General features: G+C 34.8%; 2 protein-coding genes across 2 annotated transcripts in view; both read left to right on the top strand.

Annotated features, from left to right (window-relative positions):
* The window catches only part of LOC136034391 (annexin B9-like), a gene marked incomplete in the record, with an annotated part of 27,913 nt that extends 19,053 nt beyond the window's left edge, over nt 1-8,860 (top strand). The window contains 2 exon segments of the mRNA XM_065715538.1: nt 1,545-1,726; nt 8,720-8,860. Of these exon segments, the coding sequence (XP_065571610.1) occupies nt 1,545-1,726; nt 8,720-8,767 (230 nt within the window).
* A 17,333-nt stretch (nt 8,861-26,193) lies between these two features.
* On the top strand, nt 26,194-68,654 carry LOC136034389 (uncharacterized). The gene is made up of 8 exons (XM_065715535.1): nt 26,194-26,212; nt 30,002-30,419; nt 36,422-36,682; nt 40,736-40,882; nt 49,292-49,415; nt 53,954-54,112; nt 57,092-57,282; nt 65,726-68,654. Exons 2-8 carry the CDS (start codon nt 30,018-30,020, stop codon nt 66,578-66,580), a joined length of 2,139 nt encoding a protein of 712 aa, XP_065571607.1. The 5' UTR covers nt 26,194-26,212; nt 30,002-30,017; the 3' UTR covers nt 66,581-68,654.
* The last annotated feature ends 3,435 nt before the right edge of the window (nt 68,655-72,089 follow it).

Below are 72,089 nucleotides of genomic sequence, written 5' to 3'. Positions count from 1 at the left end.
AAGCGATTTAAAAAGAAATTAAACCACAATTTTATCCGTGGGAATAGAATTTATCCTTTTTTTAAAGTTCTAATTTGTTGCATGTAATGATAAAAATTTACAAATTTATTCCCTTCTATAAAGTGATTAAAACTTTCATTACCCCAGAAAAAAAGGGGATATCCGTACTACTCATGAAGAAAATCATTTTCCTTTTTATTCAAGGAATGGGAGTATAACCTTTTAGTAATGTGTTATTGACAATATTCATTTCAATTTGCAATTTACAAAAGGCAGTTTATTTTTTATTTCAATTTGATATCATTTTGAGATGCATAAGCGCTTCCCATAGAATTCTTTAATAGATAACTCTTATAGTCTTCTGAGATAACTGTCAAAAGCCATTTGCCAAGTTGTTCTAAAAAGGATCATCAGAGCAATGGAGAATTATCAAAACCATTGGCCTGTCTGTTCTTACGAAGATTACATAAAAAAAAACTAGTTTTTTTAACTGAAAGTAAGGAGCGACATTAAAACTTAAAACGAACAGAAATTACTCCGTATATGAAATGGGTTGTCCCCTCCGCAATCCCTCGCTCTTTACGCTAAAGCTTTTAATTGTTTTAAAAAGCAGAATTGTGGCAAAGAGTCAAACTTTAGCGTAAAGAGCGAGGGATTGCGGAGGGGACAACCCATTTTATATACGGAGTAATTTCTGTTCGTTTTAAGTTTTCATTCCTAAGACATTCAAGTTTTTCATTCCCAAAGACATATTTATTATGGTTTTTGACTATGCGGAACAAAATGGCTATCTCAAAATTTTGATCAGTTGACTTTGGAGAAAAAATGAGCGTGTAAGGGGGCATAGGTGCCCTCCAATTTTTTTGGTCACTCAAAAAGGGCACTAGAACTTTTCATTTCCGTTAGAATGAGCCCTCTTGCGACATTCTAGGACCACTGGGTCGATATGATAACCCCTGGGGAAAAGAAAAAAAAAACAAACAAACAAATAAACACGCACCCGTGATTTGTCTTCTGGCAAAAAATACGGAATTCCACATTTTTGTAGATAGGAGCTTGAAAATTTTGCTATAAGGTTCTCTGATACGCCGAATGCGATGGTGTGATTTCCGTTAAGATTCTATGACTTTTAGGGGGTGTTTTCCCCTATTTTCTAAAATAAGGCAAATTTTTTCAGGCTCGTAACTTTTGATGACAAAGACTAAATTTGATGAAACTTATATATTTAAAATCAGCATGAAAATCTGATTCTTTTGATGTGTATTTTAGCATCAAAATTCCGTTTTTTAGAGTTTCGTTTGCTATTGAGCCGGGTCGCTCCTTACTACACTTCGTTACCACGAACTGTTTGATTCATTAGGACAATGTAGGTCAGAGGATGGAAATGCGGTTGATCATACATTTTCCTGCTTATCCTCTCTTTCGGGATAGCTTAAAAATTTTTTGCAATTATCTCAAATGTACTAAAATGTCAGCCTTTAAAATGTACTAAAATGACCTTTAGACGTGACAGTGGCAATTAATATTTGAATTTATTGTTATAGTGGCCTGTGCCAAAAATGAGCAAAAATATTACGCTGAGCGAATATACAAGTCAATGTCGGGATTTGGCACAAGAGAAAAGCCATTGATAAGAATGATCGTCAGCCGTTCAGAAATTGATCTAGGAGATGTGAAGCAAGAGTTTATGAAAAAATATGAGAAGTCTTTAGAAGAGGCAGTTGAAGTAAGTTTTTCAATCTTTTTCCAATTTTAATTTCTTTCTGATTAAATATTTTTTTCATTGCGAGCTGCTGAAATGATATTTCCACGGAAACTGGTATTTTTTTTTTAAATTGAACCATCGTAATGAAGTAGTTTAACTTTAGCGCAAAGAGCAAAGTGCTGAAAGTGTGAAGGTCCCCGTCATTCTTAGGTTAATCATATTATGTTGCTTAAATGAAACAAACCTATATGGGCCCTTTCGTTCTAGTGCTATTCTAATACAAAAGTCATACTTTAAAGTAAAGAGCAGGGACCTGAATGGGCCCGAAGCTTTTCTCAAATATAAAATTTCTCTAAGCATGATATTAATAAAAATATTTTTATAAATAAAGTTTTTTTTTTAATAATAGCAAAATGTGACTATACAACTTAAAACAAAAATATGTTGTACTGTATGGAGGAGGCTGCCCCCCCACTAATATCTGCTTTTTATTACAAGTTTTGACTTCTTTTTCTCAATGTCTTAGGAATGAACACTCCAACACAAGAGTAACAGACACACATTTAAATCAATAAGAAAAAGAAAGATTAGATTCCCAAAATTGTATAGCCAAAAGTTTGCTTTTATCTGATTGGTATAATTCTGTGAAGTATTTTCGTTAACCAATCATAAAGGGAAGACAAATAGTACCATCTTTTTTTAAACTTAAAGGGTTTTCGTGTCTTCCTGTGTGTTGTTTGAAACTAATATTAAGAACAAAAAAGTTAAATTTGACTTGATCTTTTTCCGTATACTTCCTTCGGTTGTAGAACAAACATATGTGTCTAGGCGGTTCACCAACTTGCTAGAGTATATTGATTAGCTGTTGAAATTCATATCTGTTTAAAATTTGGGCAATTAACTAAGGACTGATCGTATATAGCAAGTTTAAGAAAGACTATTATTTTTAAACGCCATTCTTATTATCTAATAAGAGAATTTCGGGCCCAGATTCCCTTTTTAGAGTCAGTGTAAGACTGTTGCTGTTTTTATTTTTCTTTTGTACTATTCCTTATATTTTTCTTTTATACTATTCTATTCTTTATACTTTTCTTTTATACTATTCCTTCTTCTTTTTATTTCTGTCCAACATTGCTTTAATGTTTTCCAAATTTGTGGCGTTTGAGCGAAATTAAAAATTGGCTTTGTGCGAAATGTCCCTGGATTAAAAAAAAAAGAAGATTAAATCTGAATTTGCCCGTTCTAGTATATATATATATATATATATATATATATATATATATATATATATATATATATATATACTAGCTGTTGGGGTGGCGCTTCGCGCCACCCCAACACCTAGTTGGTGGGGGCGCTTCGCGCCCCCCCCAAGCCCCCCCGCGCGCGTAAGTCGTTACGCGCCATATTAGTTACGCGCCATATTAGTTACGCGCCATTGTAGTTGTGTCCCTGTGTCCCACCTGTGAATATAGATAGATTTATATATGTGTTTCAAACTACGTAAAAATTGCGAATATACAACATTCTTGGCTTTCCCATTGTCTGTCCATATACAAAGCCGTATGTACTAATAATGACGTCATATGCAAACCTTCTTTTTACAAACAAACAAACATGCATACACACAACTCGTTTTTATATAGATAGATAGATAGATAGATACAATACAAATTAACTACGTAAAACTTGTGAATATACAACAGTCTTCGCTGTCCCATTGTCTGTGCGTATAAATAGATTGTCAGGTTTACCGACCCTCAAAGATGCAACATACAATTGTACATTGGTAAAGCAATCTGTATTAAGATCTATACCGCATTTTTCTAGTGATTGCCCTTGAGCTTTGTTGATGGTGGTTGCAAATGCTAATCGAATTGGGAATTGCAATCTTTTAAATTGGAAAAGCAGATCCGTTGGAATCATGGGAATGCGAGGAATAAGAACAGCCTCACCCTCATAAGGCCCTGTCAAGATTGTGGCATCTATTAGGTTTTCCATTGTTTTTTTTACGGCAAGTCGCGTGCCATTGCAAAGCTTTGGTGGGTTGATATTTCTTAAAAGTATTATTGGTACACCTATTTTTAGTTGTAGCAGGTGTGGTGGACACCCTGAAGGATCTATGGAATTTAAAAATTCAGATGGATAATTAACCGCTTCATTTGGTTCCGAAATACAACTAACTTCGTAAAACTTGAGAATATACAACATTCTTCGCTGTCCAATTCTCGCTGCATATAAATAGATTGTCAGGTTTACCGACCCTCGAACATGCAACGTACAATTGTCCATGGGAAAAACAATCAGTATTAAGATCAATACCACATTTTTCTAATGATTGACCTTGAGCTTTGTTAATGGTGATTGCAAATGCTAATCGAATTGGGAATTGCAATCTTTTAAATTGAAAAGGCAGATCTGTTGGAATCATGGGAATGCGAGGAATAAGAACAGCCTCACCCTCAAAAGGCCCTGTCAGGATTGTGGCCTCTATTAGGTTTTCCATTGTTTTTTTTACGGCAAGTCGAGTGCCATTGCAAAGCTTTGGTGGGTTTATGTTACGTAACAATATTATTGGTACGCCTATTTTTAGTTGTAGCACGTGTGGTGGAAACCCTGAAAGATCTATGGAATTTAAAAATTCAGATGGATAATTAACCGCTTCATTTGGTTCCAAAACTGTGTCGACTGACTTGTAAAGGACTGCCTGGTCTTGAATCTTGGTCAAAATAATATTGTTGATTTCGTGGACGTCTATATTCTTGGGTGCGAGAATCGCTCTTTCACTTAGCCATTTATTATTTTTATAATTTTTTAGAATATTCGGAAATATATTTTCAATCAATTCATTTTTGGACGTCACTAAATTACAGAAATCAGCAGGTAGTTGTATACGTCCTGAAATTGAGTCTACTGGGAGCTTTCCGTTTCCCATTGCTAGCAATTGATCTGAAAATGTTTGACCAGAGTCATCGTTTTGCAATCGGACACGCATATTTGTAGTTAATTTTAATGTTTTTACGTGTGCCCATAAATTAGAATTTTTCAGGCAAGCATTCATTTCGTCTGCAGGAGTTGATCTAGGTATTATAGGTAATGTTTGCCTGAAATCTCCTGCAAGCAATATTAATGTGCTGCCAAAGGGTTTCGAATTCCCTCTTAAATCTTTCAAGCATTGATCCAGAGCCTCGAGCGATTTTTTGTGTGCCATTGTGCACTCATCCCAAATAATAAGTTTGCATTGCTGCAATACTTTACCCATCCCAGATGATTTGGAAATATTGCACGTGGGAGTTTCTGTAGAATGCAAGTTCAGAGGCAATTTCAAAGCGGAATGAGCAGTTCTTCCACCAGGCAGCAATGTTGCGGCTATTCCGGACGACGCAATTGCCAACGCTATATCATTTCTAGATCGAATTGATGCCAGAATCAGTTTTATCACAAACGTTTTACCAGTACCTCCTGGCGCATCCAAAAAGAAAATTTCTCCAACGTTGTTATCGACACAATGCATTATCGTATCATAAATGTCTTTTTGTTCCGACGTTAACTTGGAAATGTTATTTTGTACATACGACAATAGATCACTCGTACTGTAACTTTGTTCACGATCCAATTCTACACATGTCGAAACAGCAGCGATACGGTTAGGTGAAGGCATTCCCAAACCCTGAAGAGGTTTGTTTGCCATACTTATGCAAATATCTTCTATAACAACTAAAGTGTAGTTATAAATTTCTGGTGTAAAATCAAAAGTCATGTCTGACGTCTCTAACTGTTTTCGATGAAGTATATCTTCGGACATTTTTGACTTATATTTTTCCCATAACTCTGTAGGAGCTGATGGAGAGCAAGTTGTTAAAATGATGCCAAACAATGCACGAATTTGACTTGGGGTTGACGTTTCGCACGCGTCATTGATGCAGTTATCCCAGTGTTGGTCATTCTCCAATAAATTCAGAGCTTGGCATGCACTACGGTAAGTGGCATGTATAGTACCATTTACAGTCCTCAAATACTCAAAGGATGTCGGACCGGGTACATTCACCAAAAGCAGGCGTAGAAAGAAGCATTCATGTTGATTGGGGTGAACGGTGTAGAGTCTTCCTATCGTGGTATCTTTGAAGATGGTAGGTTGGCCGTCGACTGACTTACCCTGTTTTCGACGTTCAAATACTTTATTTTTAGTATTCCACGTGTAATACGAAGGCACTTCAGTATACAGCAGTTTTTTCGCAAAAGAATCATTTTTGCAAAGCGAAAAAAAAGCTGTTAATGTTGTATCCGGTGGATTCAGGACTCTTTGTTGCACGTTGGTTTCCGTGAAATAAACACGTTGACCATTCTGTAAATGTACCGCTAAGTGAACAACAGCTGGACTACGTTCATGTATCGGAAATGAAAGAATTCGCCAAACAGCTTCATTACTGCTTATGTATCTTCCAGCCTGATATTCTACGATTTCATCGAAATCTTTGATTTCGGACTGCAAGCCAAAAACTGCCATGTCACTGCCTTTGTTGACGTATCTTGAGCATATTCATGCATATGACGTGGACTGCCAGCATATGACGAAGGTAAAATTGTTAATCTTCCAACGTTTGTGGTATTACCGTCATTTATAACTGCATCTCGCAAATGAATGTATTGTTCAGAGCGGAGCTTGGTCTGATTCAGGCGGATATATAGCAAACGTTCTGATTCAATTTTTGCATACATATCCACGACAAATTGGTGAAACAATTCACGGCATTTTAAAATATAATTTTCTTCATCCTGCCGAATCATTAGTCTATAGGAATAATAATGCATTGCACTGCATTTCTTATTCATTTCTTTGTTAGTGGCTGGATTCATCAATTTAATATTAAAGTGATAGCCGTCGGCTCCATCCCAAAAAATGATAGGATATTGTAGGGCATCGTAGCATCGATGAGTTTCAGCAATTCTTAACAACTGGGCGTTTCGCTTATGTAGAATAATATCTCGAGGTAAAAACTGATCACCGACCATAACGATTGCCACTTCGTCGATAGTCGGAGCATTGTATCTACGCACATGTTGGCCAGGAGGCGTTTTGTCAGCGGAAATAACAATTTTATGAGTATCAGTAGGCATCAAATCGATGGCTGTTTTGAACAGACGCACTAAATTATTATTTTCGTGGAAAAGATGTTGCAATTGGGAAACGATTGTCCTTTCAACGTTGGGAGAAATTTCGCAACGTGCATTCAATTCAGAATTTCTATCACTGATGAAGTACAATTGTAAAAATTTATGATTCTCGCCTAATAATGGTAGAAGGGACCCTGCTTTATGATAAATTTGCCCTTTTACCTTGAAAGTAGACATAAATTGATCTGGATTTTCGATTTGGGCTCCAAACGACGTCATTTGGAAACATGAGTTGTATTGTCTGATTTTTGACAAAAAACGCTTAGATTCTGACGTAGTTCCAGTAAGGAAAGTCTTCAATGGCTCTGGTGGTGCAGCCAATAGAGGAAGTTTAACTTTTCCTGAGGCGCAACACATTCCCATTGTTTCACCATTGAATTTCAAGGCCTTGCAATAGGGACAAATTTTAGACATTGTCCCGATTTGAACACAGCTACTCAAGCTATAATCATCGACTGGGTTGTACCTGAATGCCAGGTGATAACTTTCAGATTGCTCTGATTCCTCGGCACGCTTTCTTTTCTTACTTTCTCTATCAGCAGCAAGCCTGATTTCCTGCTGGTCTTTTGATTCCTCGGCACGCTTTCTTTTCTTACTTTCTCTATCAGCAGCAAGCCTGATTTCCTGCTGGTCTTTTGATTCCTCGGCACGCTTTCTTTTCTTACTTTCTCTATCAGCAGCAAGCCTGATTTCTTGCTGTTCTTGTACGGCCCGCCTTCTTTTTTCACATTCTCTTTTAGCAGCAAGTCTGCTTCTGCGTTGCTCTGGTAGTTCCTCGGCATGCTTTCTTTTTTCACTTTCTCTTTTAGCAGCAAGTCTGCTTTCGCGTTGCTCTGGTAGTTCCTCGGCATGCTTTCTTTTTTCACATTCTCTTTTAGCAGCAAGTCTGCTTCTGCGTTGCTCTGGTAGTTCCTCGGCATGCTTTCTTTTTTCACATTCTCTTTTAGCAGCAAGTCTGCTTCTGCGTTGCTCTGGTAGTTCCTCGGCATGCTTTCTTTTTTCACTTTCTCTTTTAGCAGCAAGTCTGCTTTCGCGTTGCTCTGGTAGTTCCTCGGCACGCTTTCTTTTCTGACTTTCTCTATCACCAGCAAGTTTTCTGGCATAGACTCTTTGAGCATCTTCATCAGTCATTATAAACTTAAGCATTAATAGAATTCTACACGAACATCCGTCTTATATAACTTGAATGACGTCACGCCTTCAAAGCAAAAATGATGCCTTCAAAGCAAAAATGATGGCAGCTAATTTCATGACGTCAGCCGAAACATGACGGCGAACATATGTCTTATATAACTTGAATGACGTCACCTTCAAAGCAAAAATGACGGCAACTAATTTCATGACGTCAGCCGAAACATGACGTCACCTGACACATCCATCCACACATCCACAGACAGACAGACAACTTATTTTTATATATATAGATATATATATATATATATATATAGGGAATTTAATGGAAGGTTTTCGATACGCTTCTTCAAGAAATTTTGCGATCCTTTCAATTAGTTATTAGGCTCCTTAGGCATAAGCAGATTCACATTTTCACTACATATGTTGTGTAAAAGCTGTTTTATATTAGAAAAGAAAATGATATCAGGCTTCTCTGAATTTGCTTAAAATCGGACATGACGGTATTGTGTCATTATTTATAATCAGTTAACATGGAAAACAATATTAATAAGCTGTTCTTTCAATAATAAAGCCCTAAACTCGGTCCATATCTGATATAACATCTGACTTCATATCTGATATCTTGATATTAATTTCTGCATCTGATATCCGCATTGTCATTATGCCTCCCATATTTATAGTTAAGTAATAACGATTTTTTTTTAGAACGATACTTCTGGTGACTTCAGAAGAATGCTTTTGGTCTTGCTGTAAATATCCCAAAGAAGAAATCATTGCTGCTGTTCTGGTTTTAATTTACCTTTATGCTGGATGTGCTGTTTAAAAATAAAAAAAAAATATTTTGAATTTCTTCAATCTTTCAGCATTATGGAGGCTTTAGCAGTACAGAAAAGGAAGGATTTGGGGGGGGGGGTATCCCCAGAAACTCTAGACATTACCTTCAATTATTACTTTTTCTCATGATGACAATGTGTGACTCCTTACTTAGATTTCCGCTGCCTAGTTCCACACCGTTGGAGGCTATATTCTAGTTATATCCATGTATGCTCCGAAATAGGACGGTACTTTTAAACACAAAAATTGCTTTGGTATAGGCTGTAGAAGCAATATTACGTTCATAGGTATAATTAGGTCTTAAATTTTCCTATCTTGTGTCCCCAAAATTCTTTTCCTTAAATATTACTCTCCTAACGCCAGAGGTGTAGCTAGGCTTTACAGCAACCGGGGCAATGTCAGTTTTTGCTTTCCTATGTCAATTTCTACAACTATTTTTACAAAAAAATATATATATTTCTTAAATTATGTAAATTTGAGCAGGGCTCACAACCCCAAGGATATTCCAGCTCCTTACTTGGTTTTTGTCGATCTCCACAGCTTAACAAAGGTGTATTTTTAAAGTAAACTTAAATATGGTGTACAGCGCTCCTGGGCCGTCACCAACACTTCACTCCACTTTAGACGATCACAAAACTATTTAACGAAAATTCAAGAAAAAAATCTTAAAAAGAGTGTTAATTATGTAGTTACTAAAGTTATTAAATAAGACAGCCTTTCACCTTGCACAAAGAAATCTATTTACGAAATAAATAGACCATAATCCTTTCCTGATTTACAAAAACGACGCCAGTCCTACGCTAGAAAGAAAAAAGTAAAAATAATTGAAAAAAGGTGGGAAAAACTATTAAAATTAAATTATCCCAAAATCTAAAATGATCTCACACTTCTTTTTGAAGGCAGGGTCGGAAGAAGGGCAATTGGAATGATTGGGACAAATCGGCCCTGTGTGTGAAAAGGCCCCTCCCTGCCATCAAAATAAACTATTGATTTTCAAAATTGTGAAATGTTCATAATAATCAAACAGTTCGTGGTAACGAACTGTGGTAAGGAGCGACCAATAGCTACATAAAAAAATACATTTTAATGCTGATTTTAAATATATAACTGTCATCAAGATTAGTCTTACCTATCAAGAGTTACGAGCCTGAGAAAATTTGCCTCATTTTAGAAAATAGGGGAAAACACCCCCTAAAAGTCTTACAATCTTAACGAAAATCATACCATCAGATTTAGCGTATTAGAGAACCTTATTGTAGAAGTTTCAAGCTCCTATCTACAAAAATGTGGAATTTCGCATTTTTTGCCAGAAGACAAATCACGGATGCGTGTTTATTTGTTTTTTTGTTTGTTTTTTTTTTCCCAGGGGTGATCGTATCGACCCAGTGGTCCTAGAATGCCGGGAGAGGGCTCATTCTAACGGAAATTAAAAGTTATAGTGTCCTTTTTAAGTGACCAAAAAAATCGAAGGGCACCTAGGCCCCCTCCCACGCTCATTTTTTTCCCAAAGTCACCGGATCCAGATTCTGAGATAGCCATTTTATTCACCATAGTAGACAAACCTAATAACTATGTCTTTGGGGACGACTTACTCCTCCGCAGTCCCCGTGGGAGGGGTTGCGAGTTACAAACTTTGACCTGTGTTTACACATAGTAATGGTTACTGGTAAGTGTACGGACGTTTTCAGGGGGATTTTTTTGATTGGGGAGGGAGATTTGAGGTGGAGGGGGGTACGTGGGAGGATCTTTCCATGGAAAAACTCCTCATGGGGGAAGAGACTTTCAATAAAGGGGGCGCAGGATCTTTTGCATTATTAAAAAAAAACAATGATAAAATAAATATGAAAAGTTTTTTTCTACTGAAAGTGAGGAGCAGCATTAAAACTTAAAACGAGCAGAAATTATTGCGTATATGAGGGGTTTACCTCCTCGTAATACCTCGCTCTTTACGCTAAAGTGTTTTTAGTAATTTCAACTATTTATTCTACGGCCTTTATGATTCAAGGGTCATTCTTAAGGAATTGGGACAGAATTTAAGCTTTAGTGTAAAGATTGAGGTATCGAAGAGGGATGAACTCCCTCATATACGCAATAAAAACATACGAATATAGAAGTTCGTTACGTAAGTTAATTCGTTAATTATGACTATTTTTTACTAATGAAAATGTTCGTAAAAAAATTAAAAGTTCTAGTTGCCTTTTTAAGTAATCAAAAAATTGGAGGGCAACTAGGCTTCCTCCCTCTCTCCTTTTTCCTCAAAATCTTCCGATTAAAACTATTCGAAAGCCATTTAGCCAAAAAAAAAAATAATATGCAAATTTCGTTTTGATTATTTATGTGCGGAGAGCCAAGATCAAAATATGCATTAATTAAAAAGTGTCCAGAAATGAAATTAAAAAAAACAAGTTTTTTTAAATGAAAGTAAGGAGCGACATTAAAGCTTAAAACGAACAGAAATTACTCCGTATATGAAAGGGGCTTTTCCTCCCCAACACCCCGCTCTTTACGCTAAAGTTTTTTACTGTTTTAAGAAGTAGAGTTAAGAGAAAGAGTCAAACTTTAGCTTAAAGAGCGGGGCGTTGAGAAAGAAAAGCCCCTTTCATATACGGAGTAATTTCTGTTCTTTTTAAGTTTTAATGTCGCTCCTTACTTTCATTTAAAAAAACTTGTCTTTTTTTATTTAATTTTTCCAGTAAGCGTTGCTTCTTGAGAGAGATCATTCTCCAGGTTAAAGCCAATAAAAGAATTTATCTGATACCAATTATAATAAGCATAGACTAAATAGTTTAACAATTATGTTGATTGAATGTGAAGACACAAGGAAAATAGACTTTAAAACCATTTCAGAAGCATTTTCAGGACAAAAAATTAGAAATACGTAAACTCATGGCCCATATTCGGAGATGTAAATTTCGAAAGGCATTTTCAGCAGTTTCACAATATCTAGAAGACATAAACGTAAATTAACGTTAGCACACAATGAGTACTAAAAAGAACAAAAGAGGACAAAACCATAAGCTTAACATGAAAAAACTGAACCATCAAAAGAGGCAAGATCAAGTGAAGGACCTGAGAAATTTAAATGTGTGACGGGTGATAATGAACAACTTAGACCATCAAAAGTGACAAGACCTTTCCAAGCAGCTAAGGCAAAAGGCACTGAAAAAACAAATGTTTGAAGCAATGATAGACGAAAATAAAGCTCAAAGAGATATGTAGTTAAAGTATTAACGAAAAGAACAAGTCAAAACCGAAATTTAAGAATATAGAAATGTGCAGTTAAAAGATAAGTGGCAGCGAGAATCAAAATGACTCAGAAACGAAAGTGAAGAAGAAAAAAAATACAGTTACAGGACATGCGACAATGAGAATCAGAACGAATCAAAATGAAAATGAAGAACAGAGAAATGTGTGGTTAGAACATATACAACCGCGAGAACAAAGAAGTATATAGTTAGAAGATAATCAACAGCATAAAATTACAAGTAACAGCAGGAATCAAAACTTGCCAAAGATGAAAGAGAAGAACAAAGAATTGTAGGGTTAGCAGAAATGCTACAGCAAGTATCAAGAATGTCAGAAATGGCAGTGAAGAACACAGAACTGTGCTATAGGACAGTGAGAATCAGAACGAGTCAAAAATCAAAGTACAGAAGAAAAAAACGTTTTTGTGTACATAATGGTAAACACTCAAGAACAAACCGGTTTTATCTGTCTGTATTAAGAGACAATTAGCTTACGCTCAGTGGAAAACAAGTGACGGAGGACAGAACACATTGAGCTTATATAGTTATGGCTATAAATTTGCACATTAGGGGATGGGGGTGGGGATAATTTATATTGACAGCGTGGAGTTAGAAAACAGTTCTTACATCATAATATGCAGAATAATTGTAGCTAACACATTTTGCATGAAGACCCGCTATACTTTACCCCCCCCCCTTAATGTGCAAAAATATAGACCAAATTTGCGTCTAATGTATTCTAAAGCTTAGGATAAGTCCGATTGACCGGAGAGGGGAGAAAAAAAAATGATTCCAGGTTCTGTTTTAAGCCCTTGCTTCTTTCAATTTTAGGACATGATCTTGAACCTCTTTTTGAACACGTTTCTGATATAAGTTCACATAGTCTTCAGATTCGGGATAAGTAAAAATGAGATAGATGTCATGTGTTCATCTTTTATTAATATTACTACCACTAACAGCTCACCGCAGCACCAAGACAACGGCTTGGTGCCAACGGCTTGGTGCCAACGGCCAAGCCACAGCTACGCATTCTCCTCTACATTCCCAATCTATTCAAAACATCCCTCTTTACGCCCTAACAGGAAGTTCCCATTTCATTTAAATATTTCTTTGTGAAATCCCCCCCCCATCCCAAACGAGAACGATTTGACAAATCATGCACTTCTCAATTATTAACCTAAGAGTAAAAATTTCCCTAAGAATAAATATTTTCATTATAATTTGGTGTATTTCGTTAGGATTGACCTAACTTCACTTATTGAGTGTGTACCATTATGTACGTAAATACCAAAAAAAAATTATTATGTCAGAAGAACAGCACCATTTTGCTGTTTGATGCCAACAAATTGTGGCTTAAAACCAACAAAGATGCCGCAAAGTACGCAAGTGTTATCTACAAGTCATTGGAACCCTTCAACTCTGTATGTATTCACTGTGCAGTCCTCCATTATCTCACATGAAAAGTAGCCAACAAAGATGATTTATTTGGGGGCTGATGCCTGCTTGGTTGAATTGCATTTCTATATCAACAAATTCACAATGAATTTGTTTGGCCTGTTATTAAATAAAAAAAAATAAGTTTTTTTAACTGCAAGTAAGGAGCGACATTAAAACTTAAAACGAACAGAAATTATTCCGTATATGATAGGGGTTACCCCTCCTCAACACCTCGTTCTTTACGCCAAAGTTTGACTCTTTTTCAAAACTCTAACTTTTAAAACAATAAAAACTTTAGCGTAAAGAGCGAGGCGTTGAGGAGGTGACAACTTAAAATACTTGTTTTTTATTATTTAATTTCTGAACGTTTTTTAATTAATGAATGTTTTGATTTTTGATTCGCCGCACATGAGTAATGAAAACAAAATTTGCCTATTAATTTCTTTGGCTAAATGGCCTTCTCATAGTTTTGATAGGACAATTTTGATAAGAAAAGTAGTGGGGGAGGAGACCTAGTTGCACTCCAATTGTTGATTACTTAAAAAGGCAAATAGAACTTTTATTTTTTTTTACTAACGTTTTTATTAATAATAAATATACGCAACTTATGAATTAACTTACGTAACAAAATTCTATATTTGTATGTTTTTATTACGTATATGAGAGGGTTCTCCCCCTCGTCCATACCGCACTCTTTATACTAAAGCTTCAATTTGGTCTCAATTCTTTAAGAATGACCCCTGAATCACAAAGGCAGTAGAATAAGGAGTTGAAATTACTAAAAATGCTCTAGCATAAACAGTGAGGTATGGTAGAGGAGACGAACCCCTTATATACGTAATAATTGCTGTTCGTCTTAGGTTTTAATGCTGCTCCTTACTTCCACCTGGAAAAAACTTTTTTTTTTTATTTACTCATTGTTTTTTTTTTAATAATGATAGAGAATCCTGCGGCCCCTTCATGGAAATTTTCTTCCCTCATGATAAATTCCTCCATGGAAAGATCCTCCCCCGTAAACCCCTCCCCTTGATCCCCTTCAACGGGAAAAGTCCCCCTGGAAATGTCTGTACACGTCCCAATAACCGTTATTATCTGTAAACAATGGTCAAAGTTTGTAACTTGCAGCCCCTCCCCCGGGGACTGTGGGGGACTAAGTCGTCCCGAAAGACATAATTATTAAGTTTTCGACTATGTTGAACAAAATGGCTATCTCAAAATTTTGATCCAGTGACTTTGGGAAAAAATGAGCGTGAAAGGGGGCCTATGTGCCCTTCAATTTTGGTCACTTAAAAAGGGCACTAAAACTTTTAATTTCCGTTAGAATGAGACCTCTTGCGACATTCTAGGACCACTGGGTCGATACGATCACCACTGGGGAAAAAACAAATAAACACCTATCCGTAATCTATCTTCTGGGAAAAAATATAAAATTCGACATTTTAGAAGATAGGAACTTGAAACTTCTACAGTAAGGTTCTCTGATACGCTGAATCTGATGGTGTGATTTTCTTTAACTTTTAGGGGATTTTCTCCCCTATTTTCTAAAATAAGATTGAGTGGTACTTTTGTATTATACGCCGCAATTTTACGCTGTGTAAAACTCGAGAACAAACCGGTTTCTTTATTAGTTTCTTTCAGCTTAGCGAGAGACAAGAAAAAGACAAGTTAAAGAATAGAAGGAAAATGTATATTTTTTTCGCTATATATTGGCACGTTAGGGGGTGGGGAAAACAGTTCTTAACTCATAATATACAGAAGAATTGTACCTAACACATCATGCAGACCCGCTATACCACACCCCCCTACTGTGCGACTACATAGCCCAAATTTGTTTCTAAAGTAACGAAGAAACTAACGAAAAAACCGGTTTGTTCTCGAGTTTTACACAGCGTAAATAATACACAAGTACCACTCAACCATACACAAATTTAATAAAAACGATTTAAGAAACTACATTACAAAACAAACAGCTAATACCAACGAACCCGTGTCCAAAACACCTTTTAGGTTAGCTGCCAAAAAGCGAGAATAGCACTAAGAATGTGCCGTTGATATGTTTTTACCTGATAATTGCCTTGTTGTTATTATTTCAGTCCTGGTTGAAACCTGGTCAAACCATTTCTGGTCAAACTGTCAAAAAACAGTAGTAAAAAGAACAGTCAGTCTTTCATTATGACACGGTGTCCTTCAAAATTTGCTAAATTCCAATTGGATAAGTTACTGAAGATTGTGAATATGATTTTTGAAAAGGGGGAAGTATCTAGCGATTTTAGGAAAACATTAATTAAACCCCTGTATAAGAAGCGTGATAAGAGTTAGTGTAGTAATTATCCATGTGTTAGACTGGTCTCTGCAGGTGGCAAATTACTTAGTAATATGATACTTTTTAGACTGAGAGATGCTGTTGACAAAGTGATAAGAGAAGAACAGTGTGGTTTCAGAAAGGTTAGAGGATGTCTTGACCAAATTTTCACTCTTAGGTTAATAATTGAAAAGTGCATGAGCATTCAAACACATTTGGTCCTCTGTTTTATTAAAAAAACAAAGCAAAAAAAACAAGTTTTTTTAACTGAAAGTAAGGAGCGACATTAAAATTTAAAACGAACAGAAATTACTTCGTATATGAAAGGGGCTGTTCCCTCCTCAACGCCCCGCTCTTTGCGCTAAAGTTTGCCTCTCTTTATCTCAAATCTACTTTTTAAAACAGCGAAAACTTTAGCGTAAAAAGCGGGGTGTTGAGGAGGGAACAGCCCCTTTCATATACGGAGTAATTTCTGTTCGTCCTAAGTTTTAATGTTGCTCCTTGCTTTCAGTTAAAAAAAACTCGTTTTTTTTTATTTAATTTGTGAATGTTTCTAAATTAATGCATGCTTTGATTTCGGCTCTCCGCACATGAATAATTAAAACGACATTTGCATTTTTCTTTTTTTGGCTAAATGACTTTTTCTTAGTTTTGATCGGATAATTTTGAGAAAAAAGGAGTGGGAGAGGAGGATTAGTTGCCCTTCAATTTTTTGGTTACTTAAAAAGGCAACTACAACTTTTAATTTCTTACGAACGTTTTTATTAATACAAAATATACGTAACTTCCGAATTAACTTTCGTAACGAACTTCTATATTCGTATATTTTTATTACGTATATGACGGGGTTTGCCCCCTCTTTAATACCTTGCTGTTCACATTAAAGCTTAAATTTTGTCCCAATTCTTTCAGAATGACCCGTGAATCACAAAGGCCGTTGAAGAAATAGTTAAATTACTAAGAATACTTTAGCGTAAAGAGCAGGTATTTAGGAGGAGATGAAACCCTCATAAGCGTAATAATTCCCATTTGTTTTGTTTTAATGCTGCTCCTTACTTTCAGTTGAAAAAACTCTTTTCGTATTTATCTTTTCATTGTTTTTTGTTTTAAATAATATTAGAAAATCCTGCGCCCCCTTCATGGAAATTCTCTCCTCCCATGACAAATTCTTCCATAGAACGATCCTTCCGTTTAATTCCCTCCCCTCAACCCCCCCACCCTTATCAAAGAAAAAATTCCTCTGAAAACGTCTGTACACTTCCCAATAACCATTACTATATTTAAACACTGGTCAGAGTTTGTAACTTGTAGTCCCTCCCCTGGGGACTCTGAGGGAATAAGGTGTCCTCAAAGATATAGTTATAGGTTTTTCGACTATGCTGAACAAAATGGCTATCTCAGAATTTTGACCCGTTGACTTTGGGAAAAAATGAGCGTGGGAGGAGGTCTAGGTGCACTCCAATATTTTTGGTCCTTTAAAAAGGACACTAGAACTTTTGATTTCTGACAGAATGAGCCCTCCGGCAAAATTCTAGGACCACTGGGTCAATATGATAACCCCTAAAAAAAAAAGAAAAAAAAACACGCACCCGTGATCGTTCTTCTGGCAAAAAAATATGAAATTCCACATTTTTGTAGATAGGAGCTTGAAAATTCTACAGTAGGGTTCTCTGACACACTGGATGCGATAGTGTGATTTATAACTTAGATTCTATCACTTAAGATTCTATCACTTTTGGGGGTGATTCTCCCTATTTTCCAAAATAAGGCAAATATTCTCAGGCTCGTAGCTTATGATAAGTAAGACTAAATTTGAAGAAGCTTATATATTTTAAATCAGTATCCATTTTTTAAATATTCGTTTACTATTGAGCCGGATCGCTCCTTAATACAGTTCGTTACCATGAACTGTTTGATAGATTAAAAGCAAGCGTTCTATACCGTTGATAGGAGAGCTGTAGCGAAGGTCTTATCTTTGTATGGTATTAATTTATAAGCTTTTTCCACAAATCAAATTTTTCAAAGAAAAGTAAAGAGCTCCATTAAGCCAAGACTGAGCTAAAATAAAGTCAAATAATCTTCCAAGTGTAAACTACCACAAATCACTATCAATAAATAAATGAAACTCAAAACAAATCAAAATTACAATAAATAGTCAAGTCAAGCCCAAAACGAGCAAAAAATTAACATAAGCAGGGGTAATAACCCTAATACCTTTTCAAGACCAGAATATAATTTGCGCTTTAGTGAAAAAAAAAAAACAAACCAACAAATGACCGTGGATTGCCATTTAAATTAATATATACTGACAATTCTTCGTTAAGGTTTCGATAATTTTTCATTTATGAAAGTAAGAAAGGAAAAAACATTTGAAACGTATTTGTCAAACAGTTCGTGGCAACGAACTGTAGTAAGGAGCAACCCGGCTCAATAGCAACCAAAACTCTAAGAAATGGAATTCCGATACCAATAGCTACATCAAAAGAATCACATTTTAATGCTGATTTCAAATATATAAGTTTCATCGAGTTTAGTCTTACCCATCAAAAGTTACGAGAAAATTTGCCTTTATTTAGAAAATAGGGGAAAACACCCCCTAAAATTCATAGAATCTTAACGAAAATCACACCATCAGATTCAGTGTATCAAAGAACCCTATTGTAGAAGTTTCAAGCTCTTATCTACAAAAATGTGGAATTTAGTATTTTTTGCCAGAAGGCAGATCACGGATGCGTGTTTTTTTGTTTGTTTTTTTTTTCCAGGGGTGATCGTATCGACCCAGTGGTCCTAGAATGTTGCGAGAGGGCTCATTCTAACGGGAATGAAAAGTTCAAGTGCCCTTTTTAAGTTACCAAAAAAATTGGAGGGCACCTAGGCCCCCTCTCACGCTAATTATTTTCCCAAAGTCAACGGATCAAAATCCTGAGATAGCCATTTCATTCAGCATAGTCGAAAAACCTAATAACTATGTCTTTGGGGACATCTTATTTCCTCACAGTCCCCAGGAGAGGGACTACAAGTTACAAACTCTGACCAGTGTTTACGTATAGTAATGGTTATTGGGAAGTGTACAGACGTTTTCAGGGGGATTTCTTGGTTGGGGGGAGAGGCTGAGAAGAGGGGGATATGTTGGGGGAACTTTCCATCGAGGAATTTGTCATGGGGGAAGAAAATTTCCATGAAGGGAGCACAGGATTTTCTAGCATTATTTAAAAACAACAATGAAAAAATAAATATAAAAAAGTTTTTTCAACTGGAAGTAAGGAGCAGCATTAAAACTTAAAACAAGCATAAATTATTACGCCTATGAGGGGCTCACCTCCTTCTAATACCTCGCTGTTTACGCTAAAGTATTTTTAGTAATTTAAACTATTTATTCTACGGCTTTTGTGATTTAGGGGTCATTCTTAATGAATTGGGACAAAATTTAAGCTTTAGTGTAAAGAGCGAGGTACTGACGAGGGGGTGAACCCCCTCATATATGTAATAAAAACATGAGAATACAAAAGTTCTTTACGTAAGCTAATTTATAAGTTACGTATATCTTTTACTAATAAAAGCATTTGTAAAAAATTGAAAGTTCTAATTGCCTTTTTAAGTAACCAAAAACTCGGAGGGCAACTAGGCTTCCTACCCCCGCTCTTTTTTTCTCAAAATCATTCGATCAAAACTATGAGAAAGCCGTTTAGCCAAAAAAAATATATATGCAAATTTCGTTTTAATTATTCCTCTGCGGAGAGCCAAAATCAAGTCATACATTGATTCAAAAACGTTCAGAAATTAAATAAAATAAACAAAGTTTTTTTTAACTGAAAGTAAGGAGCGATATTAAAACTTAAAACGAACAGAAATTACTTCGTATATCAAAGGGGCTGCTTCCTCATCAACGCCCCACTCTTTACTCTAAAATTGTTTACTGTTTTAAAAAGAAGAGTTGAGAGAAAGAGTCAAACTTTGGCGTAAAGAGCGGGGCGCTAGTGAGGAAGCAGCCCCTTTCATATACGAAGTAATTTCTATTCGTTTTAAGCTTTAATGTCGCTCCTTACTTTCAGTTACAAAAACTTTGTTTTTTTAAATTTAATTTTCAGTAAAGCGCAAGTTGTGTCCGGTCTTGAGAAGGCCTAGGAGTTATTAGCCCTACTCATGTTAATTTTTGCTCGTTTTGAGTTTGGCTCGGCTATTTACTGTAATTTCTGTTCGTTTTGAGTTTTATTTATTTATTCATAGTGAGTTGTGGTAGTTTTCTGGTTGAAAGATTATTTGACTTTATTTTTGCTCATTCTTGGCTGAATGGAGCTCTTTACTTTTTTTGAAAAATTTATCTTGTGGAAAAAGTTTTTTAAACTTATTTCTGTTCGTTTTCTATTGACATAGTCTTTTTCATGAAAAAAATATTGTATATATTTTCAAATGGTTTTCTGACTTTAGGGTACATGGTATGGGTATACGAGGGCCGCCGACATGAGTAAACTAGGTCAGCCTTCCCCGTTGCCAGAGACGACAAAGAAAGTAGGAACAAAATGAAATAGTTCTTTGTTTTAAATGAATTATTCCTTGAACACTATTCAGATTGAAATTAAACGCTGAACAACCAATTTCTTACAGTCTTAAGATTGTATTAATATTTCAGTAATACATCATATCAAAAAATATGATTTCTTAATAATAATTAGCGTAACAGCTATAATATATAATTATCAATTATTAATCTTAATTTAGAACAAACTCATCGTGTCTAGTGTATTTTGCACAATAATATCTGTTTTGCGTTCAGTTTCTCATTGAAGACTCAAAAGCCATTCTAATCATTTTATCTTATGGCGTTAAACTACAACATACGTTTAAAATGCTTTAGCTTATTTAACTTTAATAAATAAAAAACTAGTAAAACTTTAAAGAATATAAATCAGTATATGTGCACTAAACTGACAATCCACAGCTATTATTTATGGCACTTGATACCTGCCAAGTGACATACAGTGATCGCAAATTCTGTCGGTCTGTCTGTCCCGGTTTTGCTAGATTAGGCACTTCCAGGTAAGCTAGGACGATGAAATTTGACAAGCGTATCTGGAGCCAGACCGAACAATTGTCGTTCTCCGATTCGACCATCTGGGGGGGGGACGGTTAAATCGGAAAAATTATAAAAAACGAGGTATTTTTTACTTACGAAAAGGATCTGGTGACATTGAGGGGAGTTGGGGGGGGGGACATAAAATTTTGGAAAACGCTTAGAGTTGAGGGATTGGGATGAAACTTTCGGGAAAAATAAGCACAAGTCCTAGATACGTGCTTAACATAACCGGAACGGATCTGCTCTCTTTACGGGAGTTGGGGGGAGGGCTAATCCTGAAAATTAGAAAAAATGAAGAATTTTTAACCTACGAAGGAGAATTGGATCTTAATGAAATTTCATATTTAGAAGGACCTCGCATCGTAACTCAGATCACTTAATTTAAACCGCGACCGGATCCAGTGGGGGGGACTGGAAATCTTGGAAATCGCTTAAAGCGGAGAGATCAAGATTGAAACTTGGTGGGAAGAATAAGCACAAGTCCAAGATACGTAACTGACATATCTGGACTGGATCCGCTCTCTTAGTGGAGTTGAAGGGGGGAGTAATTCGGAAAAATTAGAAAAAATGAGGTTACTTACGAACGGGTGATCAGATCTTAATAAATTTTGACGTTTAGAAGGATATTGTGCTCTAGAGCTCTCATTTTAAATCCTGACCAGATTTGGTGACAATGGGGGGAGTTGGAGGGGGAAACCGGAATTCTTGGAAAACGTGAAACTTGAGGTATCTTTATCCTACGAATGGGTGATCAGATCTTAATGAAACTTGATATATAAAAGGATCTTATGTCTCATTTGGCTCTGTTTTCAATTCGAATTGGATCCGGAAACATAGGGGGTTGGAGAGGGAAAACAGAAATCTTGGAAACCGGTGGATAACACTTAGAGTGGAGAGATCGGGATGAAACTTGATGGGAAGAATAAGCACAAGTTATAGATTTGTGATTGACATAATTGGGACGGATCCATTCTCTTTGGGGGAGCTGGGGGTGTTAATTTGGAAAAATTAGAAAAATTGAGGCATTTTTAACTTAAGAACGGGTGACTGGATCTTAATGAAATTTGATATTTAGAAGGAAGTCATGTCTCAGGGCTCTTATTTCAAATCCCGACCAGATCTGTTGGCATTGGGGGGAGTTAGAGGGGAAACCGGAAATATGGAAACCGCTTAGAGCGGAGAGATCGGAATGAAACTTTTTGGATAGAATAAGTAAATGACGTAGATACGTAATTGACGTAACCGTACTGGATCCACTCTCTTTGGTGGAGTTAGGGGTGGGGTTCAGTGCTTTGGCGAGTTTGGTGCTTCTGGACGCGCTAGGATGATGAAAATTGGTAGGCGTGTCAGGGAGCTGCACAAATTGACATGATAAAGTCTTTTTCCCCGATTTGATCATATGGGGGGCTGAAGGGAGAGGAAAAATTAGAAAAATTGAGGTATTTCTGTGATCGGATCTTAATCAATTTTGATATTTAGAAGAACCTCGTGACTCAGAGCTCTTATTTTAAATCCCGACAGGCATTAAGTCTCTGATTTTTCTTTTAATTCAATCTATTAATTCCTAGAATTTTGCTAGAGCTCCCATCATATGAGCTATTGGCTCTTGGATCTTCTTGCCTCGTCTCAAGTGCCATATGAGCTCTTAGCTCTTGTGTTTTAATTTTGTGCCAATAATGTTCTGGTCTTGAGGAGGTATGGGTGTTGTCAAACACATAATTTTGAGACCTTTCAACTACGCTTAACAAAATCCCTATCTCAAAATTTTGATTGGATATGTTTTGGCAATCTATAGGCATGGGGGGGGTCTGATACCCTCCAATTTCTTTAGACTAAAAACAAGAAACTAGCCCGTTCAATTTCCAATCGAATGAGCTTTTTTTTTTAATTTCTACGACAACAAAGTTTCTACGACAAAACAACGAATAATCTGAATTCGTCATTCAAAAGTCAATACGATAGCCATTTTTTAACGTCGTAATATTCCAAGTTACAATTTTCATGGACTATTTTAAACAAAATGGTTATCGCAAAATTTGGATCAGATACATTAGGGAAAAGAAGAGCTAGTTTCCCTTCGATCAATTTTTACTCCTAAAAATGGCACTGCAACTTCCGATTTCCACTTGAATGAGCCCCCTTCGAAGTTTATGCGACCATCCTTCGATAAAAACCTTATATGTCCCGTGCATAACTTAAAAACCTGTCAACCCCCTAAGTTATTGTTATCTGATCTTTGCACTATTGTTAAGAAAATGGTTATCTTAAAACTTGTGTCAGATACTTTTGGGAACAAAAGGACACTGAGGAGCTGCTTGTCCTCTGATCATTTTTCACTCTTAAAAAGGGCACTATAACTTTTAATTTCCAATTGAATGAGCCCCCCCCCCCCGAAGTTTATGCGACCACCCCTTCCATAGGAACCTTAAGCCTCCGAGGCATAACTTATAACACCTGTCCCTGGGCTCTGGGGAAATATGTCGACCCTGGCGCTTTGTTATTTGATTTTTGAAGTATTTTGAACAAAACGACTGTCTTAAAATTTTTATCGGGTGCAATGGAGAAAAGAGGGCTAGCTGCCCTCCGATAAATTTCAACTCCTGAAAAGATCACTAGAACTTCCGATTTCCGATCGAGTGAGCCCCCTCCAAGGTTTACACGAGCAGTTTTTCCATAAATACCTAATATGCCCCGGAAAATAACTTATAGCACCTGCCCCCGGGCTCTGGGGGAATGTATAGAACCTTGAATTGTCGTTATCCGATCTTTGCACTATTTTTATGAAAATAGTTATCTTAAAATTTGTATCAGATTTATTTGGGGAAAAACGGTTCTATTTGCCCTGTGATCACCATTTGACTCTTAAATATGGAACTACAACTTTTAATTTCTAATCAAATAAGCCCCCTCTGAAGTTTATGCGACAGCCCCTTCCATAAAAACCTTAAATGCCTCCAATACGTAACTTACAAAACTTGCCCCTGACCTATGGGGGATTTTGAACAAAACTGCTACCTCAAAATCCAGTCGCATGGATTTGGGGAAAGAGGTTGTGTGGGAGGCTAGTTGTCTTCCGGTCACTTTTGACTCTTAAAAATGGAACTAGAACCTTCATTTTTTCCAATTGAATGAGCCCCCTCCGACGTTTCTACGACCAGTCCCTCCATAAAACCTCGTATGCCTTCAGGGCACAATGTACAACATTTGTTCCTGGGGGGTATCGACCTCAAAGTTGTTTTTGCTATCTGATCTTTGGACTCTTTTTAACAAAATGGTTATCTCAAAATTTCGATCTTCAAAATGGCTATCTTTAAAATTCAGACGTATTTGGGGAAAAAAGACGTTGAGGGCTATTTGCCCTCCGATGACTTTCGGCTCTTAGAAAGGAACTAGAATGTCTAATTCCCAATTAAATAAGCCGCGTCTGAAGTATATACGACTAGTCCTTCCGTAAAAGCTTTGTATACCCCCGTGGAACAGCTTAAAACATCTTTCCCAGGCTCTGGGGGGCTGTATTGACCCTACAGTTTTTCTCTCTTGATCTTTAGACTATTTTTAACAAAACAACTATCTCTAAATTTTTCTCTGATGCATTTGGGGGAAAATGGCGGGGGGGGGACTAGTTTTTCTCCAAATACTTTTGTCTATCATGTCGCACTTTTCTTTGCACCAGATATGTTAAATTTCTAACATTTTCTAATAATTAAAACTATTATTTGTATTTTTTTTTCTTTTCTGATTCATCGCAACTTATTTTGGACGAAGTAAAAAGCCATATGGGTAACAAAGGGCTTGAGCGTGCAATAAATCCTTATTTTCATATTGGACTAATTAGCGCAAGTAGTAGGGTTCTCTGAAAATATTTTCTTCTTATTGAATCCCGATCTTAAATATCATTGTTTGAAAAATTGATAGAACTGATGATGATAGTAACCTAAAAACAACGAAAAGACAACTTTTATAACTAATTTGCTGTTTTTCATACTCATTCCCATGTCATGAAGTTATTAAATACTCTGAAATGATGAATTAATGATGGCGAATCTACTAGCTGGTAGGGAATGTGCTTTCTTGTTAATTGAAACCAAAAGTATTTCTATAAATCTAAGCACAAAGCATGTGATCAGGCAAAAGTATCAAGCAAAGGGGTGCCTATTTTCAGAAATCATGCTTACCAAGTGCCACAAAGCAAGCCTGGCAGAATTGTGCCAAGATTTAAAGAAACTGTGTCAAGCGTCGCTGAGCTTTGAAGTGCACGTGGCATTTTCAAATGTAAACAAGGTAGCAGAAAGGGGTACTCCCTATAAAAGAGCATGTCAAGACCAAAAGATTTTACCTTCTTCCTTTTAAAAGAATCAGCTGCATTATGTTCCTAATTGAAATCAGGAGATTTTTTGTAATGAATAGAAGCTATGGTATTTAATTAGACACTGCACCCCCCAGATTTTGTACTTGCATACTCTCACATTTATGTAATCATCCAAAGTGTAATTTATGATTGGCAGGCCCAATATGAGAAAAGAAAAGTTCTCGAATTTTTTATTCCCTATAATGATAAAAGGATTTTGAAAGTCATGATTAATACACTAAAAAAAGAAACTAAATTTTTAGACTATTCCTTGTTGCTCACATTCGTGCTAACAGATTTGCTTAAGTAGAGATCGACCCATTAATAGGAACCGGTGTCGCAACCAGATCTTTAAAGAAATGAAAATAATCTCTTTTAGTGATGGTGCACCTTCTAACTTATAAAAAATCAGAAATTGTTGAAGTCCTTTTCATAATGTCTACTGATGAATTTTTAGACAAATTAAGTTTCGTCTAGATGCCTAATTTGGGTGATTTAAAGTGACTAACGATCAAGAACTATGTTGAAACACTGTGGTATTGATACGTGTAAATTCAAAAACGAAGGTTCTGTTTCGTCAGACTTTTATGACTGAAACGACAAAAGTATACCAAAGTAGTAAGCAAATTTTTGATCTCTTCTAAAATTACAGAGAAAAATTAGCATAAATTCCTTATGAGGGCCTTCTTGCTATCTTAGAAAGTAGCTGATTCAGGTGAACAGAACTTTCAGAAGTGAATCCAGGGCCTAAAGTAGGCTTTGCCACAGTAAAGTTTACCAAGCTACTGTTTCTATCCCTTTGTTATTTTTAGCTTAAAAGAATGCATAGATGACATGCTTATATAGGTTTTGATAAAAACTTTTTATTTTTTTAGGTAGGCTATTCATTGGCTTTGGTTTTGGAAGTGTAATTCCTCTTGTTTCAGCAGAATATTAAGCCATATCTAAGCTTTTTGGGGTAAATATTTTATCATTTTGGGGACCATGACTGATTTGCAGACAAGATGAATTCTCTAGGCTACTCAATTACCTTTATAGCCCTACACTCTTTCCAAATCAAATAAATTTTAATTCAATTGAAGATACCTCTCCCACCTGATGGTCCCATATATAGTACTAATAATATCTTTCTTTTTTACTTTTAAATGGCCATGTGGTATAGCTCCTACATTAAACCAGTTATCTTCTCAGTCCAGAGTTAATTTCCATCTCTGATTGATTATTGTATTTAGAAAGATGATAGAAAAAGGTATTATATAGTGTTTTAACATTTTCCCTATTTCAGTTATGGAATTTTGCATATATTTATCCAGTTTGTTAGCCTATCATTTTAGTGGTTAAGCACTCTCAAAGGAAACATGTCAAATAAATAAAAGTAATGCCATTAGATTCCTTTTTTCCAAGCATCATAGTTGCTGTTTTAACATTGTGCCTTATAGTGCAAGATATAGCTCTAGCATCTGTGTAAAACTATGGTAAAGGTAGGCTACTGATGACTTGACAGTTTCTGTAAAAAATGCTATTTCTTCTTTAGAAGACTTAGTTTAAATATTTTTGGTTTGAAAAGGAATTCAGTATATAGGAAAAACATCAATGGATCTAACTGTTTGATTAGAAGTTTGAAGTTCTGTCAGAAAAGGATACAAAACTAAGATATTCTGAAATTGGAGCATTTCACCTACAAATTCAACAGAAAAAAAAAGTTTATCTGTTTTTGATGCAAGTCAGAACCCAATTCAACACATGTCAAAATACCTTGGGAATGCTTATGGGGGGATCCTGGTGCATTCAACATGCTTATTCTTTTTACTTCATTTTGTTGTTTCTTTTCATTTTTTTTCCATTATTTTGATATTATTTATTGAAAGTATTTAATAAATTTGTAAATAACTTATATTTTTCCAGATTTTAAAAACAACTATTAGCTTAGAAAATTATCATAGGAAGTAAATTCTAATTTGGTTCTAGCTAAACTATGGATCCTGTATCTTGAACAAAGCTATACAGTACCTCCAACTTATTATCAATATGATATGAGATTCAAATAAAAGTCAAACTTGTCTCAAAACTAATATATTTATTATAATCAAGGAGTTACAATAACTACATTGAGAGAATTTGCCTTCTTGGGCTCCAGTACACAAACTTTTAGCACTATTTAGATTAATATTTTATTAATTAAAATCCTTAACTCACTCTAGGCTCTAGAGTATCAATACCAGTTTAGTTAACTTATGGAAAATCCATCTGTCAAAATCAATTTAATCTTGAAATTTGACAAATCAACTCCAAATTAATCTCTTTTTTACCACAATAAAGCATATAATACAGTACTTACAAAACAATCCAGAATGCAGTTCAGAAGTGAAGTTAGGTTAATCATAATGAAATATACCAAAACATAATACTTTAGTAACAAAAGTTTGGAAACTACTGCAGAATTATGGAAAGCAGGCCACCCAGAATGCATTATATTAAATATCAAACCTAACCACCTCTACATATTAAATATTTAATTAAAATATAACTGCATTGTAGTTTATTTCACCAAAGAACCAGCTAATTATAACCAAATTGAAGAGAAAACCAGTTCAGTCAGATTAAACAAAGCAAACTTCTTGAGTTTGCTCTGGATTGTTAACAAGTATATCAGGATCTTCTAAATTTGCCAAGTTCTGAATCTAAATTTGCCATGATCTGAAAGACTTTAACCATCACATAAAATTTCAAGCTCATCAACAGCAGATTCCAAGGTGCTCTGGTTGGTTTAACATCTTTATAAAATTATAGTCTTAAGTACTTTGTTTGGACCTTTGAGATTTTTTTAACTTTTTGTGCTTCAATGTTTTTTTGAGTTTCAGTCAAATTCAAATTTTCCTTTTGGTCTTCCCATGTGAATTTTTTCTGGGTAGAGCCTTGGGATAAGGCCAGACATCATCCAAGGACAAACAAGCAATGAGTCCTTACCATTTTGGGAAAAATGGATAAATGTGCCTATTTTTAAAGGAAGTAGATGGACTGGCTACATTGTTGGATGTTGAGGGCATAACAAAGAATCCTGCCAACTATCTGATAGATCATTTAATGTCTTTGGATTTTGTCAAGGCATTTCATTGTTTGGAACTAACATTGGCCTGCTTTCTAAATTATTCACAAGGTGATCTGTAACATTTCAAGGTAAAAATTTATCAGAAAATATATATTCATTCAGTGGATCTATTTTTGATTTTCTAAACCCTCTGAGAATCCACAACACAGAGCTGAAATATTCAGATTTTTTTTGTTACTGTTGGTTTTTTTTTGTATTTTTGTTCCACTGCTTTATTCAAATTAGACCCATTTTTTCTCTCAAAAATCATTTGTAAATGGAAAAATAGTGTGGTCTAAGAAATTACTTATATCATCACCAAAAGCATATTGATTTTATTTCTCACATATCTTTCACTTAAATTGCCCATTTTTTTTCCTAGTTATGTTACAAATAGGCAAATTTTAAACAAAACTTTCTTAATCTGTCTCTGCATATTCTCATAAATTGAACCTCAATTATACTTTTTACACAGAAATATACCCAAGAGATGGAAATAGGTTTCTAAAAAGGAAAATAATATTTATTGTTTTGTTCTTCTAATAACTCTTATGGTTTATTTTCATTGATGATCCTTTGTTAGCCATTTGCAAACTATATTGGTAATAAAACTTTTGTTTTTCAATAAAAATGTGCAACTATTTGGTAATAAATTAAAGAATTGTAACTTAAGAATTTGTTTTATATAACAATCCCACTTTTCTTTTACTCTCCTTTCATGATCATTCATTTTTAATGTATATTAATCACTTACTTATTTAATCCTCATGCCAGGGTGGTATTGATAGTGTAGTCAGCCTTCTTCACATTGAGCAGTCAGTAGAAAGGGCCTTGCATCTGACAGTCTTGTCAAGGAATGTTGCAAAACTGTCATTCTACTGGAATTCAGAACGTCACCTTGGACATTTCCAGTGTTGGCAGGCACCTTCAAAATTGTACACTTGAAAGCTTGGTGTAGAAAGAGTGACTGGGAAGTCATGCTTCACAGGTGACCATTGCTGACAGTCTTTCTGTCAGATTCCCCCAATTCCCCAGAGCTACTTAGATTGAAGAGTAGTGAGACAGGGCTGAATTTACAGGCCAAGTCAGCTTTGTGCAGCAGGACAAACAGACTGAGGCTCTAAAGACCTTTATTTTGGAAGCTCGTTTGAGCATTGGCTTCTTCCAAATATGGCTCAGCCAACAAACAGAGGTCCTGGCTAAGTGGGTAAATAAACTTTGTGGTCAATGTAGCCATCCAAAGATATAATAGAACCAAGGTTACTGAAATGGTTAACCACTTCAATTTTGTTTCCAGTGATTGAGTATTTGGATTTGTTGCCATCAGACTTTGGCTGCACAATCATGACTTTATTCTTGTGTTATCCCCTAGTTATATTCATTTCTGCATCTGTATATTGTTTAGAGATCAAGAAAGGTGGCTGAACAAATTCTAATATTTTAGGGATTCATATAATACTGAATGAAAATTGTATCCAAGGACACAAATCCAAGTTTTCGAAAGTGTACATGGGATAGGAGGTTGTTTCAGGCTTTTTTTGTTAAGAAATTTCTTTTACAAATGGGTTATTTAAATTCTTGACAAACAAATTTTCAGTCTCAGCTGATGTAGCCTAATTCTTTTATTCGTTTAATATATGGATTATTGTTTCATTGCAGTTTCTTTGAAGGAATAATGGCAACACTGACTTTTACAATTTCATTGGCAACTCTCTTATTTTCCTGTGTGCAAATGTCAACATCAATTGAATATAATGAAGATTTTATTGATCCTTTTGACATGGGTAGTTACAACCCAAGTATGAAATATAGAGAGCATAACAAAGTAAAAAGACTGGAAAGAAAGCCAAAAAATTACTTTAATGAAGATTTTCCTGGTGATGAAGTGATAGAAGTAATTGAGAAGAAGGAAGCATGGAAAGTGTGTAGTGACTGTGGAGTTGTTACCAAGGAAAATGAAATTGCCATTTTTGATAATAAGGATACTTCAAAGAAGAGCCTAGAGGAGGAAGAGAATATTGCTAGAACTTACATGAGAAGAACTGTCATTTCTTTGTTAGAAGCAATCAATTTGAAGGTAGTAACTAATCAAGGCTAATTTTATTTTGTAATTTAAAATTAGAAAATTTCAATTTGATCTGAATTTAATTTTGATTATTAATTATAATGATTAATATTTAGGAATTTCATTTAAGCAATTTTACTCTTCATCTAGGAAGGGTTAAAATTTTATGATACAAAGTTTTTCTGTTTTTTTTTTCAGATAAATTTTTTAGAAACTAATTGATATTCAAAAAGCTAGTAGAATTTTTGAACTCTAATTTTTTAGGTTTTAATTCAAATTTTAGAATAAATGATTATGATCTTAAAAAGGGGGTAAAGATTATTTTCCTGTATTTCCATAGTAAAAGTATGCTTCAATTAAATCATTTTCAATGGCATCAGTTGGGGGAAGAGACTTTGCTCCTCTGTATTTTTCTCTTATCCCTTATGTTTCACTTTTAACCCCATAAATGCCTTTTCTTAGGTATTTTCATAAAAAACAGCAGTTCTGTGATTTTTATTGAAAAAACAACAAACTTGTCGGCCACCCTAAATGTTTGGGAACTGACCCCAATGATTGTTTAGCATCTCTGACGCATTTTTGCATGGCATTATTCACATTATTCTATAAGTATCTGTCAGAAACAGAACTTCTGAAGAGATTAGTAACATCACCATATTAAATTAGAAGTATTAAAAAACAGGTACACCTTTTAATAAGAAACTGAACTTTGAAAGAAACAACAACAAAATTTATGCTCAGATAATAATGACTTGAATTGACTTACTCACTTGACTTAAGTCTCCTGCTCAGCATAGAGAGTGACGTCTGCCTCCTCCATCTGCTTTGGTCCATGGCGAGTATTTGCTCTTTGCCCTGTCTGATGTTTGCCATCATCGAGAACTTAGACAGGCTGTTAGACCAACGTTTCTTCAGTCGGCCGCGAGGTCGCTTCCAACCGGCTTTGATAGGGTCGAAGTTGTAGATCATCTTTGTTGGTAGATGTGGTGGCATTCAAAGCAGGTGCCCGAACCATCGTGTGGTTTTCTCGGCTGCTTGAGTAAAAAACCGAGACTGCTTTCTGAGCTGCAGAAGCTTCTCATTGCTGATGAAGTCAGTCCATTGTAGGCCCTCAATCCTCCTCGGGCTCTTTGCATGAAATACGTTGATTTCTTGAGGGTTGCAGATGATGCTTGCCATGTCTCAGCTCCATAAAGCATCACAGAGCCAACTAGAGCATTGAAGATCTGCAGTTTCATTGTACGGCTGGTGTTCGGTTTTTGCCAGAGGTGACGAATCAGTCTGCCCGTGACAGAAGATGCTTTGGATAATCTCGCAGTTTCGGGAGAAGCAAGCCATTCGAAGAAATTATGGAGCCCAGGTAGGTGAAGTCTTGAACAACTTTGATGCCAGTGGTGCCGCCCAGGCTAACTGAAGAGTTAACAGTAGGAGAAGACGGGTCTATGGCCATAATTTTAGTTTCGTTCCAGTTTATATGCAGTTCTATTTTGGCAGCCTCTTCTCCTAGAATTTGGAGCGCTTCCAGCAGCTGCTCCATAAGTCCGCCAGAATGGCCAAGTCATCGGCAAAATCAATATCTGTGATGCCACTATCTCCAAATTCGAGCCCAAAGCTGAGACGTGAAGTGTTTTTTGTCATAGTGCAATCTACAATGACATTGAATAGCTCTGGAGCCACTGCACATCCTTGGTGCACCCCTGTCGTGATTTGAAAGAACAGGCTACACCTACCATTTACTTGTACACAGCTCTCTGTCCCATGGTGCAGCGCCTTGAGAAGTCTGCAATATTTCTTGGGTAGGCCAGTCAACTCTAGAATCTGCCAAAGAGCTTCTCGATCGACTGAGTCAAATGCAGCATGGAAGTCGACGAAGGCAATAAATGCTTTCTGTCGGAACTCTGTGGCCTTCTCTACTATTTGTCAAATTGTGAAAAACTCTTCAATGGCTGAACGGTCCGTCATAAAACCAGCTTGCTCTGGTTGCCGGATTTTTCGAATGATGTTCCAACATCAATCCAGCAGAACTATTGAAAACAGTTTGCCAGGGACTGACAGTAGGGTTATTCCCTGGTAGTTGGAGCAGTCGCTTCTTGAGCCTTTCCTCTTCCATAAGGGGATGATGACACCCTTCTGCCAATCCTTGGGAATTATCTCTGTTTGCCAGATTGTGGAGAAACAGGAGCAATGCAGGACCTCCATATTTTAGCAGCTCTGAGCTTAAGCCGCAGACCAGCAGCTTTATTATTCTTGGGCCTTTTTACTGCATATGCCATATCTGAGGGGCTGAAAGGCTCATCTGGAGGAGCATCTGTTTGAGGTCTTTGACTGCAAGGTTGGCTGGGACTATCATTAGAAGGCATAGAAGGGCTAGTATTGTTGAGGAGCGAACAGAAGTGGTCCTTCCACTGCTCAAGACAAGAACCATCAGAAAGAAGTGTGCCATCCCTAGACAGGACAAATAATTCGACTTCACATTTGGAAGCCTTTATATACCAGAGGAAAGAGGAAAAAATATAAGAAGCACTAGTTTAAACAAATTAACGTCTACATAAAAGATGGGAAAAATAAATGCTTTACAATAAAAAAAAACACAAATAAAACAAGAAAAACTCACATATGACAAATTATAATTGCTGTTCTTAAAACAATGCCAATGTGATAACCACAAAAACAAGACAGGGTGCTTTATCTATCCATAGGATGGATAGAGGATGGATCGCATCCTATCCCTAGCATGGATAGGATGAGAGGGGGATGGATAGATAAAGCACCCTGTCTTGTTTTTGTGCTTATCACATTGGAATCACATGGTTCGTGGTAACAAACTATAGTAAAGAGCAACCCGGCTTAATAGTAAACAAAACTCTAAAAAACGGAATTTTGACACTAAAAGATACATCAAAAGAATCTGATTTTTATGCTGATTTTAAATATGTTATTTTCATCAAATTTAGTCCTTGTCATCAAAAGTTACAAGCCTGAGAAAATTTGCCTTATTTTGGAAAATAGGTGAAACACCCCCTAAAAGTCATAGAATCTTAACAAAAATCACATCATCGCATTTAGCGTATCAGAGAACCCTGCTGTAAAAGTTTCTAGCTCCTATTTACAAGAATTTGGAACTTCGAATTTTTTGTCAGAAGACCAATCATGGGTGTGTGTGTGTTTTTTTTTTCAAGGGGTCATCTTATCGACCAAGTGGTCCTAGAATGTCGCAAGAGGGTCCATTCTAAAGAAAATGAAAAGTTCTAGTTCCCTTTTTAAGTGACCAAAAAAATTGGAGGGCAGCTAGGCCCCCTCCCACGCTCATTTTTTCCCAAAGTCAATGGATCAAAATTTTGAGATAGCCATTTTGTCCAGCATAGTCGAAGATCATAATAACTATGTCTTTGGGATGACTTACTCCACCACAGTCCCAGGGGGAGGGGCTGCAAGTTACAAATTGTGACCAGTGTTTACATACAGTAATGGTTATTGGGAAGTGTACAGACTTTTTTTTACGGGGGATTATTTTGGTCTTGGGGAGAGGGGTTGAGGGGAGGGGCTATGTGGGAGGATCTTTCCTTGGAGGAATTTGTCATGGGGAAAGAGAAATTCAGTGAAGGGGTGCGGGATTTTCTAGTATTATTAGAAAAAAAAAACAATGAAAAAATAAATATGTAAAAGTTTATTCAACTGAAAGTAAGGAGCAGCATTAAAACTTAAAACGAACAGAGATTATTCCGCATATGAGGGGCTTCTCTCCTCCTAAATACCTCGCTCTTTACGCTAAAGTATTTTTAGTAATTTCAACTATTTATTCTATGGCCTTTCTGATTCAGGGGTCATTCTAAAAGAGTTGGGACAAAATTTAAGCTTTAGCGTAAAGAGTGAGGTATTAACGAGGGGACAAACCCCCTCATATACATAATAAAAATATAAGAATATAAAAGTTCGTTACGTAAGTTGATTCTTAAGTTACGTATATTTTTTACTAATAAAAACGTTCGTTAAAAATTAAAAGTTCTAGTTGCCTTTCCAAGTAACCGACGAATTGGAGGGCAACTAGGCCTACTCCCCCACCCCTTTTATCTCAAAATGGTCTGATCAAAACTAAGAGAAAGCCATTTAGCCAAAAAAGAATTAGTATGCAAGTTTCATTTTAATATTTTATGTGCAGAGAGCCAAAATTGAACATGCATTGATTCGAAAACATTCAGAAATTATATAAAAAACTAGTTTTTTTTTAACTGAAAAGTAAGGAGCGACATTAAAACTTAAAACGAATAGAAATTACTCCGTGTATGAAAGGGCTGTTCCCTTCTCAACGTCCCGCTCTTTACGCTAAAGTTATTTACTGTTTAATAAAGTAGGATTGAGAGAAAGAGTCAAACTTTAGTGTAAAGAGTGAGGGATTGCAGAGGTGACAACCCATTTCATATATGGAGTAATTTCTGTTTGTTTTAAGTTTTAATGTTGCTCCTTACTTTCAGTTTAAAAAAATAGTTTTTTTATTTAATTGTTTTAAGAACAGCAATTATAATTTGTCATATGTGAGTTTTTCTTGTTTTATATGTGTTGTTTTTTTTTATTGTATAGCATTTATTTTTCCCGTCTTTCACATAGATGTTAATTTGTTTAAACTAGTGCTTCTTATATTTTTTCCTCTTTCCTCTGGTATATAAAGGCTTCCAGATGGTAAGTCAAATTATTGCATGATTGTAAGTAACCCTGTTACCTTTTGCGTCATGATACGCTATAATTGACCTTGACGCCAGAGGTACTGCACTGAATATTTTATTGTTTTATGTGGCTTGCCTCCCCTATCTCCTATGAAGTAAATAAGCCTCTGCAGATTTGGAGTGGCACTAGTACGCCCCAGATTGAAATAGCTTTTGCATCTGCATAACCATTTGCCTTTGTAAATGTGTCTTACCATTAACTTACTATGAACATATGTGTCACCATGTGTCATAACCATTTGCCTTTGTAAATGTGTCTTACCATTAACTTACCATCAACATGTGTCTTACCATGTGTCATAACCATTTGCCTTTGTAAATGTGTCTTACCATTAACTTACCATCAACATGTGTCTTACCATTTGTCATAACCATTTGCCTTTGTAAGATCTGCAAGTGTTTGTTGACTAAGATGCACAAGAGGAATCTTTCATTTTCAGCTCATTTTTGTATAAGAGTATAAATCACCCTTATATTTTGTGGATCATGATCCCAGTTTCTTTTTGAAGTGGCAAAATATAACCAATTTATTAATTCTGTACATTTGCAGGAGTATTGCACAAATATAATTCGACGCAGAGGAGAGAATGGACCCCCACCCTTCTGAGATTTTTAAGCACTGTCCTTGATCTAACCTCCTAACTCATAACAAATATAACTCAACCTTAATCTAACGTAATAACTGACGAGAATTTAAATCCTATTAAAATTCTGGTTTATTTTAGAAAACCATGCCTGTATACTGGGGGGGGGGGGCAAATCCTCATTGAGATTAGTTCAAGGGACCCAATCAGAAAGATCAAAGATCTACACCCAACATGATAAAATTCTTATGCCCCTCCCAAGAAAAGTACGTCCCAATGGTTATACGTATTTGCACTTGAAGCTTGAAGTTTTCTACATTCTTAGAAGTGTTTTTTTATTTATATAGTAAATATAGTAAAACTTATAGTAATATATAGTAAGTATAGTATATTAAATATTTAATAATATATATTATTTTATAATTTAATAATAATAATTTAAATATTTAATAATATAATTTTAATATAACAATATTAAATAATTAAATTTATAAAATAATACTATACATAAAATTAAATTTAAATTATATTTAAATTATAAATTATATATAAAATTAAAATTAAATTATTATATATAAAATATTAAATATAAAATAATATTAAATAATATTAAATAATTTAGTAAAATAATTTAAATAATTTAATAATATAAATATAAAGTATATTAAATATAGTAAACTTGCAATTGTTGTTGCTTTCCTTTTTTCAGTCTGACGATCACCTTACAGAAGCTCGACTTTCTCCAGTGATTGTGAATCTTAACAAAAATTCATTAAAATTGTTGTCAGATTTTGCTAAGGATGGTACAAAGATTCCCCTTGTTGACATTGACAGGATACTTTCTAACGCATTCTCTGAAGGGGATGACTGTATGCTCCGGAAGAAGTATTGTTTGGAGATTGACACTTGGAGAAATTTCTTCTTGTCATTCAAAAGGCTTTGCATTGATGTGGCTGTGAATAATTTAGATGTAAATATTGCATTCTTTTTTGATTTTTAATTTTATCCTTTAATGTTTTGCTTTTTTGACTGGCTGTATTGATTTAGCTTTTATCGCTAAATATTCTTTGGAAAAAAGAACTTTTTGGTATGAAAAAAAAAAGAACTTTTTGGTATGGATAAAAAGAACATGGCTATGGTCAACGAGAAATTACAAGTCTAATTTGCCTCAAAACCTTCCCCTCCTCCCTCACAACGCTGAATCTTGATATTTCTCAAACTTCCAACTTCAAACACTTGCACATTTTTTTTTTGAAATCTAGTTAAAAATTTACTTAATTGCCGGGTCAGCCCAATTATTTTCTGAAAGAATCTTAATTTTTTTATAGCTTTTTGGGAAAAATCAATTCATATTGAAAAGCAGACATTATTTTCTGGTGGGAGGTGATTATGTCTCTTAAAATTTTCTCGTAAATTTGTTCAGTACAGCCATGTATACATAATTGTGGTTTTGGAAAATCCGTTCAAATAATTCAAAAATGGTTTTGGAAACACAGCAAGAACATAGACGAGTTACAGAAATAATAGGTACATTTTGAGAAATATCAAGATTCAGTGCGTGTAAGGGAGGAGGGGAGGGTTTTAAGGCAATTTAGACTTGCAATTTCTCACTGTCCTTAGTGAATTCGAACCAACAGTGAAAGGTTAGATTTTAATTGCTTAATTTTGGAAGTCCGTATCTAGGAACTTAATCTATAAATTCATTCCACAGTTTTTGCTTTATTTCGATATAAAAGAAAAATACCCAAAATAATAAGCACCAAACCCAAAAATAGCACCAACCCAAAAAATAATGTGTATATTAAAAAAGAATAGCTTAAAACTAGCTCCTTCACAGGGCTCAGGCTACAACAGAAACTGAAAATTGAAAAGAAATCGAACAATAGAAAACAACTCACGATGAGAAAGAATAATCTATAGAATAGTCAGTTGATGACAATAATGTTTCAGATTATTGATGTATATAAAAATGTCTCTCTTTTTGTGTTTTTTTTTTATGTTTTTAATTAAACAGAGACCTCTTGTTACTTGCAAAAAAAAACACATGCAATTTGGTATTTTCTCGTAACAAAATAGGAAAAAGTTTAACTCAGAACCGTAAAAAACGGTTAGGCAGCAACAAAAACTGAAACGAAATGTAAAAAATAAAAAAATAAAATAAAAAACGCATCAAAAATTAGTTTATATTAATTTTTGTTACCTTTCCACGAGTCAGAAAAACATTTGGGGGGGGGGTCAAAGCCCCTACCCCCTGGATACGGGCTTGATCTGGAAATATTTTAGAAGTATTTGCGCATGTTTTGAACTCACTTTCAACATGTATTTCACTAAAAAAAAAAGATTTTTCACGTAAAATAACGGTCAGGCAGCAATAAAAACTAAAAAGAAATGTAAAAAATCACAAAAAAAATTAGAAAACGCATCAAAAATTAGTTTATATTAATTTTTGTTACGTTTCCACGAGTCAGAAAAACACTGGGGGGAGGGGCAAACCCCCTGCCCCCTGGATACGGGCTTGATCTGGAAATATTCTAGAAATATCTGTTCATGTTTTGGACTCATTTTTAACATGTTTTCACTAAAAAAAACTTTTCCACGTAAAAAAAAACAGTCAGGCAGTAACAAAAATTCAAAAGATATAACGAAAAGAGAAATTACCAATGTAACAGCACAAATACATTAAAAAAAAAGGAGACAGAAGGAGAAAAGGAAGACTGTTTTCCTAAATTAGTGATTAATATAGACCAGCACTTGAATGAGGCCTTAACCCTACTCATCCATACAATCACATAGGTCTGTAAAAAATCACAAAACTCTTGTTTTGTGTGAAAAAGAGCGACTAGTGCTTGAAGATACCTTTGATGTGAAGGAGGATTTATTTTATGAGGAAAAATTAGCGTCAGTACTAGAAGCATTAAAACAAATAATAAGGCCCCAGGTGCTAATACTGTGGTAAATGAGTTTCTTAAATATGATGGCTCTGAGGTTAGAAATAAGTTACTGAAGATTACGAATATTCTTTTTGAAAAGGGGAACCACCTAGCGATTTTAGGAAAACTCGAATTGAACCACTGTATGAGAAAGGTCATAAGAGTGAGTGTGTAAGTATCGAGGCTTTAGCCTGATCTCTGTTGGTACCAAATTACTTGGTAATTTTATTCTTTTTAGACTGAGAGATGCTGTAGGCAAAGTTTTAAGAAAAGAAAAGTGTGGTTTTAGAAAGGATAGAGGATGTGTCGACCGAATTTTCACTCTTAGGTTAATAATTGAGACGTGCCTGGGTTTTCAAACACTTTGGTCCTCAGTTTTATAGCTTATGAGTAAGCGTTCGATTCTGTTGATAGAACAGTTTTAGCGAAGATCGTATCCTTGTATGACATACCAGACAAGTACATGAAAGTGATAAGTGCTATATACGAGAATACCTCTGCTGCGGTTAAGGTAGGAAATACGGTTAGCAGCTGGTTTCGTATTAAATCATGGATCATTTTGACGGACTTTGTCTGAAGCAGCACAGAAAGGCAATGGGATTACACGGAATCAAATGGGAAGGAAAAGCTTTCCTGGACATAGATTATGCTGATGGTTTAAGAACTTTGCTAAACTATGCTGATGAATGAATGAACTTTTAAAGGTTTTGCGAGTTCAGGGTACTAGAATAGGTTTGAAAATTTATGTAAAGAAGACTAAGTGGCTAAGGCTAGGAATAAGTGTAGATGAAAAGGTGACGTTGAGTAACGAAAATATTGATTAGATGGACAGCTTCACTTACCTTGGTAGCATTATTAATAAAGACAGTGAGAGCAGTGTAGATGTTAATAGCATAATAGACAAGGATCAGGGTATTTTTTTCACAGTTAAAAAAATGTTTGGCAGAATAGGAAGATTTTTGAATAGGAAGAATAGGAAGCCTGCTAACCAAGATTAGAATATTGGAAGCTACGGTGGTGACAGTGGCCATATATGGCTCTGAAGCGTTGGTGCTCTGAAAAGCGGATGAAAATTTGCTAGATGTTTTCCAGAGAAATTCCCTACGGATTGTTCTGTGTACCCGACTGCCTGACCGTAGTTCAAACAGTAGGCTGTGCAAAAAATAGGATTCCATCCCACTTTCTAGGGCTGTAATAAGAGAAAGTTTGAGATTGCTAGGGCACGTTCTGCGGATAAAGAATGACAGATTGTCAAAGAATGTCTTTTTCGGCCAACCGTATAGGGCTAAACATAAAGCAGTCGCCCTCGTCTGGATTGGGAGGATGTCATAAAGAAACATTTAAACGTAATGGGTACTGCCTGTGATGGTGTAAAGAAGGAGGTTTCGAATGGATTGGGATAGAGAAGGAACGTGCGTAGCTGTGTTGACCTCCGGTGGCTTGGTCCCGCAGTGAGTTATTACTAGTAGTAGTAGTAGTGATTGGGGAAAAATATAAAAAACCTATAGTTTGAAGTTAGTAATAAAAAAGGATAATGAAGTACCGAATAAAGCGGGAAATGAACATAAAAGGGCCGATATCTTTTTATTTTTAAAAAGAATATTGAGGTTCAAGCTATAAAAAAAAGTGACAACGCTGAATGCTCTTGCTCATCCTACTTTTGTCGCTTTAAAAGCTTACTATTTGTCCATCTCCTTAGATGGCTAGACATTAAGAAACTCTTTTCATTCGACCCTAAACTGGTCAAAAGTAAAGGCTAGTTCAGGTATAATTGGATCATTTGCACTTCAACAAGAAGAAAAAAAAAATAATCAAAATTTCGTTTGTTGCCCATTTGAATTCGTGTCTTCGATGTGATTGGTTGAAATTAGCTAATATGTGTATATAGGCTGGTTCTTGATCACAGAGCTTTATCGCTATAATATATCTGGCTCTAAGCTACACATGTGAACAGACAAACTTGTTTCGTATGAATAGTGCCTGGAATTTTGATTTCAACCCATGATGCGTGAGCGCATAGCTGGAACAGGTTTTCTGGGCTCAGCGCAGACAAAAATGCATTTTTTTTATTCAGGCTGTCTTACCTTTTTCAGATATGGCTGGCTGTTTCATGTTTTATAGCTTTGGTACTTGTTGTTGTTCTATCGTCAAGACGATCGCCATTGTTTGCAGCCGCTGTTGTTGCCCTATCAGCATTCATCTGCTTGAGTTGGTACTCCCACTATCAACTTTTATTCCAGGTTATTTTTCTTTCTATTTCTTTTTCTGTTTAGTGTCTTTTCTTGTAAGGTTTTTTCTATTTTTCTTTTTATAGTCTTGTTTTAAGTCTTTTTCATCTTTCAAAAAACTATTTCATTTTAAAATAGAAACGAGAATGGCATGAGTGGCGAGAGTGGAATTTTTATTTAATTAAGAGTGAGCGTAAGATGACTCTTTGGGGGAAGGGAGGGACCACGATTACCATATTTACGTACGTTACAATTTTAAAGTAGCCTACATGCATTTTGTTTTGGGAAGGATGACTCATTGTAAAGTGTTATTTGTATTGATGGAGCGATGATCAAGCATCAGAAAAATCAGTGACTTTTCAATGAACATAGTCGATTTTCTGGTTGAACATAGTTCAACCAGAACTATGTTCAATTAAGAGAACATAGTTGTTATGAACATAGTTCATTTCTGGTTTTCAAATTTCAAGCATGAGATTCTCAAACGAGCAAGGTCGAGGTTTATTTATAAAATAAAAGAATTTTGCATCTCGGGGTACCATTATTTATGGAAATACTTCATTTATTCGAGCTTTCCAAAACTCTGATTGAACATAAGCTTTAGAAAAGTAGTCTTTGATTGAATCTCAACCCTGTATAGCATGTGCAATCATATTTTAAGCATTTGGGGCTTAAAAAACGAAACCAGTTTTATCTATGTTGTTGAAAGTTTAACCATGTTAATCATTGTTGTTAAAGTAATTTGTCTCCAAGTCAGTTTATATACGGTGCCAAATTGATTTAGTGACCATTTTCTGTCGTGAAATCAATTATTGTTTCATTTAGGATATAATATTGATTTATTGTTGTAGAGTAAATTTTTTTATGAGGTAAGTAGAATCACGATGCTAAAAATTCCTACAGTAGGCAATAATAGTGCAGCAATGAAAAATTTTAATTGCCTTCGTGTTGACATAGCTGGTGCTGATCTGTAGAAAAAATGACCATGTTGCCTGGTAAAGTAATTTTTAAATTCACTAAATTGCTTTGCAAAGGAACTAAATTTGCTGAAATCTGAAGCATCATGGCAAGCAAATACTCCTGTGTGAATCTCTGGTGTAACAGTTATTATGTTGCTTGGGAAGCTTTTTATTTTCAACTGCTAACAAATAGAATACAGGGTTTTTCTGGAAAGTGATAGGACTGATATTCCTCCGCCGTGACTGTACTTCAGAGCCTGTGTACGTCGACTGGACTCCGTAGAGGACGTTTCTTAACTTATACTTCTCTCTCTCTCTCTCTCTCTCTCTCTCTCTCTCTCTCTCTCTCTCTTTCTCTTTCTCTTTCTCCCTGGGTCTCCCGCTGGCATGCTAGTCAACTTGCCTTGTTAAAGGTTTCCAATTCCGCATACAATCACACTCATCCACTCAGTACAGCACTTAACTTTCTTAACTTAAACTTAAGTTTCTTAACGTATATCCTTAACTTTATCTGCTTAAATGTTTTTTTTTCTTGATTTTGAAACAAACCATTAAGTATATGATAATAGAAACATGTATATACTACCAATTACATATGCTATATAAAAGTATTCTATTTTATATAAGTATTGAGTTTGTCGAAACTCAAAATAATAAGCGAATTACGGAGGAAATATAAGTTAGGAATTGGCGACATTTGGACCTTTGGGAAAGATCTGAACCCAAAATGGCTTCTTGCATACGCGTCTTTACATCACCATTTGAAAATAAGTAAAATAAAAATAAACTACTCTACTGACTAGGAAATTTTACTTTGAGGCGATATATGATTGATTATGTCTAGAAAAATTCATGTCTCTCATTGTCACAATATCATTGTCTATCAAATATTCAGTCTAATTTTATTAGTTCTTTTTTCTTAAAGACTATTTAAGACAAATATAATTCCACTACAAACAAGAGTTTATAATGAGACTGTAAACTGTAAAGTTCTTTATAGAGAAGGAGGCAACACCCAAACTCTTGTTTGTACTGATTTTTGTTCGTTTCAAGCTTGATTTGCATATTCAATTTAACATTTACTCGTTTTAAGATTTATTTATTCGTTTATGTCATGTCTCACTATTTATCAACAAATCTACAAACTTCACTATTTATCAATAGCTATATCATGTTGTCGCTTAATTTACTATTTCTTGTTGTTCGAAAAGCATCATCGGCGGCTCTTACTTTGACCACTGTGCATTCATTGTGCGGAGAAGAACTTGTGGAAGAATTAACGGGTAATGGAGATTACCCGGTGCGTACGATGTAAATATCATGCACACAGTGCACTAGTGTTCATGAAAGATTAAGGATTCTTCATTTTCCTTTGGTTAAATCTGTCTTAAAGACTCTTATTTAAGTAGCAAATTATCATTAATTATTGATTATTATGTTCATCGGGAAATGGCTCAAAACTATAAATGCGACTCCTCATATGCTATTGATAACAAAATTATAAGTAAAATGCCACGTGCCTTCAAGAAAAGACAAGTAAGCTGAGTGCGAGAGGTTTAACAAGAGGTTTCCTCCAGATCCCAAGGTTGTTTTATATTTCTCTTATAATCTTTGACCACTGTGCATTCATTGTGAGCCCTATTGTGCGGAGAAGAACTTGTGAAAGAATTAACGGGTAATGGAGATTACCCGGTGCGTACGATGTAAATATCGTGCACACAGTGCACAATATTTTTGTTCAAGAAAGACTAAAGATTCTTCATTTTCCTTTGGTCAAATCTGTCTTGAAGACTATTGTTCAAGTAGCAAAATATTATTAATTATTTATTATTATGTTCATCGTGAAATGGCTCAAAACTATCAATGCAACTCCTCATATTCTTTTGATGACAAAATTATAAGTAAAATGTCATGTGTCTTCCATGTACTATTACGGTATTAATGCACAATTGGGGCAATTGAGAATGAAACATGGCAAGAAAACAGTCCTCACTTCACAATCTGCAGATTTTAGCCAACATATTTTGAGGGCGCTTCCACTCTACTTAACCCCATCCCCTCGTAAATATATGCAAATATATAGCCCAAATTATATATCCCCCAAGCATTTTGCAATGCGTCACCCTTGTTTCGACTTAATACCAATCAATTTAACCAACGCTGACGAAATCAAGAAACTGAAAAACACATCGGAAATATATAATATAGGCTATAGTAAAGTATAGTATACTATATTATACTATGTAAAGTATATTAGTATATATAGGAAGTATACTATATAAAGTATATAAACATATAAGTATATATAAAAAGTATATGTAAAAAGTACATATAAACATATATTAAGTGTACTATAGTAAAGTATAGTAAAGTAAAGTAGGGAGTGATAGTAAAGTATAGTGGAAGCGCCCTCAAAATATTTGAATACAATTTGTGTGCCTATTCTGAAGTAAAAATAGTTCCCTTAACATATTTTGATGTCATTCAAGTGACATTTTTTCCTTATGCAAATTTAGAAGAAATGCAAATTAAGATTTTTGTTTTGTAGAGGCTTAACGGCCTGCTATCAAATTTGCGAATATATTTATTTATTTATTTATATTTCTTTCTCAATAGTCCCAATTGTGCATCAATACCATTATTCCTTCCTTTCGTTTTTTTTTTTTTTTTGAAATAAAAATCCATCTTGGATTTTTTTTTCAAAAAAATCGTCGAATCCTCACAAGGGCTCATTCAATTAGAATTTGAAAGTTGTATTGCCCTGTTTAAGAGTCGGGAGTGGTTGAAGGACGAAATGTATTTCAAGCAGTCTTTCACGCACCTTCAAATTTTGATTATTATCCTTTCTTGTCAATATTTAGACAAAATAAAAACCACACTGTTCAAAATCCATCTCGTTTTAATATCCCGCAAATGATACTAAGGCCGTTTAGAGTGTTTAGGGGGGGGGGGGAGACCGCCATTTCTATCTGTAAATGTTAATTAGCCTTGTGATATTATTTTTGCTGCATTGTTACTGATTTTTTGACAGTAAAAACATAGTTCTTGAAATAAACGTTGATAAACGTTGAATAAACGTTTTCGATGAACCGCAAGTCACGTTCAATCCTTTAGAATGTCTATGGGGGTGGTAGGCCTAATCTTGTTTGTCGTAATTCCTATTCGTTTCAAGTTGACTATATTATTCATTTCAACTTTTCTTCGCTTTCGTCTATAGCAATACTAGTTATTTTTATTTTTAGTGCGTTTCTTCATTTTAGTTTCTGTTCGCTTTAAGTTTGAATTTTTATATGACTTCAGTTCTGCTAGTCTCAGATTTTGATATGGATTTCCACTTTTCTTTGAAAAACTTCTCTTCTTGAAAAATTATCTTAAAAATAATTTGTAAAACGGGCTACTATTTAGTTCTATATATGCTTTTAATACTAAGAATATTTTTACAAAATTCTTTTATTATCCGGTGTTTTTAAAAGCAAATTGAATAAATACTAAATTGTCATTGAAAAGAATTGGCTTTTTGAAAGCACCCCAGATCGTACTCTGTTGTGTATCTTATGTAGCTAATTCTTTTAATTTGTTTCATCCATCAGCTATCAGTTTTATCTGTATCTATCAGTTTCTTTTGATTTGATTACAGAATGAAACATTTTATTTAATGTTTTTATTTTGTGTTTAAAATAAGAAAAATTAAATTTTATTTTGTGTTTGGCTTTTGGAGCGTATCCTAAGTCTTGTTCATTTGCAAATCAGTTGTATTTTTATTTTTTATTTTTTTTATTATAAATTAATTCAAAATTTAACTAATTTCCTGATCATCTAAATCCAACTGTCATATCTAGCAATTTCCTTCAATTTGATTTGATCACGAAAAGAGTAGATTAAGTGAAGCTCTGACATAAGACAACTTATTTTTTTTAATAATAATATAATTTTAAAATTATATTATTTATAATAGTTTTTTTTTGAAAAAATAGTTTTTTTAGAATCTAAGAGCAAACACCCCATCTTCGTCTGATCTTCATCTGCACAAAAGAAGCTAGAGAAAGGGCAGCATTGATCGCAAATTATATGATAGTGCCCCTCTTAAGCTTCGAAATTTATTGGATGGTAGTCAGCAGCCCTTTTGCCCTTCTGCTGCTCTTTAGTCCTACATAAAATAAGATTACGATTTCAAGATACCCATTTAAAAAAAAAAAAACAGTTAAATAGAGGCACGGTTAATCATCGAAAGGGGATATTATACATAAAGCTCCTGGAGCAAGGATCTCAGATTAAGCAAATGCCTCGTATGTGTAGAGAGATGTCAACTCTATTTGAAGGACTCTATAGATGTCAATATAAACAATACATGTAAAAAGTGTTTAATAAATGCAAAAACTTCAAGGCCATTGGGAAAAAGTAGTGAAGGTCCCAGCAACATGTACAAGTGTTTCCTAGATTTGAACAAAATATGTTTTATGCGATTTGGCTAAATTTTTTTTAATTGAATATTGGAGACTTTGCGGAGGCTTTTGGATTGCGCCCTATAGCGCAGCTTAAAAGTGGCACACGAAAGAAACCTTAGCTAAATTTTGCCTAGAATACATATGCCGTAACCAAGCAGTAGTCTAGTTTCTCTCAGATTTAATGACTACAGATTCTATGCGTAAGACTTTATGTTATGTTTGTTAAGTTTCATGTTACGGCTCTTATTTTAATCTTTCTCTCTTGCTTTCTTTCTTTCCTTCTCTCTTTCTGTCTGTCTCTCTTTCTTTCTTTCTTTCTGTCTTTCTAAACGGTTTTCTTGATACTACGACTATATTTTATTCTGACGTAAACTCACCCGCATCATTGACAGCGATGATAATCATAGCCACAGAAACTTTAAAATCCAAATAAATAAATAAAAAATACTTTCCAGCTTCCAAAGTATCCACTTCCAAAAGTATCGGCTTTTGGCAGTATCGAAATGAAACGGAAGTATCGAAATACTTTTCCAGCTTCCAAAAGTATCGACTTTTGGCATGTTAACATAAGGAAACTGTTTATATATGCTCAACTTCTTCTGTCAAAACTCTTGCGTTTCATTGTATCTCACAGTCAGGGTGATGCAAGGCCTTACAAAGGGCTATAAAGCCTTTCTGAGTTTACTGTGAAGCGAAGAACGGATCGCCAAAATTCAACATGAATGATCCTTTATTCTTCTATATAATATACCAAAAGCCGCAAAGGATCCTACAATCCAGTTCAATGGCTGACGTTGTGTTAGAAGTACTTTATCTGTTGTGCAATAAAATGTACATTTATTAAATTTCAGGCTTTAATAGTCAAGAAATCATACATATGGGGCAATATTAATAATATACATGTTAACCATTTCATTCATAACTAACAAGAATGTATCGCAATAAAACTAGAATGTTTTAGATTCTAGACAAAAGGTGATTTGTCATCATATAATGATGATATACATATTTATATTATATTATATATTACTAGCTGTTGGGGTGGCGCTTCGCGCCACCCCAACACCTAGTTGGTGGGGGCGCTTCGCGCCCCCCCCAAGCCCCCCCGCGCGCGTAAGTCGTTACGCGCCATAATAGTTACGCGCCATTGTAGTTGTGTCCCTATGTCCCACCTGTGAATATAGATAGATGTTACGCGCCATTGTAGTTGTGTCCCTATGTCCCACCTGTGAATATAGATAGATATATATATATATATATATATATATATATATATATATATATATATATATATATATATATATATATATATATGGTTTTAACTACGTAAAACTTGCGAATATACAACATTCTTTGCTGTCCCATTGTCTTTGCATATAAATAGATTGTCAGGTTTACCGACTCTTGAACATGCAACATATAATGGTCCATGGGAAAACAATCTGTATTCAGATCTATACCTCATGATTCTAATGATTGCCCTTGAGCTTTGTTGATGGTGATTGCTAATCGACCATTCCCTGTCCCGGTGTCCCGGTCGTCATTTACATCCCCCTGTTTCCCCCGGTGTCCCCGTTGTAGTTGTGTCCCTGTGTCCCGGTCGTCATTTATATTCCCTGTGTCCCGGTCGTCATTTGTATCCCGGTGTCCCGGTCTGTATATACATTCGTTTTTTAGTTTTGTTTTTCTCCTTTATTTTTTTCCTTTTTTTTTCTTTTTTAGCTTATTTAGATTTTTAGATTTTTTAGTTTTTTTATTAGTTTTTAGTTTTTTTTTCTTTTTAGTTTTTTTGTCCCGGTTGTCATTTATATCCCCCTGTTTCCCCCGGTGTCCCCGTTGTAGTTGTGTCCCTGTGTCCCGGTCGTCATTTATATTCCCTCTGTCCCGGTCGTCATTTGTATCCCGGTGTACCGGTCTGTATATACATTCGTTTTTTAGTTTTGTTTTCTCCTTTATTTTTTTCCTTTTTTTTCCTTTTTTAGTTTATTTAGATTTTTAGATTTTTTAGTTTTTTTATTAGTTTTTAGTTTTTTTTTCTTTTTAGTTTTTTTGTAGTTTTTACCTTCTTTTTAGTTTTGTTAATTTTTTTTTTTACTTATGTCCTGGTCGTCATTTATACTCCCTGTGTCCCGGTGCTTTGTTGATTGCTAATCGAACATTCCTTTTGTCCTGGTCGCTTTCTCTTTGAGTGTCGTCATTTATTTTAGCTTATTTTTCAGTTTTTTCCTTTTTTTTAGTTTTTTTTTATTTTTAATTGTTTTTAGTTTTTTACCTTTTTTTAGTTTTTTTAGTTTTTTAGCTTTTTTACTTTTTTTATTAGTTTTTAGTTTTTTTTGTAGTTTTTGCCTTTTTTTAGTTTTTTCAGTTTTTTTTTGTTTTTTATTGGTTTTTACCTTTATTTTAGCTTATTTTTCAGTTTTTTCCTTTTTTTTTATTTTTTTTTAGTTTTTAGTTTTTTTAGTTTTTTACCTTTTTTTAGTTTTTTTAGTTTTTTTAGTTTTTTAGCTTTTTTATTTTTTTTATTAGTTTTTAGTTTTTTTTTGTAGTTTTTGCCTTTTTTTAGTTTTTTTAGTTTTTTAGCTTTTTTATTAGTTTTTAGTTTTTTTGTAGTTTTTGCCTTTTTTTAGTTTTTTTAGTTTTTTAGCTTTTTTATTTTTTTTATTAGTTTTTAGTTTTTTTTGTAGTTTTTGCCTTTTTTTAGTTTTTTCAGTTTTGACGTCACCTAATCCAGTTTTTTCAGGTGACGTCACCTGACACATCCATCCATCCATCCACAGACAGACAACTTATTTTTATATATATAGATATATTACATTATATTATATGATAATATAATCTTCAAAAACTTAAAAGTGTTGCTATTTCTAACCAATTTTTTTTGTAAAACTTCTTTGGTGAGACATTTTCCTCATGCAAAAAAGGACAACAAAACATCTTTCCTAGCACATCAAAATCTCAGTAAACAAATTCTTGTGTATTGCCATAGTTTTAACTATGTTTCACTATTTATCTTTTAGAAGGCGATGGCTAAAAGGCAGTCACATATGATGCGCATGTCCAAAATTCCTGTTGAATGCCGACCAGATCAAATGGGGACATATCATACGATCTGGCACTGGATGAAAACCAATATTTTCTTTGGTAAGTTCTAAATATTCCCTAGGTTCAAACGTGTTTTCGTATATTATGTTAAATTAATTATGGTTACGGCCATAATTATGTTAAATTATGGATCCCAAAGGCTCTCAGTAATTAAAATTTCTTTATTCTTTGTTTTAAAATCATGATAAAAGACTAAAAAACTAAATTCTACTTCTTTTTTGCTTGTGAAAAAGTTTAGGCCTTTGAAGTTGTTTTCTCCATCAAAGGAATTCATTCTCTGAGTTTTTTTTTTCCCAGTAAAATACCGGAAATTCCTAAATCCAAGGCATAGACGACTTCTTGTACTTACTTATACTTGAGGCAAGCATCATCTGTCCTTGGCGTTCAGCATCTTTGTCATGGTGGTGTTTCTAGGTTGGCTTTGACAACACTCATCCATTTTTGTTACTACCCGTCTTGTCTTTTCCACCTTTGTCATGGTGGTGATTCAGCTCGGCAGAATCAGAAGGTATGGGAGGAGAGCTTACAAGCCCTGGCTTGAACAGGTCGAGCCACTCGCGAAAGACAGAGATTCTTGAAACACCACCATGACAAAGATGCTGAACGCCAAGGACAGATAATGCTTGCCTCAAGTATAAGATCTTTGTCATGGTGGTGTTTCAAGAATCTCTGTCTTTCGCGAGTGGCTCGACCTGTTCAAGCCAGGGCTTGTAAGCTCCCCTCCCATACCTTCTGATTCTGCCGAGCGGTTCTAGGTTGGCTTTGACAATACTCATCCATTTTTGTTACTACCCGTCTTGTCTCTTCTTCTGCCCAGGTAGAAGAGCATACTTGATGACTTTGTGGATTAAAGTGCCTTCAGGGTGTGATCGAACCACCAGAATCGTCTTTGCATGATAATGGTGTTAATACTAAGCTTGAGTTGGCATTTTTTTTATCCGCATGCCCACATTTCTCTGTCGTTTGTTACCTGGAATCCTTACCATTACTCAGATATGTTTGATCGAATGCACTTAGAGCTTGAATGTTGCTTGCCTTCACAACCTGCTCTGGTAAGCGTATAAGACTATTGATCTAAGTAGCGACTTATATATCTTCTCTTACGTCTTAAATGGAATTTTCATTAGAATTTCCCGCGCGAATTTCAAATGAACATCGCTCATAATAATCAACTAGCAAACCAAGGTATTTTAAATCGCTCACCTCGTTCTACGAGTTGTTAAGCATGATCGGGGTTTTCTGGGTAGTATGCGTCTTATTGACTTCAAATTTGGATGAGTCATGAGCTATTATTCAGGCCAATCTGCCCTGAAATGTCGGCTAGTTCAATCACCATGGACTTAGTGCCTCTGAGCATGGCCAAATGAAAATACTGAAGAAAACACAGAAAGCGAATATTTCGAGAGAACAACCGCCTCTCTTCTTCAGCGCGAATAAAATAAAATGAACACAATTGTTCGTTAGTATCCGTCATTGGCAGTTGAAATTTGTTTAGATTTTGTGTAAATCGCGAATACCTCACTTTAGTGTTCGTTAGGTATTTGATTTTAATTCTTTAAATTTCTGGTCTTTTACATTTAATTTTTTGGATTACATTTAATTTTTTGGCGTTTGTTTCATTGGTTTTGTTGTACTTTCCGTGCTTGTTTTTTGGTTGTTGTTTTGTCTTTGATCATATTATTTTGTTCGCGCTGAAGAAAATAATGTAAGATAATAATAAGATAAATAATAATAAGAAAATAATAATTTTCTATCTTTATGTTATGGTAGGCCAATGTTGTTTAAGAAATTATTTTCCAGGTTACTTTGAACTTTAAAAACAATAAAATAGTAATCAATAAACTAATGAATTACTCTAAGACAGTGGACGGATTTAAATGAAATTGAGTACCGCTAAACGTCGCTTAAATACAAAACATAAAAATGGAAAATATAAAAATTGGATATTTTTCCGCCGATTTTCTGCCAAACCTATTCAAAAAGTGACGAGGACGAAGAAAATTGCAGAAAGAAGTAAAAAAGTTCTGGAAATTGATTTTTTTTTTTTTTATATATACTTTAAGGTTAAAATGCAATAATTAGCAACTCTTCTAGCTTTTCACACCTATCTCCGATTTCAAATGCACATCAAATCAAATCGTTGTAGCAAACTGTAAGTTAAGAGCGACGCGGCTCAATCAGGTTAAATTAATGAAGAGTCTAATTGTTCTACAATTTTTTACCGGATTTAGTTTGGCATCTCCTTATTATAATATGCATAAAAATATGAGAAGTAGAATCTACACAAATACGTTTACCTATTGCTTCCTTTTAACAAAAGTTGTTCTGTTGTGTTGTTTATCAGACAACTATAAACAATACTGTAAGCAAGGAGTGACTCGGTTCAATAGTAACCGAAACTAATTTAAAAAAAAATAGAATTTTGTTAACAACAGATACGTCAAAAGAATTGAATTTTTATGCTAATTCCAAATATATTTCATTAAGTTTAATACTACCCATGAAAAGTTCGAGCCTGAGAAAATTTATCCAACTTTCTAAAAAGGGTGAGAACACCCCTCAAAAAGTCAAGTGACCTTAACGAAAATTAAATCATGAGGTTCAGCGTATCAGTAAACCCTACTGAAGGGGCTTCAAGCTCCTACATATAGAAATGGTGGAATTTTTATTTTTTGTTTTTGCCAGAAGAAAGATCACGGATGCGTATTTATTAGTTTTTTTTCCCAGGGGGTGATCGTATCGAACCAGTGATCCTAGAAGATCGAAAGAGGGCTCATTTCATCGGAAGTCAGAGCTTCTAGTGCTCTTTTTCAGTAACCAAAAAGTTTGAAGGGTAACTCCATTTTTTTGGGCGGGGAATTTCCACGTGGAGGATTTTCCGTGGGGAGTCTCTGGGAGGGGGGGGCAGGGGAAATTTTACTCCCAGGGGTGAAGGGGATTTCCGGGCATTATTTGACAAATTTCAGAAATTGAATTAGAAAAAAAAAGTTTTTTTTTCAAATTGAAATTAAGAAGTAACATTAAAACTTAAATCGAATGGAATTTTTTCGTATATGAGGGCGGGGGGCTGTCCCTTCCTCAACCCTCGCTCTTTACGTTAAAGTTTGACTTTTGTCACAATTCCTTAAGAAAAACTTTTAAAACACAAGGCCCGTGAATTTGACTGAGAATGAAAGTATTTTTTAAGAACTTCAAGACTTAGCAGATATTGAGTGAATATTCAATTTTATTTCGATCGGTTCACTTTTTGTACAGCTGTGGTTTATTGGCTACTATTCTGTTTTTATCGTTGAGCAGCTTCAATATTTTGCAGAATAATGTAAAAATAAACTCAAAAATAGTAATCAATAAGCCGATGAAAGAGTAAGACACTGTAGGACAGTGGACTGATTTAAATGAAATTGAGTGCCTATTAAACGTCGCTTCAATACAAAAAAAAAGAAAACATAAAAACTGGTTTTTTCCCGCACATTTTCTGACAAACTTATTCAACAAGGGAGTGGTGAACAAATTTTTGGAAAGGAGTCAAGAATTTCAGGAGGTTGTTAAAATGCAATAATTAGCAACTGTTTTAGCTTTTGTCACCCATTTCCGATTTCAAATGCACATCAAAGCAAATACCGAGGTCTTCAAGGTACATCGATGAGATTATTATTTACGAAAAACCGTTTTGTTGGACTACGTATTTGGAATAAAACTGGGAACATACTGCCTACATGTAATTTCGTTACTACACTTATTTTGTAAAAAAGGTCATTACAAGACGGCATTTATATGGCTACCTGTCCATAAATTTGAGGAAATTCAGGATTCCTGGAATTCAAGAAAATTAAGTCATTCCATTGAAGTGCCGCTTTGTAAATAACATTGCAGTACGGACAGAAAATCACTATGAGCACATACTCGTACTTATTTTCTAGAAGCGCCGCTTTGTAAATAAAATAAGAGTATGGAGGAACACTCGTTATGAGCACATACTCATTCTCTGTACGCACTCGTTCCCTAGAAGTCCCACCTTGTAAATAAAATAGGAGTGCGGAGGAAAACTCATTATGAACTCATACTCATACTCAGTCCCTGCTCATACTTGTTCCCTAGAAGTGCCGCTTTGTAAATAAGTTCTTATAGCAAATACGGAGGCATAGTCATTATGAGCGCATAATCATACTCATTCCCTAGAAGTGCCACTTCGTAAATAAAATAGGAGTACGGAGGAACATTTGTTATGAGCAATTCCTCATCCTCATTCCCTGCACGCACTCGTTCTCTAGAAGTCCCACCTTGTAAATAAAATAGGAGTGCGGAGGCAAACTCATGAACTCATACTCAGTCCCTGCTCATAACCGTTCCCTAGAAGTGCCGCTTTGTAAATAAGTCCGTATAGGAATACGGAGGCATAGTCATTATGATCACACTCATACTCATTCCCTAGAAGTATCGCTTTAAATCTAGGGGTATTACTGAATGAACTACAATCTTAGTTTAATCATTAAAACTTTGTAAAGTGCCATCTTTTTTCAAGATCATATTCTCAAATGTTTGTTGCAAAAACTTAATGTATGTATTCACTATTTTAGGAGATGATCCATGTGACAAATATCATGAACTGCTTCTTGTTGATCCAGGTTTGGAAATAACAGCTCTAGCTGCTTTGTGGGATCTTGTAGCTACTGTGGTGTTTCATCCCTTGGATCATATAGGAGAAAAATCAGGGAAATTTTTCTCTCATTTCCTGGGTAAGTAATAACTGACAAAAAATCTTTCGACGACTCAGTTGACACATATTTTATAGAATACTGGAAAAGCTAGATTTTGAGATAGGGAGAAACGACGAGGGCTAGAAATGGGAGCGGTAGTGAAACAGTCGAAGCTTAGTTTAAAGAGCCCCAGAGAACCAGAGATGGCAATTTAATAAACCTTTCTATCGCTACACCCTCTAAGACTGAGGAAGTATTGCTGAGAGAGTTTTAAGGCAAGGCATAATGTGGAGGAATTAAATAGGAAAATATTGCGAAGGAGTATTTTTCACCTGTCAGAGGAAAGAGAAAGACTGAAAAGTATTTTTCACCTGTCAGAGGAAAGAGAAAGACTCTAAGACTGAGGAAGTATTGCTGAGAGAGTTTTAAGGCAAGGCATAATGTGGAGGAATTAAATAGGAAAATATTGCGAAGGAGTATTTTTCACCTGTCAGAGGAAAGAGAAAATATTTGGGGAGGAAGAAATCGAAGGGTTGTTCCTTGAAGTCGTCCCTGTTTCTGATATCTATGTGGAAAAGGTACTGAAGGCTTAGTTCATTTTTGGACCTCTTGTAATGATTTGAAAGGGCTGAAAGATACAAAACCTGGAATGGTTCGTAAGAAAAGAATGGGTGGATTTTATGTTAATTGACAGCAAGTTTTTGTAGGTGAAGAATTTTGAGTGCAAGGAAAAAAACAAGCAGGTTGTTAGTCTGTCTTCGAAACAATACCTCCAGTCAATAAAATGTAGCTTATAATATTACTACTACTGCGACTAACAAGTCAATGCAGCACCAAGCCGCCTGAGGTGAATACAGCTACGCACGCTCTTCCACCATCCCAATCTATTCAAAGCCTCTCTCTTTACACCCTTTCAGGAAGTTCCCTTTTTTTAAATCTTTCATTACGGCATACTCCCACCCTAACCGGGGACAACCTGCTCTTTGTTTTGGTCTAGACGACTGGCCGACAAGCAGAATCTTTGGTAATCTGTCATGCTTCATCTGAAGATCCGGGAATATCAGTTCATGCAAGTATTTATTTTAAAATTTTGCGACACCTCCGGAGAGGTGTTAAAAACAGAATGAAAAGCATGCAGACTTCTGGAACTTCTGTGATCGACGACAACGGCCCTAATCCAACAACTTGAGCAACTTAAACCGGGCATTTCTTAACACCAACCGTATTGTCTTGACTTAGCGCTTAGTGACTTCCATATTCTCCCCAAATAGAAGAAATGGTTTGAAAAGCAGCACTTGTAAACTAATGGGGAGCTTAAAGAAGTCGTCACACCTAACTTCAAATTATTGTTGACAATATTTTGTGAAGAGATTATTACAAAGTTTGAGACATGAACAATCCCTCAATCGTCAAGGTGATTAAATAAACAAGTAACCTTGATTATAAGTTACTTTTAGTAATATTTACTCATCCGGCCTTCCTTCATAGCCAATCGAAGACCACCCCCATCCCTATAGATTTTCCCCACAGACTTATCAGCCTAATAAATAGTATCAACCTAAATCCAGAAGTGTGTGTATATAGGGGGGGCGGGGGTAATTTTACCTACAATGATATTTTTTCAATGGAACTTTCTTTATTTTTCAGGGCTAATGAGCGCAATTCTGAAAAGAATATTTTCTTCAAATCCTTGTTAAGGTCTATCATGACTCTTCCACTCTTATTTTCACTCCGAAACTCAGTAGCCTTTAGCATTAGGGGGATGAGAATTCGGCTATTATTGTGAAAAAGCATGAAAAGTAAAAACTAAAGCAAAAAAGACAGGAACAATTCAATAAAAACTTCGTTTTCGTTTTTTATGACTGAAAGAATCACAGCTTCGTATTGATAAAAAAGCTATTGAATGAAATACAAAAATCTGGCTTAATCACATTGATTATCAACAACATAATGGTCCAAAGAAACGTTTAGGCAGCTTGTTCCATGGCACTGGCTTCAAGCAGTAGTACAGAAACGATCACTTTATTGTAAGTGCATCGAAGGCTATCACAGTCACCTTTACTGCTGCAGTGAAGGCGAAAGTGAAGTCACCTTCTAGATCACCTTTTTGAAGTCACCTGAAAGTGAAGTCGCCTTTTACTGCTGCACCATTACTGCTGCAGTGAATCAGTTTGAGAAGGCTTTCAGGAGCAGGCGGTTTATTAGTCATATTCCTCTTTTTGTTCTTTATTGAGGGGCCTATAATGGGTATATAACGGTTTGACAGAAGTTTCAGCCCCGGTTCTTAGGTACTAGAGCCGCCGCTGAGTGTAGCCATGTCATCATTGGAAAACAAACTCACAGGCAGCGGTGCTTTGCAGCAGCAGATATAGGTGGTTATGCAGCAGTTCCTGAACCCACTGGACGTTCCAGTAGCAGTAACAGTCAAGAAAATCCTTCAGATATTTCTGCGACTCATCACGACAGACTGGTTCCAATGGACTCCACTGGTTCCGGCAAAAACAAAACTCATTGATTTCATTACTTTTTTTACCCAGGTAAAAGACAAATGTGTGTGCCTATTGTGTAATGCAGATATATCAATTAGGAAAAAGTAAACGTTGGACGTTATTACGAAACCGTTCATTCCATTATTGTAAAGGATTTACCTCAGAATAGCAAGGACCTCTATTGCCTTCTTGCTCCGCTACTACTACTGACAACTCACTGCGGCACCAATCTGTCTGAGGCCAACACAGCTACGCATGCTCCTCCTCCATCCCTCATATCAACAAAAAACGTATTAAAATTCTTTCAGAGTTGAATCACCAATTCAGTCGATACTTTCATGACCTCAAAGAGATTGGGTTTTCTTAAGAGAAGTTTTGCGTCATAGTCCCAAGTTTTGTCTCTATTATTTGTTTTGTTGCAGACAGTCTATCATAACCAAAGGCCATAAAAGCATTAGTTTTTCTTGGAATTGCGACAAATTTTGCCTCATAATCCCAAAATTTGTGACTAATTCATTTTTTTTTGCAGGTAGTCTATCATTACCGAAGGCCATAATTGCATTGGTTTTTCTTGGGATTATGACAAGTTTTATGCTAATTATGTTTTGCCGGTACAAAATTAATTTTCCATTTTGGTTGGGAGGAATTGAACCTTCATCGCAGTCATCACGCCCAGATCAAACTCATATGTTCCAAACGGTTGAAAACATAACTGAAAGGGTAATTACTTAAGATGTTTATAACTGTTTCAGTATCAAATAGGCTACGAGATTGTAAAAGAAAAGTCTCAATTAGGACAAAGCGTTCGGTATCTTACGATGTCAAGGTCTATTTGAAGTTGGGCTAAGTTCTAAAAAAGGTATATTCGGTAAAGTGTAAATGACCAAGGGATATTGCTGTGTATATGTCACTGTGTGAATTCTGCTATGGAGGACTCTGCGAAAGTGAAAGTCTCTAAAAAAATTTCAGCAAAATTACCGAAAAAAGACTTCTTTGAAAACATTTTAAAAAAAGAATACCAATAGCATATTCTATTGATATTGACACACTGACCGGTTTAATTGAAAATACGTCATAATTACCATTATGACCAAATAATTACCCATTATGACCATAACTACCAAAATACCAATAATTCGCGTTTTGTCCAATTATCCATCATTTAAATAGGAAAATTGTATTTATTTTAAATAACATTTTGAAAGCTTAAACGATTTACGTATTTTATTATGTTGACATTTTAGGAAGTTTTGACATTTGTGAGGTTTTGACAGTTATGAGGTTATGACATTTTATAAGGTTTATACCCGTAACAGTATAACGTTAAAATATGTAACATTTGTATCAGTGCATAAATGGGTGTTAGACTAAATGTTGGGACTAAGGACAATAGGTACGTGAAATTTGGACTAGAATAAATTCGAATAAAAAGTAAAAATGCTTACAGAGAAAAAGGAAGGTGAACCTCTGCTTATGAAGGCTAGTCTTTAAATAAAAGAATAAAATTCGATAAAAATAAATCAAATAAAAAGTAGAAAGGCCTACAGGGGAAAAGGGAGGGGAACCTCCGCTTATGAAGACTAGTCTTTAAATAAAAGAATAAAAGTAGAAAAAAATCAAATAAAAAGAAGAAATGATTACAGGGGAAAAGGAAGGGGAACCTCCGCTTATGAAGGCTAGTCTTTAAATCAAAGAATAAAAATAGAAAAAAAATCAAATAAAAAGTAAAAATGTTTACAGGGGAAAAGGAAGGGGAACCTCCGCTTATGAAGGCTAGTCTTTAAATAAAACAATAAAAGTAGATAAGAATAAATCAAATAAAAAGTAAAAATGCTTACATGGGAAAAGGGAGGGGAACCTCCACTCATGAAGGCTAATCTTAAGAATGAAAGTAGATAAGAATAAATCAAATAAAAAAGTAGAAATGCCTACAGGGGAAAAGGAAGGGGAACCTCCGCTTATGAAGGCTAGTCTTTAAATAAAACAATAAAAGTTGATAAGAATAAATCAAATAAAAAGTAAAAATGCTTACTTGGGAAAAGGGAGGGGAACCTCCACTCATGAAGGCTAATCTTAAGAATGAAAGTAGATAAGAATAAATCAAATAAAAAAGTAGAAATGCCTACAGGGGAAAAGGAAGGGGAACCTCCGCTTATGAAGGCTAGTCTTTAAATAAAACAATAAAAGTAGATAAGAATAAATCAAATAAAAAGTAAAAATGCTTACTTGGGAAAAGGGAGGGGAACCTCCACTCATGAAGGCTAATCTTAAGAATGAAAGTAGATAAGAATAAATCAAATAAAAAAGTAGAAATGCCTACAGGGGAAAAGGAAGGGGAACCTCCGCTTATGAAGGCTAGTCTTTAAATAAGACAATAAAAGTAGATAAGAATAAATCAAATAAAAAGTAAAAATGCTTACTTGGGAAAAGGGAGGGGAACCTCCACTCATGAAGGCTAATCTTAAGAATGAAAGTAGATAAGAATAAATCAAATAAAAAAGTAGAAATGCCTACAGGGGAAAAGGAAGGGGAACCTCCGCTTATGAAGGCTAGTCTTTAAATAAAACAATAAAAGTAGATAAGAATAAATCAAATAAAAAGTAAAAATGCTTACTTGGGAAAAGGGAGGGGAACCTCCACTCATGAAGGCTAATCTTAAGAATGAAAGTAGATAAGAATAAATCAAATAAAAAAGTAGAAATGCCTACAGGGGAAAAGGAAGGGGAACCTCCGCTTATGAAGGCTAGTCTTTAAATAAGACAATAAAAGTAGATAAGAATAAATCAAATAAAAAGTAAAAAATACTTACTTGGGAAAAGGGAGGGGAACCTCCACTCATGAAGGCTAATCTTAAGAATGAAAGTAGATAAGAATAAATCAAATAAAAAGTAGAAATGCCTACAGGGGAAAAGGAAGGGGAACCTCCGCTTATAAAGGCTAGTCTTTAAATAAAAGTAGATAAGAATAAATCAAATAAAAAGTAAAAATCCTTACAGGGGAAAAGGAAGAAGAACCTCTGCTTATGAAGGCTAGCCTTTAAATAACAGAATAAAAGTAGATAAGAATAAATAATAAAAAAAAGTAGAAATGCTAACATGGAAAAAGGGAGGCGATCTTCCGCTTATGAAGGCTAGTCTTTAAATAAAAGAATAAACGTAGAAAAAAATCAAATATAAAATAGAAATACTTACAGGGGAAAAGGAAGGGGAGCCTCCGCTTATGAAGACTAGTTTTTAAATAAAAGTAGATAAGAATAAATCAAATAAAAAGTAAAAATCCTTACAGGGGAAAAGGAAGGAGAACCTCTGTTTATGAAGGCTAGTCTTTAAATAAAAGAATAAAAGAAGATAAGAATAAGTCAAATAAAAAGTAAAAATGCTTACAGGGGAAAAGGATGGAACCTTCGCTTATGAAGGCTAGTCTTTAAATAAAAGAATAAAAGTAGAAAAAAAATCAAATAAAAAGTATAAATTCTTGTAGGGGAAGGGAAAGGGCTCCACTTAGGAAGGCTAGTCTTAAAATAAAATAATAAAACTAGATAAGAATATATAAAAAAAAGTAGAAATACTTACAGGGGAAAAGGAAGGGGAACCTCCGCTTATGAAGGCTAGTCTTTAAATAAAAGAATAAAGGTCCCCTGCCTCATGTTCATGAAAATTAGGGCCCAAGAACGCACTTTTTTGTGTAATTTTGTCTCTTTCTCCTATGAACAATTCTCTGATCCACACAGGGATGGACATTGTACACATATGATGACCATTTTTTTATATGAACATTTTGTAAAATGCCTGGGATATAAAGCCTTTTTAATAGAATGAAAACATGCTTGGAATTATATAAATAAAATAGTATATTTGAATAGAAAACCCACTGAATAAAAGGTTCAGCGACTGAAAGCTGAAATAGCTAGTCTGGTACCTTGTAACCAGAATTTGAAGAAAAATCTGATAAGGTTCCTTTTTAAGATTTTATTCTTTCTCTCTGGCTCTTTGCAATATACTCGCTCTAATAAAATGATTATTGCATTATTCAAGAGGGAACTCTTTTGCAGACATTGTCATTTATATTGACAAAAGTAAGCTGATTCAATATCTCATTTCCTACCATGGAAAATATCCTTTCCTTGTGTAATTGTAGATTTTGGAACAGTTGTATATCCTGTCTTCTACCGTTCATGTTTTTATTGTGTTTATGCTCACGCATTAGCATCTGTCAATGTTTTTTTTTTTAATGTAAAATGGCTCATATTAGTTAATCAAGTTCATTTATTAACATTATTAATTATTTACATTGCAGTATGACATAACGTTTGTTAAATCCTGGAGTCCTAAGGGTTAAGGTGACTGCAAACGAGAAAAAAATATAAAGAATAAAACGTCCAATTATTTTTAGACTAAAACAGAGAAAAATAAGATTGAGGAACTTTTCTCCATTTGCATTGTTCAGATAAACCTGCTTTTCCAAGATTTTTGGTTCTTCAGTAGATTATACCCTTAATATAATATTCCAAATTCTTTCTCATCAAACCCACCTCAAACCATTTCTTCTTGAACCTCTTCCAACTCAGTTGATCATTTGTAAAATTTCTGATAAAATTCCACCCATGATTTTTTCTTTTAATTTTTATTACTCTTTTACTCTTCTTTACTTTTTCTAATTTTTACTCTTTCTTCTCTTTTTACTCTTTCTAATGCATTTGGCTCTGTAGTGTATTCCCTCTAGACAAGTTACAGTGCTACTATTGGCTTAATTAGGATAAGCCTCTCTTTCTTTGTAGCATTATCATCAACTTCAAAGTATTTATAATAAAATTTACATTGTAAATAAAAATTACGAGAAGAAAGTTTATTTACTTCAAACGAGGATTCAGAGTATGAGCATCTATGGGCAATGGGCAACTAGTTACATTCGGGAAACATATGAAATTTAAAGCAGGAAAATTAATAGCATTGTTACTTTTACAGCAATATCTATTATTTTCATTGAAAAAAGTAGACAATTTTAAAGGGAATTGAATAATTTGGAGTTTTGATTTACACTTTTAAAGATCAAAATTAAATTTCTCTGTATTTTTTCCGCAAATTGTTTAAGCTTAAACGTTAAATTGCTCAGGGCAGTTCTTGGTGGGCTTGCGAAAATATTGGCCGTTTATGTGGCTAGCAGACTTAAAGCTGGCAGTCGTGACATAACATAGGGATATTTCCCTCTCCGTACATTTTCAAGTGCAAAGATAAATCTACACCCATGCAGTGCAGGGTAATTACCTTCTTCTTCTTCTTGTTTAGGTTAATATGGATACGTTTTCGCATAATCTCATCACCGGAATTGAATTCCAAGCTGGGTGATTAACTTGAAAAAATATGTGTAGTGACGCTTGCAAACAATGTTAGACCTTATATGGTGTTGGTTATCTTTTTACGAAACTAGTGTCGGTTGCTTCCCACACTAGTATCCAATTAATTCCTTAGATTCCCCGCACCCGTCAAATTTTTGAGAAATCCCTTTTCTATGTACTTTCTTTGAGAAAAATCGACACAAATTGCCCTCCCTAGATCTTAAAAATACTTTTTGAACCCCCCCCCACTACATTTTCTTGAATTGATACCCCTGTTTGAATGATGACTTATCTGTGGCCAAGTTAACGAAGAATTGGCTTAACTTTTGTATCCATATTTACTAATAATACTACCCAGGTAAATGAAGCTATCCACTTGGTCGATCTTCTCGTTACCCACCATCACCTGTTCACCCTTACTTATTCCTAGTTTAAGCAACTTACTTTCTTAACATTATTTCAACCCTTCAAACCTCCTTAAACTCTTAAAACCTCCAAAAAATCATTCATTTAGCCAACATTTTTATCTAGGACATATAAACCATCTGCATAATCTAAGACTTAGAAAGTTATACCTTCCTATTCGATTCCATGCTGTCTCAAAGCCTTTACTGTATTTCGTAGGACAAAGACCATCAAAATGATAGGAGTAGAACGCAACCCTGTGTAGCTACTAATTGAATATAAAACCAGCAACTAACCTCATTTTCCACTAATCTAGATCTATTCTATACTAATCTATTCTATAGATTAATATATATATTATATAGATATATATAGATATATATATATATATATATATATATATATATATATATATATATATATATATATATATATATATATATATATATATATATATATATATATATATATATATATATATATATATATATATATAGATATATATATAGAGATTATTATATAGATATTCTATAGATCTATCTATTCTATACTAATCTAGATCACCCAAACTGCACTAAATTTGTTCTCGCACATAGCATTAATCACCTTAATCTGGTATATCATACAAGAATAGGATGTTCACTAAAATTCTATTAAAGGCTGAATCAAACGCCTATTCATAATCTGTTAAACTAAGAATTTAAGGGGCCTGATGTGAAAATTCAGTCGACGCATTCTCTTCCCTTTTTAAAACTACACTGTTCTTCTCTTAAAACTTCTCATTCTAAAAATCTCCAAGTCTCCAAGCTTCTTAAGGAAACTAAGATAATGCCTCTATTATTTACACGCTCACTCTTATCACCTTTGGTATAAATGAGATTAATTAAACTTTTCCATTCTATTTTCAACTGGGATAGGTCCAGATTGACCGCTCCTTCTCAATTTCTTAGCGTGTCATTAGAACATCAATTTTATCTATGACCTCTACTTCACAGCTCCTTAATTTATGCTTCGATGCTTTTTCTTCTTCCCTTAGATGTTTCTTATTCTAATGTTATCTATCACTCAAGTACTTCTTGTGTTAATCCCTCTCCTTTCTTACCAAGATTAAAGCGTTTTCACTTATATCTTGGTCGTGTTTCTAACTTTCCTCTCTAAGACACCATCTGCTACTTCACAAACTATTTTCCCAAAGAAAATTTCCATCCCTCTTCTACAATGTCAAATTTTAGACACTCCAGTTTCATATTCAAATGTTCCTGAAAAATTCCTCTCAAGTCCTCATCCTGAAGTCTATCAACTTCATAACTTCCAAGAAGGTAGTTACTCTTCCTAAGTTTCAGCTTTAAATTAACCCTAAACACTACTAGGTGGTGGTCTTTACTTTTAACATAAAAAAAGCTCTCCTATGTACCCTAGTATCTTCAATCGATCTTTCCAGTTTTCGATTTACAACAGTATGATCAATAGAGTTGGCCGTCTTACCATCTTGTGAGTACCATCTTAACTTATGCGCCATTTATGACCAAATATTGTTTTGGTTATAACTAGTTATGCTTACAAAACTGCATCTGTCTATAACCTTTTCTATTTTCATTTCTTACACCACATTTACCTAGGTTAGAATACCATCTATCCGTACTTCTGCCAACCTAGGTATTAAAATCCACTAACGAAAACAGCCTATTTCTACCTGGAGCCCTGTTTGTTTGTTCCTGTAACTGTAAGTACAATTCATCTGAGTCACTGCAGTCTCCGTCAGTTGGTTCTTCAGGGGCATATACTACTATGACTGTTATGTTTTAGTCGCAAAATGAGTAACCATAATTCTATTATGAATACCATCCCAGCTTAAGCAAGACCTGACAGCCCTCTTATTCATCCTGAGGCCTACTCCCTGTCAATGCTCCCATTTTTGCTGTCTGAGTAAATAAATTTAATATCACCTAGTTTCATGCTTCCTACCCCTGAGATGAGTTTCTTAAACTCCTAACAAGTCCAGTTCAAAACATCTGAATTCGTCGCTCAAAATGTCAGTATGATTGTTGTTTTTAACTTTGTAATGTTCTAAGTCGCGAGTTTCATATTACTTAAGTCTTTGGAATTGTTATGGCATCAAGAAAAGCAATGGGTCCACACCCATGGAGTTCAGGAACTAATACATCTTCCCAAGTCCACACGAAGTGCTTGAGCCGGCTTAGAACCGGACAGCGAGAAGTGCTTTGAACCTCTAGTTGAAGGGAGTCGTTATGCAATCCTGGGCCTATCTTGGTCACTGCATGGTTTTCAATATTTGGCGATGTTTTCCTATCAACATGAGTTAGTTCTTCCACAAGCAATCTCAAGTCTGTCACCTCTGATTCATTGTTCATTCATGCCTACAAACGTTATACTGGAATGAAAAGGCAGCCCATAATAGATGAATTAACTGTGAAGGTACTACTAGGATCAAAATACCCACCAAAACAAACAAAACCCTGGAAAATATCCTATTAAGCAAAGTCGAGTGCAATGCTACGTCGTTTACTATGCTATAATTTACTCGAGGGGCGATACTCCTCAAAGTCACCGGGCAGCGTCGTTTGCAGTCATGGTTCTGGCTAGCAAAACTCCTGAAAAGTCCACACTGATGGCACTCTGAAGCTATGCAATCAGAGTTTCTCTTTCAGGAATAAGAGCGGAGGAAGGTACTTATGACAGAGCGGAGACTCTATACCGTCTCGCAACACTGGAACAGCACCATCCTTTTATACTTAACCCATCCTTGTCAGGGTTTCGTCAAGGCAAATTTATTAGTATTTAGTGATATTAATGAAGGAAAATGATATTAGTGAATAATATTAATGAATAATAATGTAAATAAATAATGATGAAGTCGCTATTGGTGAATATAAAAAAATAACTGGTAGTTTTGTTTCTTTTCTTTAATTCGATTATTCGCGAATCCGGAAACTCATGATTTATTAATATTTTTCTACATATTGGTATGTAGTCACTTGATTTTATATTACCCACGAAGAAGAATGAACATTTTATTTATTTTTTAAATAATAAAAAAAAAGAAGAAAATCTGCTTCTATGTTTTATAAAAGGCAAAACTCAAAAATGCGTTTCTCCAAGATTACTTCTAAATTCATTTTTGAAATTACAGTACATCTTATGGTTTTATTATTTCTTCTTCTTTTTTCAAGTTGTTTACATGTAGTTCTTTCATTTTATATTACCCACCAAGAAGAATGAACTTTTTATGTATTTTGTAAATAATTCAAAAAACTTCATAGAAAAAAAAAAGATAAGAAAATCTGCTTTAGTGTTTTATAAAACGTAAAACCCAAAAGTGAGTTTCTCCAAGATTACTTCTAAATTCATTTTGGAAATTACAGCACACCTTATGTCTTCAATTATTTTTTCTTCTTTTTTCAGGTTGTCACCTCTGTTACCCGACAATTATCTGAATTCCAAATTTCTAAACACATCGAAAGCATCGCATCGCCGTCTTCGCTACAAAGAAATGATGAACAAATTCCGGCTGCACAAAACTCGATTAAATCTGAATGTACTTCATGCCTCTCTATTAATCGAATATCGACAATCCAAAACTCGGACTGCCGTGATTTTAACACAGCAACAACATCATCTATGTTAGCAAAAAAAAGCGATTCTTTGTCCTTAGAATATGGCAGCGGCTCCACAAAAAGTGTTAAGGTTACTGGTACTAAAAAAATCAGTAAGGAGGAATATGTGAGGCAAATAGACGTAAATGACGGCTCTAATTACGTCCCCAGCTGTTCTAAGATTGATGGTGATGATGCTGCATATACGATTGACGCTGAGGAACCAATTTCTGTATCAAACTTAACTGATGTTAGCCATATTGAAGAGGTTTTGTGTGTTGAGAAGGAAGGTTTATGTAAGGAGGGATACACGAGGTATATGGACGTAAATAATGTCCCTAGCCGCTCTATTGTTGATACCAATTGTGCTGAATTTACCAACGATGCTGAAAGAGTAAAATCGTTATCAGAATTAAGAGCTGTTGGTACTGTTGAGGATGTTTTGGGTAATCAAAAAGAAGGCTCTTGTTTGGAAATTGTTGACATTTTTACTTGCACAGAAGCATCAGATTTACAAGATATTGATCACCAAAAAGAGATAGACAATGAAAACCCATGTTTTGACAAAGTTGGTCCAAATCTTGCGTCGGACTCTTCTAATTACGATACCCTACCAGATTCTGACTCTGAGTCTTTTATTATCTTGCGACCCAGAAAACAATAAATATCTATATTGTTGGGGTAGGAGTCATTTTAACTGGAATAGCAAATAATAACTGATATTTTTTTCACACCAACATAACCTAACCTGACAAGTTTTGATTATTAGAGTTGATCCTTAGTTATTTTACCCAACTTCATAGAATTTTTTAAAAAAGCTCATCATACAACGCATAAGTTATGATACCTCAGTTTGATTATCAGTTTGGAAAAACTGACATTTTTTTCAAACCAACATAACCTAACCTGGCAAGTTTTGACTATTAGAGTTGATTCTCAGTTATTTTACCCAAATTCACTGAAAATTTTTAAAAAGCTCATCATACAACGCATAAGTTCAACGCATAGAACAAGTTCAAGAACTCTTGTTTTCATTATTTAACTTCGCCAAAAAGACGAAATAACTTCGACTATAAAATAACTTCTAAGTATAGAATTTCCTATATCGAAACTGAGACCATCAGTATATAAAATAAGATCACCAATATTGATATTGTCGTCAAACCCTTCAAATGCAGCACCTCACTCTGAATCTTTTGTCTCGTAACCCATAAAAAACTATGTTGCTTTTGGAGAGGGCGGGGTATTTTTGAAACACAAACGTTCTGAAATTAAAAGGCTGAAATTACCAGTCCTTTTGTTTTTCAAGAGTATTGCAGCTATTGAAATGCTTTAAAAATTTCGATGGTTCGCCGTCTCAAAACAATTTGCTTCAACTATTTCTGAGACTGGATGTCCCTGTAATAGATGATGGTAAGCTCACACAAGATTATATGTCATATACGAAATATGGTCGTGAAATTAGGTTTCATAAAGAATGCGAAATGTTACCCTATTCGATCGTTCAGTGTTGCCATGCGTCAGATTTAACCACTTGACATACATTCTTAGCATTTTTAAAACAGGTGACAGTAAGCCTTTTGAAGTAATCAATTCTGTTATGTAGATTCTTTGTGCAGTGTTAAATAATAAATCATCAGTGTTGACCATTAATTGCTATATATGTTCCGTATAAAATATATTGTAATTACCAAAAAACATTATATGACAATACTGGAAAAAAACTATTGAAAAACAAAAACAGGTGACAACCAGCCTTTTGAAGTAATCAATCCTGTTTCGTATATTATCTGAGAATCATTAAATAATAATTTGTAAATTTTTGACGTTTTACTACAATATATATTCCATTGAAAATATGTTGTAATTACCGAAAAACATTATATGACAATACTGGATGAACAACTATTGAAAAACATTGTTGAAACAAATGACAACCTGCCTTTGGAAGTAATCAATTCTGTTTCGTTTATTATCTGTGAATCATTAAATAATAAAACGTAAATTTTTGACGTTTTACTACAATATATATTCCATTGAAAATATGTTGTAATTACCGAAAAACATTGTATGACAGTACTGGATGAACAACTATTGAAAAACATTGTTGAAACAAATGATAACCAGCCTTTTGAAGTAATCAATCCTGTTTCGTATATTATCCGTGAATCATTAAATAATAATTCGTAGAATCGTAGAATTAAATAATAATTAAATAATAATTCGTAGATATAATTCGTACAATATATATTCCATTGAAAATATATTTTAGCTCATCTACTAGAAGAGCTAGTGTCGCTAATAATTTTTCGTTAAGAATGGGAGATATGAGCTTCCACGTCGTGTTACCAAATAATCTTTGGTTACGCTCATTTTATTGACTGAGATTTGACAGCTCTCAGGTGACGAACTAGCATCCCTTGGACAATACTCGTGGTTCACTTTTGTATAAGAGCTAGTAATACAGTATTGTCGATAATTGCGTAGTAGTACAGTATTGTCAGTTATACATGTCTAGTAGTATAGTCTTGTCGATAATTGGCGACTTGCACCGTTTTGTAAATAATTTTGTTGAATTCTAAATGTAGAAACAGGTTATATTTCAAGCATGATATTTTATGTATTATTTTGACAAAAATTGGACATAGTACATTTTAGGTGCTTCTTTGGTTATTTACTTATGTCTTTGAGGGATTCTGTGATATATTTATCAAAATAAAATTTGTGTATTAGAATTATTTATTGACTAAATTTTTATCAGTTGTACTTTCCTTGGATAAAAAGATATATTTTGGTAAGATACTAAGCAGTAATTTGTAATTGAGTTGGTTATGAGCTGGTTATGAGAGATAACCTAGCCCCTTTTCAACTCAAAAAATTCTATGCTTTTTATTACCGATTTTTTTAACCAAATTCCTACGAACATCCAATAAACGGCTTGACCACATTGGAAAAAATAGCGAAGAAAGGGAGCAAGCAATCCAAACTGACCTGCCACTTGCGCGTAATTCTGTCTGCTGGGGCATAATCCTTCTAACATTTCAATTATGAACTATTTTGAAATAGTCAAATAAAAAAAAAAATAATAAATAAAAATAGTCAAAAAAGAAGCTTTTATCTAAGAAACCTTATATTCTCCTTATATTTTATATTTCTTAAACCTTATATTTTGGTTAAAAGTTTTCAAAAGAAGTAATAGCACAAATAATTAGCACACCACACACAGTATTTATGCCTAAATGTATCAAAGAACTTGACATTTTTGTTTTGTCATAATTAACCCATGTATGTATCATTAGCTACAGCGCATCTTTCAATACACTATGAAACATCTCCTCTAGCCACGTTTTATACGGTAAAGTCGTAAAGTTTTTTGAACATACTTCTGAATCAACGGCCTTGTTTTGAGCAATGTCTCTTGAAGTATTGTGACAAAGAGTCAAACTTTAGCGTAAAGAATGAGGGCCGAGGAAGCCCTCCCCCCTCAAATATGGAATAATTTCTGTTCGTTTTAGTTTTTAACCATTCTTCAAATCTTGCCAGGAAATCCCGCCCCCCAGTGTATTCCCCTAAAAAATTTTAATCGTGGAAAGTTCCTCCTCCGCATAAAAACCCCTCTCCGAAAAATATTTGTATTTCTGAGTAACAAATGAAGATCTTTCTCCAGCAATTAGGAAATATTATTAGGTGCTTAAGGGTTCTAGTAGTCATCTTTAGATAGCAGCTAGATTTGAACAATCAAATAAAAGATGTTATAGGTTTTCAACTTCTTCTTCACGAACCAGATGATTCTGCGTGTCGCTTAGATTCCAACTCATCAAAAGAGGATTCAACATTCAAGGTGAATTGAAGCTAAATTTATTGAATTTTTTTTTCTTCCTTTTTCATTTTGATGTGAAAACCGAGAACAGATCTATCAGGACATTGGGGGTTTTGCTTTATGCTATTCTGAAACTGAATAAAATGAGGGAGGTTGAAGATACCAAAATGAGCCTGAAGACCTGTATTTGTTTGTCTAGGTTTTGTAAATGTTTTAGTTTTGCTTTTGACGTCAGGAGATAAAAAAAAGGATAAAGATGGTCAAAAGCCACTGATAGTGTCTAGGGAGACGGATGGACGTCACAGTTATAGGGGCAGGTAGCCACCCTGTCGCCTAACCTTACGGCAGTGGGGGTCAAACACGGGCCCGTATGGCCATGCAGAATTTAGACCCACTGTGCTACCACAGGTTGTCAGGAGATTACTTCTTGGAAAAACCAGCGATATTTTTAATCAAATTGGCAAAATTCGAAACAACCCCCCACCCACCCAAAAAAAGATGGAAAAGAAAATAGAAACATATAAAACGCATTTATAAAACGTGTTATTTTCTAAGAAAAAAAAGATTCAAGACAGTTAGGTGATTAAAAAATATAAATACTAGGAAATTCTTTGAGATAATATTATCAAAAATACTATATATCTGGATTATCTCACCCCGACGGATATAAATTAGTTGATAGTGGGTAGGAGATGAAAAAAAGGTATAAGAATAGACATCATTTTAATGCTCATAAAGTCATAAATGTTATTTTCCTTTCACTGGAATTGAGGCTACATTTATACATTTAAGACTACTAAACATTTGTCTTCATCTCTATCATGGAGAGTGGATTTTAAGCCAAAAACGCATACTACGTTCATAAAAAAGTAAAAGGGGTTTGACGCTTGTGTTAATTATATATTATTTCTTATGTTTATTTTAGGCTGAGAATGAAAGATATCCTAATGTATGTTATTTTTTAGGGCAGAGTATACAGCATACCAAAAGTTACAAAATTGATCGAATTAGAATAAGTTGGTTATAAGCTGAAATAGAGCGTTATGAATCATGAAGGGCCATATTATATAGGATTCAATTACTATTCTGGAAATGCTGGTGATCCAATAAATAGTATGAGACAACCTTAGCTCGTCTGCTTGATTCAAAAAGAGATTCAATAGCAAACAAAAAGCTTTGCCTTGAAAATCCTCGGTAGCGGGTTATATGCACAAATTCACTTGGGGGGGGGGGTACAAATATGAAAAAAAGAACAATTACATGAAATTAATATCTTGCAAGTTTCATGGGAAATCTTCAGATGTGGACGGAGGCGCTGTCCAGGATATCTAGTCCATTAGCGGTTCCAGGATTTTAGGGGGGGGGCTCATTACTAAAAACTCCCATTCTAAATTAAGCCTTACGTACTTATTTAGATTGAAAGTTGCATGCCTCTGTTTCTATTCGTCATTTCTGTAAAGCTATCCACAAAGCCACATTTATAGAAACACTATCATCAAAATTATATAGCGAATTTTCGCCTCCTATTTCCACTATTAGCAAATCTATCAACAGTGCTTTCTACACCTATGATGGTATCACGGTGAACACGAAGAAGGGCAAGTCCGGTGAGACTTTCCTCCATCAATTAATTTCTTAGTCATGTTCTCAATCTTTCCAAGGTACAAAAACTTCGTTCAACTGACGCCACGCTGACAGGTAGGGTCATGTTCAGCGTCAAGAACGCTGAAATATTCGGCGAAATATCAGCATCGCAGTTGTGTTTTTGTAAAGTTTCCCCTAGTGTTTCAGGTATTCAACAAGTGTCTGCATCGCTTTCTCTCAAACGAATTCACCAAGCTTTCCATATTGTCGCTTCTCCGGTCAGGGCAGATTCACAAACCGATCGCGAGAGGAAGTTAATTACTGACGAGTATCGCGCTGATGGGTCATGAATCGTATCAACGAATTGTTGTTTGTTCGTTTTTATACAATTTATTGGCAAGAAAAATACTAAGCTTGGAAGTGTCCAGTGTTTCTCTAGAAAAACGGCTTTCTATGTCCGAAATAATCGTGTCCAGCAGGGAAAAATAATTGACCGTCTATAATATTCTTCGTGTGAAATGAATAGCACATTAAATCGATTCGTTTGCTTCTTCGCTTTCTATGGGACTGCTGTTTCTAAATTTCGCTCGCTTACTATTTTAGTTACCTCATCAAGTGCTTTTTGAACTTGCTTTCACTCTCCCGACGCTTGACTTCCAGCTGGGTATGAAGGTCCTTAACATGACTTGCTGCAGAAGCATGGTCCAAGCTCTACTTCTGGAATAGTGTACTGAGAGGTAAAAGCAGTCCAGATATGTTACTAAGAGTT

This window comes from Artemia franciscana, chromosome 13 (genome assembly GCF_032884065.1).
Source record: "Artemia franciscana chromosome 13, ASM3288406v1, whole genome shotgun sequence".
Taxonomy (NCBI): Eukaryota; Metazoa; Arthropoda; class Branchiopoda; order Anostraca; family Artemiidae; genus Artemia; species Artemia franciscana.
Note: the sequence above shows the minus strand (reverse complement) of the source record. Positions and strands in the feature narration are given on the sequence as shown.

What these genes read in the sequence shown, in the direction of transcription:
- LOC136034389 (XM_065715535.1), top strand. Translation starts at nt 30,018, where the DNA reads ATGGCAACACTGACTTTTACAATTTCATTGGCAACTCTCTTATTTTCC. An exon ending in TGGCTGTGAATAATTTAGAT is followed by an intron (nt 36,683 to 40,735) that starts GTAAATATTGCA and finishes TACCTTTTTCAG; the next exon opens with ATATGGCTGGCTGTTTCATG. An exon ending in GAAAACCAATATTTTCTTTG is followed by an intron (nt 49,416 to 53,953) that starts GTAAGTTCTAAA and finishes TCACTATTTTAG; the next exon opens with GAGATGATCCATGTGACAAA.